This window comes from Pseudophryne corroboree, chromosome 4, assembly GCF_028390025.1.
Source record: "Pseudophryne corroboree isolate aPseCor3 chromosome 4, aPseCor3.hap2, whole genome shotgun sequence".
In the NCBI taxonomy this organism is placed as follows: Eukaryota; Metazoa; Chordata; class Amphibia; order Anura; family Myobatrachidae; genus Pseudophryne; species Pseudophryne corroboree.
In genome coordinates, this window is record NC_086447.1 from 75,916,949 (window position 1) to 75,989,037 (window position 72,089).

Sequence of the window (72,089 nt, forward strand, 5' to 3'; positions counted from 1 at the left end):
ACACGACTGTGACTGATATGACGGGTTGGTTTGGACCCCCCCCAAAAAAGAAGCAATTAATCTCTCCTTGCACAAACTGGCTCTACAGAGGCAAGATGTCCACCTCATCATCACCCTCCGATATATCACCGTGTACATCCCCCTCCTCACAGATTATCAATTCGTCCCCACTGGAATCCACCATCTCAGCTCCCTGTGTACTTTGTGGAGGCAATTGCTGCTGGTCAATGTCTCCGCGGAGGAATTGATTATAATTCATTTTAATGAACATCATCTTCTCCACATTTTCTGGATGTAACCTCGTACGCCGATTGCTGACAAGGTGAGCGGCGGCACTAAACACTCTTTCGGAGTACACACTTGTGGGAGGGCAACTTAGGTAGAATAAAGCCAGTTTGTGCAAGGGCCTCCAAATTGCCTCTTTTTCCTGCCAGTATAAGTACGGACTGTGTGACGTGCCTACTTGGATGCGGTCACTCATATAATCCTCCACCATTCTATCAATGTTGAGAGAATCATATGCAGTGACAGTAGACGACATGTCCGTAATCGTTGTCAGGTCCTTCAGTCCGGACCATATGTCAGCATCAGCAGTCGCTCCAGACTGCCCTGCATCACCGCCAGCGGGTGGGCTCGGAATTCTGAGCCTTTTCCTCGCACCCCCAGTTGCGGGAGAATGTGAAGGAGGAGATGTTGACAGGTCGCGTTCCGCTTGACTTGACAATTTTGTCACCAGCAGGTCTTTCAACCCCAGCAGACTTGTGTCTGCCGGAAAGAGAGATCCAAGGTAGGCTTTAAATCTAGGATCGAGCACGGTGGCCAAAATGTAGTGCTCTGATTTCAACAGATTGACCACCCGTGAATCCTTGTTAAGCGAATTAAGGGCTCCATCCACAAGTCCCACATGCCTAGCGGAATCGCTCCGTGTTAGCTCCTCCTTCAATGTCTCCAGCTTCTTCTGCAAAAGCCTGATGAGGGGAATGACCTGACTCAGGCTGGCAGTGTCTGAACTGACTTCACGTGTGGCAAGTTCAAAGGGCATCAGAACCTTGCACAACGTTGAAATCATTCTCCACTGCGCTTGAGACAGGTGCATTCCACCTACTATATCGTGCTCAATTGTATAGGCTTGAATGGCCTTTTGCTGCTCCTCCAACCTCTGAAGCATATAGAGGGTTGAATTCCACCTCGTTACCACTTCTTGCTTCAGATGATGGCAGGGCAGGTTCAGTAGTTTTTGGTGGTGCTCCAGTCTTCTGTACGTGGTGCCTGTACGCCGAAAGTGTCCCGCAATTCTTCTGGCCACCGACAGCATCTCTTGCACGCCCCTGTCGTTTTTTAAAAAATTCTGCACCACCAAATTCAAGGTATGTGCAAAACATGGGACGTGCTGGAATTTGCCCATATTTAATGCACACACAATATTGCTGGCGTTGTCCGATGCCACAAATCCACAGGAGAGTCCAATTGGGGTAAGCCATTCCGCGATGATCTTCCTCAGTTGCCGTAAGAGGTTTTCAGCTGTGTGCGTATTCTGGAAAGCGGTGATACAAAGCGTAGCCTGCCTAGGAAAGAGTTGGCATTTGCGAGATGCTGCTACTGGTGCCGCCGCTGCTGTTCTTGCGGCGGGAGTCCATACATCTACCCAGTGGGCTGTCACAGTCATATAGTCCTGACCCTGCCCTGCTCCACTTGTCCACATGTCCGTGGTTAAGTGGACATTGGGTACAACTGCATTTTTTAGGACACTGGTGAGTCTTTTTCTGACGTCCGTGTACATTCTCGGTATCGCCTGCCTAGAGAAGTGGAACCTAGATGGTATTTGGTAACGGGGGCACACTGCCTCAATAAATTGTCTAGTTCCCTGTGAACTAACGGCGGATACCGGACGCACGTCTAACACCAACATAGTTGTCAAGGCCTCAGTTATCCGCTTTGCAGCAGGATGACTGCTGTGATATTTCATCTTCCTCACAAAGGACTGTTGGACAGTCAATTGCTTACTGGAAGTAGTACAAGTGGGCTTACGACTTCCCCTCTGGGATGACCATCGACTCCCAGCAGCAACAACAGCAGCGCCAGCAGCAGTAGGCGTTACACGCAAGGATGCATCGGAGGAATCCCAGGCAGGAGAGGACTCGTCAGAATTGCCAGTGACATGGCCTGCAGGACTATTGGCATTCCTGGGGAAGGAGGAAATTGACACTGAGGGAGTTGGTGGGGTGGTTTGCGTGAGCTTGGTTACAAGAGGAAGGGATTTACTGGTCAGTGGACTGCTTCCGCTGTCGCCCAAAGTTTTTGAACTTGTCACTGACTTATTATGAATGCGCTGCAGGTGACGTATAAGGGAGGATGTTCCGAGGTGGTTAACGTCCTTACCCCTACTTATTACAGCTTGACAAAGGCAACACACGGCTTGACACCTGTTGTCCGCTTTTCTGTTGAAATACCTCCACACTGAAGAGCTGATTTTTTTGGTATTTTCACCAGGCATGTCAACTGCCATATTCCTCCCACGGACAACAGGTGTCTCCCCGGGTGCCTGACTTAAACAAACCACCTCACCATCAGAATCCTCCTGGTCAATTTCCTCCCCAGCGCCAGCAACACCCATATCCTCCTCATCCTGGTGTACTTCAACATCTTCATCTTCAATCTGACTATCAGGAACTGGACTGCGGGTGCTCCTTCCAGCACTTGCAGGGGGCGTGCAAATGGTGGAAGGCGCATGCTCTTCACGTCCAGTGTTGGGAAGGTCAGGCATCGCAACCGACACAATTGGACTCTCCTTGTGGATTTGGGATTTCGAAGAACGCACAGTTCTTTGCGGTGCTTTTGCCAGCTTGAGTCTTTTCAGTTTTCTAGCGAGAGGCTGAGTGCTTCCATCCTCATGTGAAGCTGAACCACTAGCCATGAACATAGGCCAGGGCCTCAGCCGTTCCTTGCCACTCCGTGTGGTAAATGGCATATTGGCAAGTTTACGCTTCTCCTCCGACAATTTTATTTTAGGTTTTGGAGTCCTTTTTTTACTGATATTTGGTGTTTTGGATTTGACATGCTCTGTACTATGACATTGGGCATCGGCCTTGGCAGACGACGTTGCTGGCATTTCATCGTCTCGGCCATGACTAGTGGCAGCAGCTTCAGCACGAGGTGGAAGTGGATCTTGATCTTTCCCTAATTTTGGAACCTCAACATTTTTGTTCTCCATATTTTAATAGGCACAACTAAAAGGCACCTCAGGTAAACAATGGAGATGGATACTAGTATACAATTATGGACTGCCTGCCGAGTGCAGACACAGAGGTAGCCACAGCCGTGAACTACCGTACTGTACTGTGTCTGCTGCTAATATAGACTGGTTGATAAAGAGATGTCTATGTAACTATGTATGTATAAAGAAGAAAGAAAAAAAAACCACGGTTAGGTGGTATACAATTATGGACGGACTGCCTGCCGAGTGCAGACACAGAGGTAGCCACAGCCGTGAACTACCGTACTGTACTGTGTCTGCTGCTAATAATATAGACTGGTTGATAAAGAGATGTCGTAGTAGTATGTATGTATAAAGAAGAAAGAAAAAAAAACCACGGTTAGGTGGTATACAATTATGGACGGACTGCCTGCCGAGTGCAGACACAAAGGTAGCCACAGCCGTGAACTACCGTACTGTACTGTGTCTGCTGCTAATATAGACTGGTTGATAAAGAGATGTCTATGTAACTATGTATGTATAAAGAAGAAAGAAAAAAAAACCACGGTTAGGTGGTATACAATTATGGACGGACTGCCTGCCGAGTGCAGACACAGAGGTAGCCACAGCCGTGAACTACCGTACTGTACTGTGTCTGCTGCTAATATAGACTGGTTGATAAAGAGATGTCTATGTAACTATGTATGTATAAAGAAGAAAGAAAAAAAAACCACGGTTAGGTGGTATACAATTATGGACGGACTGCCTGCCGAGTGCAGACACAGAGGTAGCCACAGCCGTGAACTACCGTACTGTACTGTGTCTGCTGCTAATATAGACTGGTTGATAAAGAGATGTCGTAGTAGTATGTATGTATAAAGAAGAAAAAAAAACCACGGTTAGGTGGTATACAATTATGGACGGACTGCCTGCCGAGTGCAGACACAGAGGTAGCCACAGCCGTGAACTACCGTACTGTGTCTGCTGCGACTGGATGATAAATGATATAAAAAATATATATATATCACTACTGCAGCCGGACAGGTATATATTATATATTATATAATGACGGACCTGCTGGACACTGTCTGTCAGCAGAATGAGTTTTATTTTTATAGAATAAAAAAAACAACAACACACAAGTGAAGTCACACGACGAGTGTTTAACTTTTTCAGGCAATCACAATATAAGTATACTACTAACTATACTGGTGGTCAGTGTGGTCAGGTCACTGGTCAGTCACACTGGCAGTGGCACTCCTGCAGCAAAAGTGTGCACTGTTTAATTTTAATATAATATTATGTACTCCTGGCTCCTGCTATAACCTATAACTGGCACTGCAGTGCTCCCCAGTCTCCCCCACAATTATAAGCTGTGTGAGCTGAGCAGTCAGACAGATATATAATATATATAGATGATGCAGCACACTGGGCTGAGCCTGAGCAGTGCACACAGATATGGTATGTGACTGAGTCACTGTGTGTATCGCTTTTTTCAGGCAGAGAACGGATATATTAAATAAACTGCACTGTCTGGTGGTCACTCACTATATAATATTATGTACTCCTGGCTCCTGCTATAACCTATAACTGGCACTGCAGTGCTCCCCAGTCTCCCCCACAATTATAAGCTGTGTGAGCTGAGCAGTCAGACAGATATATAATATATATAGATGATGCAGCACACTGGGCTGAGCCTGAGCAGTGCACACAGATATGGTATGTGACTGAGTCACTGTGTGTATCGCTTTTTTCAGGCAGAGAACGGATATATTAAATAAACTGCACTGTCTGGTGGTCACTCACTAGTAAACTCTCTGCACTCTCTACACTTCTACAGTACTCCTCCTAGTCCTAAGCTCCAGTAAATCTCTCTCTTTTATAATCTAAATGGAGAGGACGCCAGCCACGTCCTCTCCCTATCAATCTCAATGCACGTGTGAAAATGGCGGCGACGCGCGGCTCCTTATATAGAATCCGAGTCTCGCGATAGAATCCGAGCCTCGCGAGAATCCGACAGCGTCATGATGACGTTCGGGCGCGCTCGGGTTAACCGAGCAAGGCGGGAAGATCCGAGTCGCTCGGACCCGTGAAAAAAAACATGAAGTTCGGGCGGGTTCGGATTCAGAGAAACCGAACCCGCTCATCTCTATATCAAACCTTCCTTTCCTAGGAAAGGTTATTGAGAAAGTGGTGGCAAATCAACTGGAAACCCGCCTGACAACCCATGATATTTATGATCCATTTCAATCAGAATTCAGGAGAAGACATAGCACTGAAACAGCCCTGGTGTGTGTGTTAAATGATCTTCTGATGGCAAAAGACAGAGGTGACTGTTCAATATTAATCCTTCTGGATCTCTCGGCAGCATTTGATACCGTGGACCATGGGCTTCTGATTGAGCGACTGATACATTTCTGTGGTTTGGATGGCACAGTCCTAAGCTGGTTCAAATAATTTCTCACAGGCAGGTCACAGAGAGTATCATCTGGATTATACTCATCACCACCAGTGCCATTGCCATGTACTGTCCCACAAGGTTCTATACTATCCCCCATGCTTTTTGCAGTATACATGCTCCCATTGGGCGAAATAATCAGGCGCCATGGCCTGGTCTACCACTGCTATGCAGATGATACACAATTGTACTTGTCCTTTGCTCCGGGCACTGATAACCCAATAGCAACCCTAAATGGCTGTCTAGCTGAACTACAGGAGTGGATGAGCGCCAGCTGGCTACGACTGAACCCGGATAAAACAGAGGTCCTTATAATACGACCGCAACATCAAAGGACAGGACTGCAGCATAGCCAACCAACTGGACTTACACTCGGGGATACAGAATTACAGACCAGTGATTGTGTGCGGAATCTTGGCGTTGTCCTGGATGGTGGCTTGACACTTAAACATCAGATATCAGCCACAATCAAATCCTCATTCTTTCACCTGAGGAACATAGCCAGAATCAAGCACTTAATTCCCTCAGATGATCTGCCAAAAGTCATACATGCATTTGTATCATCTCGATTAGACTACTGTAATGCCCTCTACCTTGGTCTACCAGCAAAAGAATTGCAACGCTTACAGCTGGTGCAAAACACAGCTGCCAGGCTGTTAACCAACCAGCCCCGTTCTAGCCACATAACACCCATCCTCTACTCCCTTCACTAGCTGCCTGTAAGATGGCGAATCATCTTCAAGATTGGCTTACTGAGTTTCAAAGCATTACATGACCAAGGCCCAAGGTACCTGAAACAGCTTCTGACCCCATACTGCCCCACTCGATTACTGCGATCTGTAGATGAAGGACTTTTAGCTGTACCTAGAATCTACCGTAATTCATCTGGGGGTCGAGCTTTTAGTCATGCGGCTCCGACTCTATGGAACTCACTTCCCCGCACAGTGCGAGAGGCCCCAACTATAGAATCCTTCAAAAGTAGACTCAAGACTTTCCTGTTTACTCAAGCATTTCCATAGTGTCCCTTTTAGTATCTTCGTGCTTCTGTATTTTATGAAAATGTACTTCATTATTTTCTGTATTATATCATGCTATATATCTGTTAAGCGCCTTGAGTCCTATTGGAGAAAGAGCGCTATATAAATAAAATTATTATTATTATTATTATTATTATAAAAAAATTGTCCCCAAACAGCACATGATGCAAAGAAAACAAGAGGTGCACCAAGGTCGCTGGATGGCTAAGCTAAACGACACAAGTGGCCGACACAAACACCTGGCCCATCTAGGAATGGCACTGCAGTGTCAGGCAGGATGGCACTTCAAAAAAATTGTCCCCAAACAGCACACGATGCAAAGAAAAAAAGAGGCGCACCAAGGTCACTGTGTGACTAAGCTAAGCGACACAAGTGGCCGACACAAACACCTGGCCCATCTAGGAGTGGCACTGCAGTGGCAGGCAGGATGGCACTTCAAAAAAATTGTCCCCAAACAGCACATGATGCAAAGAAAAATGAAAGAAAAAAGAGGTGCAAGATGGAATTGTCCTTGGGCCCTCCCACCCACCCTTATGTTGTATAAACAGGACATGCACACTTTAACGAACCCATCATTTCAGCGACAGGGTCTGCCACACGACTGTGACTGAAATGACTGGTTGGTTTGGGCCCCCACCAAAAAAGAAGCAATCAATCTCTCCTTGCACAAACTGGCTCTACAGAGGCAAGATGTCCACCTCATCATCATCCTCCGATTCCTCACCCATTTCACTGTGTACATCCCCCTCCTCACAGATTATTAATTCGTCCCCACTGGAATCCACCATCTTAGGTCCCTGTGTACTTTCTGGAGGCAATTGCTGGTGAATGTCTCCACGGAAGAATTGATAATAATTAATTTTGATGAACATCATCTTCTCCACATTTTCTGGAAGTAACCTCGTACGCCGATTGCTGACAAGGTGAGCGGCTGCACTAAACACTCTTTCGGAGTACACAGGGAGGGCAACTTAGGTAAAATAAAGCCAGTTTGTGCAAGGGCCTCCAAATTGCCTCTTTTTCCTGCCAGTATACGTACGGACTGTCTGACGTGCCTACTTGGATGCGGTCACTCATATAATCCTCCACCATTCTTTCAATGGTGAGAGAATCATATGCATTGACAGTAGACGACATGTCAGTAATCGTTGGCAGGTCCTTCAGTCCGGACCAGATGTCAGCACTCGCTCCAGACTGCCCTGCATCACCACCAGCGGGTGGGCTCGGAATTCTTAGCCGTTTCCTCGCACCCCCAGTTGCGGGAGAATGTGAAGAAGGAGCTGTTGACGGGTCACGTTCCGCTTGACTTGACAATTTTCTCACGAGCAGGTCTTTGAACCTCTGCAGACTTGTGTCTGCCGGAAAGAGAGATACAACGTAGGTTTTAAATCTAGGATCGAGCACGGTGGCCAAAATGTAGTGCTCTGATTTCAACAGATTGACCACCCATGAATCCTGGTTAAGCGAATTAAGGGCTTCATCCACAAGTCCCACATGCCTAGCGGAATCGCTCTGATTTTAGCTCCTCCTTCAATGTCTCCAGCTTCTTCTGCAAAAGTCTGATGAGGGGAATGACCTGACTCAGCTGGCAGTGTCTGAACTGACTTCACGTGTGGCAAGTTCAAAGGGTTGCAGAACCTTGCACAACTGTGAAATCATTCTCCACTGCGCTTGAGACAGGTGCATTCCCCCTCCTTTGCCTATATCGTGGGCAGATGTATAGGCTTGAATGGCCTTTTGCTGCTCCTCCATCCTCTGAAGCATATAGAGGGTTGAATTCCACCTCGTTACCACCTCTTGCTTCAGATGATGGCAGGGCAGGTTCAGGAGTGTTTGTTGGTGCTCCAGTCTTCGGCACGCGGTGGCTGAATGCCGAAAGTGGCCCGCAATTCTTCGGGCCACCGTCAGCATCTCTTGCACGCCCGTGTCGTTTTTTAAATAATTCTGCACCACCACATTCAATGTATGTGCAAAACATGGGACGTGCTGGAATTTGCCCAGATGTAATGCACGCACAATATTGGTGGCGTTGTCCGATGTCACAAATCCCCAGGAGAGTCGAATTGGGGTAAGCCATTCTGCGATGATGTTCCTCAGTTTCCGTAAGAGGTTGTCCGCTGTGTGCCTCTTATGGAAAGCGGTAATACAAAGCGTAGCCTGCCTAGGAACGAGTTGGCGTTTGCGAGATGCTGCTACTGGTGCCGCCGCTGCTGTTCTTGCTGCGGGAGGCAATACATCTACCCAGTGGGCTGTCACAGTCATATAGTCCTGAGTCTGCCCTGCTCCACTTGTCCACATGTCCGTGGTTAAGTGGACATTGGGTACAACTGCATTTTTTAGGACACTGGTGACTCTTTTTCTTACGTCTGTGTACATTTTCGGTATCGCCTGCCTAGAGAAATGGAACCTAGATGGTATTTGGTACCGGGGACACAGTACCTCAATCAAGTCTCTAGTTGCCTCTGAATTAACGGTGGATACCGGAACCACGTTTCTCACCGCCCAGGCTGCCAAGGCCTGAGTTATCCGCTTTGCAGCAGGATGACTGCTGTGATATTTCATCTTCCTCGCAAAGGACTGTTGGACAGTCAATTGCTTACTGGAAGTAGTACAAGTGGTCTTCCGACTTCCCCTCTGGGATGACGATCGACTCCCAGCAGCAACAACAGCAGCGCCAGCAGCAATAGGCGTTACACTCAAGGATGCATCGGAGGAATCCCAGGCAGGAGAGGACTCGTCAGACTTGCCAGTGACATGGCCTGCAGGACTATTGGCTTTGCTGTGTAAGGAGGAAATTGACACTGAGGGAGTTGGTGGTGTGGTTTGCAGGAGCTTGGTTACAAGAGGAAGGGATTTAGTGGTCAGTGGACTGCTTCCGCTGTAATCCAAAGTTTTTGAACTTGTCACTGACTTATGATGAATGCGCTGCAGGTGACGTATAAGGGAGGATGTTCCGAGGTGGTTAACGTCCTTACTCCTACTTATTACAGCTTGACAAAGGCAACACACGGCTTGAAACCTGTTGTCCGCATTTGTGTTAAAATAATTCCACACCGAAGAGGTGATTTTTTTTGTAATTTGACCAGGCATGTCAATGGCCATTTTCGTCCCACGGACAACAGGTGTCTCCCCGTGTGCCTGACTTAAACAAACCACCTTACCATCAGAATCCTCCTTTTCAATTTCCTCCTCAGCGCCAGCAACACCCATATCCTCATCCTGGTGTACTTCAACAGTGACATCTTCAATTTGACTATCAGGAACTGGACTGCGGGTGCTCCTTCCAGCACTTGCAGGGGCGTGCAAATGGTGGAAGGTGCCACCTCTTCCTGTTCAGTGTTGGGTGGGTCAGGCATCGCAGCCAACACAATTGGACTCTCCTTGGGGATTTGTGATTTAGAAGAACGCACAGTTCTTTGCTGTGCTTTTGCCAGCTTAAGTCTTTTCATTTTTCTAGCGAGAATGTGGGAATGTGTCCTGTTTTACAGGACACATTCCAGCTGCAGCAGCCATGGCGCCTGTGTCCCCTGCGGGACAATGTCTCTGACAGCGCGGGGACAGCTTGTCTGTCCCCAGCGCCTGTCAGTGTGTGGCGGCGGGTGTCCGGTGCAGGGATTACCCTTTTCCCTGCACCGGACCAGAGACTGCGGGGAGCGGCGCGGCGGTGCTTTAAACTTGGCGCCGCTCGCGCCGCCAATCAGAAGCGCCGCCCGCGGCGTTTGAATCTTGGCGCCCTCCGGGAGCCAATCGCGGCTCCCGGAGCGGCAGCCAATCGTAGAAAGACGCGGCGAGCCAAACGGCGCTCGCCGCGTCATAGGCCCCGCCCCCGGCGTCTGACGTCAGACGCCGGGCGGGACAGAGAACAGGAGGCCGCGCCGAAGAGCGGCGAAGAGGAGGAGCCCGCGCGCAGGAGCGCGAAGAAGAGAATCGCGTGGCAGGAGTTAGAAGACGCCGGGAGAAGACGCCGCGCCGCGCCGAAGAGCGGTGAAGAGGTCCTGAGGCCGCGGAAGAGGCCAGAAGACGTCGGCCTGCAGGAAGGAGATGTCCAGCGGCGGCTGGACGCAGAAGAGCGGAGGCGGCGCCGCTGGCCAGGACGGGTCAGCGGCAGAAGAGGCCGTTGGAGACCCCTCGGGTTAGGTAAGGCCTCAGTGAGGCTATTCTCCCCCTCCCCTCTTCCTCCCTTGACCACCAGGGACGGGCATTAGGCCAGAGGGCACAATCCAGGCACTAGGCCTGTGGCGCAGCTAGGAGATTGGGGGCCATTTTCCTGATTAGGTGGTTTGGGCATTAGGCCCAAGCCACCCAACCCCCTGCGGCACCAGATAGGCAGGCACTAGGCCTGGAGGCACATGTTGGGCACTAGGCCCATGAGGATAGTCAGGCCACCGGCCTGTGGGCACAGTTAGGCGGGCATTAGGCCCGAGGGGCACGTTCAGGCACTAGGCCTGTGGGGACATTAGAGGGCGTTAGGCCCTAGGGGATTTGTGGCCAAATTAGGGATATGATAAGGTGACCTTGGGCACAAGGCCCAGGTCACCCAACGGGCAGCAAGGTAGGCGGGCGCTAGGCCCGTGGGCAAAGTCAGGCCTCCGGCCTGTGGGCTAGGCCCAGCGAAGTAGTGTTTTCCCCGAGGTGAGTAAAGGTGACACTGGACGTTAGGCTCAGGCCACCCTGAGAGTACGGTAGGTGGGTGAGCTGTGCGGTCCCCACTACTGGGTGTTCTGAGTCGGGTAGATAAAGGGACAGCACCGTTTTATGTTGTAACTCCGATAGTGTGATATATGTTGTTACCGTGCAGGACAAAGTGTATGTGTTGTGTAAGTTGTGCATAGTTGTGTCGCACCACCCACACGAGCTAGTTTGAGGGCTCTGTTTATGTAGCTAGTGTAGCGGACGCACACTAGGGTAGTTCTTGGCCCTGCACGGCTGTTTCTCTTTGCCTCCTTACAGGGACCTGTAAGTGGAGAAGATCGGAGTGCAAGACTTGTGACGGTGAGTAGCATCCGTGTACGTCTGTCCCTTGTTTGTCCCCGAGCGCCGGAGTTAGGATTGCTCACGGACGTGAGAATCCCTTTCATCACACTACGTGCGAAAGCGCGAGTGTGTGAAAGCTGGGTAGCTGAGGCTTTGTGCCGGTGATGACCATTCACCCAGCCGGTGAAGGTCGCGGCCACCCCTGGGGTATCCCCTGTTCCAGTGGAAGAAGGGTCGATACCCCCTTTAATGTAAACCCTTCTCTCCTCAGCTAGGTCGTCGGTCAGCTCCGAGAGGGAATCGCCGTGTCCGGATCCGACTGAAGAATTCCAGGTCCGTTGAAGGTTCCGGTACCTGAAGGTGAGAGAGAGCGGCGCCTGGTGAGTACCGCGTCTACACCTGCACGGCAGCAGGCACCACCACACGCACTCGCAGGCCCCAACCACCCTCTCACAAGAGGATGAGTGCTTCCATCCTCATGTGAAGCTGAACCACTAGCCATGAACATAGGCCAGGGCCTCAGCCGTTCCTTGCCACTCCGTGTCGTAAATGGCATATTGGCAAGTTTACGCTTCTCCTCAGATGCTTTTAATTTTGATTTTTGGGTCATTTTACTGAACTTTTGTGTTTTGGATTTTACATGCTCTCTACTATGACATTGGGCATCGGCCTTGGCAGATGACGTTGATGGCATTTCATCGTCTCGGCCATGACTAGTGGCAGCAGCTTCAGCACGAGGTGGAAGTGGATCTTGATCTTTCCCTATTTTACCCTCCACATTTTTGTTCTCCATTTTTTAATGTGTGGAATTATATGCCAGTATCAATAGCAATGGCCTACTACTATATATACTGCGCACAACTGAAATGCACCACAGGTATGGATGGATAGTATACTTGACGACACAGAGGTAGGTAGATCAGTGGCCTACTGTACCGTACTGCTATATATTATATACTGGTGGTCAGCAAACTGTGCAAAACTGAAATGCACTACAGGTATGGATGGATAGTATACTTGACGACGCAGAGGTAGGTAGAGCAGTGACCTACTGTACCGTACTGCTATATATTATATACTGATGGTCAGCAAAATTATGCACTGTACTCCTACTATATACTACAATGCAGCACAGATATGGAGCGTTTTTCAGGCAGAGAACGTATAATACTGGTGGTCACTGGTCAGCAAAACTCTGCACTGTACTCCTCCTATATAATACTGCTGGTCCCCAGTCCCCACAATAAAGCAGTGTGAGCACAGATATATGCAGCACACTGAGCACAGATATGGAGCGTTTTTCAGGCAGACAACGTATAATACTGGTGGTCACTGGTCAGCAAAACTCTGCACTGTACTCGTATATAATACTGGTGGTCCCCAGTCCCCACAATAAAGCAGTGCGAGCACAGATATATGCAGCACACTGAGCACAGATATGGAGCGTTTTTCAGGCAGACAACGTATAATACTGGTGGTAGTGCACATTTCTTAGACTTTTCTTTCAATTTTAACTCTATATTTCGCATATGGCCCAAATTTGGGTCTCTTAATAGAACAATAAAAGTTAAATTTTAATACATTTTTGTGTGCACCTTACAGTACAACCCCATTTCTTTTTTGTGTAATAGGTCCCCAGTCCCCACAATAAAGCAGTGTGAGTACAGATATATGCAGCACACTGAGCACAGATATGGAGCGTTTTTCAGGCAGAGATCGTATAATACTGGTGGTCACTGGTTAGCAAATCTCTGCACTGTACTCCTCCTATAATACTGCTGGTCCCCAGAATAAATATATTTGCACTGCAGCCCCCTGAAACAAAGTGAGAGGACGCCAGCCACGTCCTCTCACTATCATTTCCAATGCACGAGTGAAAAATGGCGGCGACGCGCGGCTCCTTATATAGAATCCGAATCTCGCGAGAATCCGACAGCGGGATGATGACGTTCGGGCGCGCTCGGGTTAACCGAGCCATACGGGAGAATCCGAGTATGTCTCGGACCCGTGTAAAATGGGTGAAGTTCGGGGGGTTCAGTTTCCGAGGAACCGAACCCGCTCATCTCTACTTCTTACCTTATTGACTTAGGGGGTCATTCCAACCCGATCGCTTGCTGCAGTTTATCGCAGCGCAGTGATCGGGTCGGAACTGCGTATGCGCTGGCGCCGCAGTGTGCCGGCGCATGGCAGATGTCGTTGCCTAGCGATCGCCTCTGAGGCAGAGGCGGTCGCTGGGCGGGAGGGGGCTGGATGGCAGCATTAAGCCGCCGTTTAGCGGGCACGGTCCGGCCAATGCAGGCGTGGCCTGACCGTTGGGGGGGCGGGCCGCGGCGGCTGCGTGACGTCACACGCAGCCGCTGCGGGTCGGGGAGCGACGAGTAGCTCACGTCCAGCACGCTAAAGCTGCGCTAGTCGGGAGCTACTCTTGAAGTGCAAAGGCATCGCCGCTGTGCGATGCCTTTGCACTTCTGTGGGGGGAGGGGGGGCGGCACTGACATGTGGGTCGGACTAGCCCTGTGCTGGGCGTCCCCCCCGCCCGTCAGTGTGAATGATCATAGCTGTGCTAAATTTAGCACAGCTACGATCAACTCGGAATGACCCCCTTGAGCAGGTTTACTTATATACCTTGGTTCAGGTAGGGAGGCAATTTACTGTATAAAGTGCTAGCTGTGCAACCAATGCATATTTTGTGGATAATTTGATGGTTAATGTGAAGTTTATATTAGTCCATAGTCTAGTTAACCAGGTTAACTAATGGTTCACCGTATATAGCAATCCGTATTTACATTAGTATTGAATTTTGCACCTTTTGTGGAATTCTTTTGCAGGCACGCAACACAGGCGGAGAGACCACAACCATCATCCAGTTCCTGTACAATAAACAGACTTCCCGTGTGATGTATTAATTCCCAATGGTTAAACTGTCATACTGCATGCCATTGAATGTTGCTAGTTGTATGTAATCTTTTCTTCAGAGGACTCTCAGAATGTGATAACAACCGTTTGAACCAATAAATTGTGCCCTCTCTTACAACCCCCGTGTGGCTTATCCAAACCAATCTTATCTACTTGACTCTCATCGACAGAAAGATAAATCGTCACATATCCAGGTTGTTACCTCCAAACTAGATAACTTGGCACAACCCTAGGTTGTAACATCTGCACCCCTTGTATTGCAACATGGTTTGTGCAGGTACACAGTTATTTGCTTATTCTTACTATTTGGTCTATGGGCCTAACTCAGACCCTGATGCAGATGAGCTATAATCGCTATGAAGGGATTTAGCACATCTGCACGTATGCCGGTACGTGCATGTGCAAGTTCCTAAACTGCATTCTCTTCAGAACACAGTTTAGGACCTGGAGGGGGGCCGCGTTTTGTGTGCATCAACGCTCCATTTAAGGGACATGGTCCAGACAATGGAGGCATGCCTGGACCGTTGCTGGGGCGGGTTGCTGCGGCTGTGTGACATCACAGGCAGCAGCTGCGACCCTTTACATGGCTACTTGAAACATGCGAAACATCGCCGGCGTGCGATGCTCTTACATGTCTGCACTGGGGGGGCTGGAACCGGCATGCGGAGCAGACTTGCCTTGTGTGGGGCGGGTATGTCAAAGAAATTGATCGTAGATGTGTGGTTTTTTTCCACACTACTGCAATCAAGTCTGAATTAGGCCCCATGTACTAAGCCTTGGACAGAGAGACAGTGGAAGGAGATAAAGTACCAGCCAACCAGCTCCTGTCATTTTCAAACACAGCCTTTACCATGACAGGAGCTGATTGGCTGGAACTTTATTTCTGTCGACTTTATCTCTCTCTAAGGCTTAGTAAGGTAACTGTGTATAGGTGGTCATTTCGAGTTGATCGCTAGCTGTCGTTCTTTCGCAGCGCAGCGATAAGGCTAAAAATCGGCTGTTCTGCGCATGCGTATGGGCCGCAGTGCGCACTCGCCAAGTACTTTCACACAAAGCTATGCAGTTTTACACAAGGCCGAACGACTCTTTTCAGTCGCTCAGCTGATTGGTGAGTGATCAGTAGCGGATCTTGCCACAGGCAAGCAGGACTTTTGCCCGGGGCGCCGCCTCCCGGAGGGCGCAGGGCACCATCCGAAAGGGCGCCGCACAAGGGCAAGATCCGCTGCTGCTGTGCCCCCCGCTGCCCGATACCGCTGGCCGCTGTGAAGGAAAACTAGACGCGTCTAGTTTCCCTTTGTGGAGAGGTCCTTTACTGTGCGGTGCGCGATGACGTCATCGCGCACCGCACGTTTCAGAGCGCTACAGTAGTCTGTACAGGGGGCGTAAATGACCATGCCCCGTGTACGAAGCCACGCCCCCTATTGCCGCCCGGGTCGCACAGAGCCCCAGAACCGGCCCTGTGAGTGATTGACAGGAAAGGGGCATTTCTGGGAGGTAACTGACCGTTTCCCGGGAGTGTGCTAAAAAACGCAGGCGTGTCAGATGAAAATGCAGGCGCGCCTGGGGAAACGGGGGAGTGGCTGGCCGAACACAGGGCGTGAATGTGACGTCAAAACAGGAACTAAACTGTCTGCAGTGATCGCAAGGTAGGAGTAGGTTTGGAGCTACTCTGAAACTGCATGAAAATATTTAATAGCAGAACTGCTAACCTATCGGTTGCACTTCTGCTACGCTAAGATACACTCCCAGAGGGCGGCGGCTTAGCGTTTGCACTGCTGCTAAAAGCAGCTAGCGAGCGATCAACTCGGAATGAGGGCTATAGTTCCCACTTAGTAAATGGAGAGTAGTTTATCATTTATTTAGTAGTGCAAAGACATAGGGATCATGTTACAGATGGATGCTATGCACTGATAACAATGCGGCTGTGCAATACCATACAACTCTGAATAAGCCCCAATGATATCACTTGCCAAAATCTCTGGAGGGAATCATTTCCAATTGGCTATATCCTTTGCATCCAGGAAAATCAGCTACTGTGTAAGTACAGAGCCAAAGTGATAGGTATATGAATCAGGGGCACTACATGTAGGGTGACCATAATATCCCTTTAATCTGGGACACCTATGATTTACACAGGTTCTGTGGATGGCTAAACTCTAGCCTGAATTTCACCTGGTTTTAGCCAGCCACAGAACCTGTGCAAATCATAGGTGTCCCAGATTAAAGGGATATTATGGTCACCCTACATGTAGTGCCCCTGATTCATATTACACCACATAGTAGTGCCCCTTATTCATGTTATAACACACAGTAGTGCCCCTTATTCACGTTACGTCACTCAGTAGTGCCCTTTATTCACGTTACGCTAGATAGAGAGATGAAAAATGTGAAGAGGAAAAAGAGTTGGCTGATAAAGGATGTGTCAATAAGTGATGGTGGATCCGTATTCATTGGGTGGTTATTTTATAACACCAACTTAGATGAAAATCAATATTTAGGGGGGTATTTATCAATGCTTGACAAGTGATAAAATTGTGAGAGATAAAATATAAACCAACCAGCTCCTGTTTTTTTTTTTATATTTTTAATACAGCCTGTAAAGTAGAAGCTGATTGGCTAGTACTTTATTTTTGACAATTTTATCTCTCTCTGAGCTTTGATAAATACCCCCTCTTTTGATATGTTTGCCGTCGTCTCTGCCTTTCCAATGTGCATCTACTGTACTAATTTAATGCCTATAAATTTGCGTTCTGATGGGTCACCATTATGGTGTGCAGGTACACTTTATGTTACTAGTTCCTTTCCTATATTTAGGATACTGTATGTTCAGCTATCCTCACTTTGAGCAATCTTTTAGAGGTTTCCACATATTTCAGTTCACAAAGGCCCTCCAAAAGTTATATCCCCCATTGGTTTTCACACGTGCCTTTAAAAAAAAACCAAACAACTATCTATCTATCTATCTATCTATCTATCTATCTATCTATCTATCTATCTATCTATCTATCTATCTATCTATCTATCTATCTATCTATCTATCACAAAGCAGACAATTTAAAATAAATAGACTGTATTACATGACTATAATTCTGGCATTTTGTTGCCTAAACTGATTGGTAAACCAAATCTGTTGATCTGCAGGCACAGCAGTAGCAGTAGAATGCTGGTTGGACTGGCCCACAGGGGTACAGGGAAACCCCTGGTGGGCCCACTCCTTCCTCTAGGATCAGGTTCCAGACTGTGCTCTTGAATTATACATATGTTACATTATACTACACAGGACTATGGTGTATTTATTTCTACAGTGCATTGCTGTTATTAATCTAGCATACCTCCCAACATGACCCTGTCCAGGAGGGACAGAATGCTCTGCTCCTGGACTTCCCTCTTAATTTATAATTGCCATCACCTGTGCTGAAACACCTTTCTTATCCATCTACCTGTTCAACACAGGTGCCGGCAATCATAAGTGAAGAGAAAAGTCCAGGAGCAGAGCATTGTGTCCCTCCTGGAGAGGGTCATGTTGGGAGGTATGATCTGGCACATTATCGTGCATGCACTAGCAGTATTTCATACCTCCCATCATGACCCTCTCCTGGAGGGACACAATGCTCTGCTCCTGGACTTTTCTCTTAATGTATGATTGCAATCACCTGTGCTGAAACACCTTTCTTATCCATTAACCTGTACAACACAGGTGATGGCAATCATACATTAAGAGGAAAATCCAGAAGCAGAGCATTGTGTCCCTCCTGGAGAGGGTCATGTTGGGAGGTATGGTATTTATATTTACTGCATATATTTATCAAGGGGCCCAGACCATGCACTCTCTAATGGTCTGCCAAGCCTCCAAGCAGTAGCGGATCTTACCACGGGCAAGCAGGACTTTTGCCCGGGGCGCCGCCTTCCGGAGGGCGCCAGCGCCATCCGGTGGGCGCCGCACCATGGCAAGATCCTCTGCTGCTGTGCCCCCCGCTGTCCCGCTGTGAAGGGAAACTAGACGCTACGCTTAGCGTCTAGTTTCCCTTCATGGAGAGGACCTTTGCTGTGCGGTGCGCGATGACGTCATCGCGCACCGCACATCCTACTACAGTACAGGGGGCATAACTGACCACACCCCCTGTATGAAGCCACGCCCCTATTGCCGCCCGGGGCGCAAGAAGCCCCGGAACCGGCCCTGCCTCCAAGCATGGACCCCTGTCACTGCATTCCCCCGATAGGCCCTTTACGCCCCAGTCTGACACTGGCAGAATGTCACATAGATCTAATTACAACACCAGTTAAAAGGAAACTAGATTGAAGCTGAGTTCATCCCTGACAAAGCCTGTAGAACAGGTGAAACATGTATTAGGAACTCTCAGTTGCAAACGACAGCATACCGGATCCCCGGACAAGGCAGCACCAAGAAGGAGAAAATTGCCAGCCTTCGCTCCAGCTGAGGTTTAACTACAACTGCATCTAACCGCAGCAAAACCCAAATGACCCATCTGGAGCAACAGCAACGATCGGCGAATCTAAATCCAGCTAGGAACTGGACTCCACTTGGGAGAGAAGACAACAGACCGGTATAGTTCATGCATGCAGCCTCCACCTCTGCTGTCTTATCTTCAGTTGAGAGCCCTTATTGAATGCTTTACGGTATTAAGATTAGAGCCGGTCAGGCACATTTGTGCAATGCCTTGGCCAATGGGGGTCATTCCGACCCGTTCGCACGCAGCGGTTTGTTACTGCGGTGCTAACGGGTCCGGAATGCGCATGTGCAGCGTGCGCACTGCGCACGTACGTCGTTACCCGGCAACAGGGGTCGCCGGGTTACGACTTGGATTACGAAGAAAGCGGTCGCAGCGGCGGCCGCAAGAAGATTGACAGAAAGAAGGCATTCCTGGGCGTCACCAGACCGTTGGCGGCCGTTTTCAGGGAGTGGTGGAGAAAATGCAGGCATGGTCAGAAGAAAGGAGGGCGGATGTCTAACGTCAAAGCCGGGACCTGCATCGCTGGAGCCGTCGCACAGGGTAAGTAGGTCTAGAGCTAGTTTTCTTTTACACAAAACTTTTTTAGCTTAGCAGGGCTGCACAAGCGTTCGCAGCCCTGCTAAGCTAAAATACACTCCCCATAGGCGTGGACTAGTTGATCGCACCAGCAGCAAAAAGTTGCTGGCTGCGATCAACTCGGAATGACCACCATTAATCTATGATTTACAGCACTGTTCCGGCATACTGTATATTACGAAATTGCAGTTCATGGGACATTAACTCTACGATTTGTAATTGTGGTAACACCCATTGTCTGAGCAACTTTTAGGGGGCGATTACGTTATTTGTGCATACCCTGCTGGGCGTCTATACAAATATTGTAGGTGCCCGACAGAGCAATTGAATTGATGCGCCATTCGGGTGCCCATTAGTATGAACGTGTCCAAACCACGGACTTAAACACACATCAGGAGTCTGCAAGAAGAAGTGTCTCTCTCATGGCTAACAGGTGTCTAAACAGTAATAATTGAATTGCTCTGTTTTGCACACACCCCCCCCCCCCCCACCCCCTTCCCCACTGCACATACACTCACTCACACACACACTATTCCAACATTGCAACTATGGAGATACATTAATTTCACAAATTCAAGTCGTTTTCAAAGGATTGGGTCTTAAAAAAAGAAAAAGTATCCCAATGTTTGTAAATAATTATTCATTGTTTGTTGGTTTTTTCATACCCTTTTATCATTGCTCATTGGAAATTGTTTGGTAATACATTTTTCTAATTTCTTATGCTGGGTACACACTGGCAGATATATTGGCCAATCAGTTGGTTGTCCAATATATCTTTTGCTGATCTGCAGGTGTGTACAAGCAATATGTCTGTGAAAGACGTCTTTCACAGATATATTGCATCTGCTGTGCAACACAGCAGATGACCAATATATCTGCAGATATATTAGTGCATCTTTCAGTGTGTATGAACAATCTCCATCTGCACATATAGCTGCAGATAGATTTAACAGCAGATATATCTTTAAGATATATTGGTGCATCTTTCTGTGTGTATGAACAACCACCATCTGCAGATATATCTGCAGATCGATTGAACTGTAGATATATCTGCCAGTGTGTACCCAGCTTTAGACGTGAAAAGATCTCTTTTTAGAAACGTTTTCTGTTGAAGGCCTCACTCATATCTTCTACAGATGGAGCAACGCTAATCGTGGCTCCGTCTGCACCGCAGCGCGCCCACCTATCGCAGCGTCTGGGATGGGGGTGTGTGTGAGACGCGCACGTTCCCCATTCACTGCAATGGGAGCGTCTCTGTGCACTCCCATAGCGCAGCTAGGCGCCGGTTCACCTAGCCGCGCAGGGAGTGCACGTTTGCGATGGAGCCGCATCGGATGAGCGCGGTTCCATCTGTGCCTGATTTTCATTGCTCTCTGACTCTTTTGAACTAGTCCAGCTGCATAGTGCTGAGGCCGATCATAGGAGAGGATGGTCCGTTGCTGTTGTTGCATCAACTACAGCATGTTTTGTTTGAATCTGTGTTAAAATTTCTGCAAAAACCGTTATACAAAATCGACCCATATACTAGTCTAACTTCACATTCATAGGATACTTCATGATACTGTTACATGATACTATGATGTTACAGTGCAGCACCCGGCTCTCTGTTACTGGGGAGGAGCTGGCATTTTGGTGTCAACCCTCAGAGGATGACACCCGGGTGCAGCTCGCACACCCCTCCCCCCCCCCCACTAATGTTACTGCATGTAAAGCCCAGTAGACTCTAACCCTATACAGAAATGTTACTTGCATTATGGTCCATCCACAATCTTCCAGCTTCCTCTACGTGTCCTGTGTGGTCCTGAAGGAGGACAGAAGATAGATATTTGTGTACTGCTTATACTTTATATAGACATTTACATTTCTAACAAACTATCAATGTTTTATCTCTCTTTTACAGTAGACTCTGTTCACCATGGACCCTGTCACAATTCTTCTGTCCGCTGTGGTCATCATATACTTGGCCTATGTTTTTAACAATCAGAAACAACACAAGTACAAGAATTTCCCCCCAGGACCAACACCTTTGCCGATCATTGGGAATATACACATGATTGACATGGCAAAGCCTCAGAAGACGTTTGTTGAGGTAACACAACACATCTGATAACTATCACTATATTATATATGCTACAATTATAATACATATATTTTTTATTTTTAATAATTTGTTTCCTACACTAGTCCAGAAATGTCTTGGAAGCTATTTAAATGAGAGAAAAAAATCAAGGGCAGTACATTAACTTCCCCACATTCTTTACAATAGGAAAAATGGGAAGACATTTGCTTATATTTACTATACTGGACGGGATCGGGTCAGCATACCGGCATTCGGGATGCCGGCAGTCAGAATACCGACCCCTGGAACCTGACTGTTGGTAACCCGATCGTAAGTATGCCAGACAAGGTTAGGCTTAGGCTGTAGGGAAGGAGAAGGTTAGGTTTAGGCACAATAGGGAGGGTTAGGGTTCGGCTTTGGGTAGAAAGGGTTTTGGGGGGGGGGGGGTTCATGGGGAGGGTTACAATAGTTACCTAGCAGGTGTCAGGATTCTGCGTGTTGGGATGCCACTGTTGGTATTCTGTCAGCGGCATCCCAACCGCAGGGATCCTGATACCATTCCTCCTGGACCTCTAATGGCCAGGGACCAGTTGTGTAGGAGACTGCAAATGTAGAATGGTCCTGTGCACTTAGTTCTGTTATTTGTCATTATCCTGAGGTAAATAAAATACCATGAGTTTGCTTGCTGCGTTATTGTAATGTCTTCTTTCCCCAATCAGATTAGTTTGATTCCATAGGGTAATGTTACACTCTTCATCCCTAGTGGTTAAGGCATGATACCTGGACAATTAATGGTTTCAGAACTTGTATTTCTTTATAGCTTACTGTGGGCATGGGTTGGAATCAGGGGTGTGTGACTGGTGCTGATGCCCAGTGTGCAAGACTGAGGGAGTGGCCTGGTTGCTACTCAGATATCACAGCGCCACCTTCTTCTACCTGGAGAGGCACTGCAGAGAAATCTGCAAGATGCTCCCTTCCTATTCCTCCTCTGGGGGTTCCCAGCTAGAGTACTGGTTAGGATCCCAGCTGTAAGAGTACTGGTTAGGATCCCAGCTGTAAGAGTACTGGTTAGGATCCCAGCTGTAAGAGTACTGGTTAGGATCCAGCTGTAAGTGTACTGGTTAGGATCCCAGCTGTAAGAGTACTGGTTAGGATCCCAGCTGTAAGAGTACTGGTTAGGATCCCAGCTGTAAGAGTACTGGTTAGGATCCCAGCTGTAAGAGTACTGGTTAGGATCCCAGCTGTAAGTGTACTGGTTAGGATCCCAGCTGTAAGTCTACTGGTTAGGATCCCAGCTGTAAGTGTACTGGTTAGGATCCCAGCTGTAAGAGTACTGGTTAGGATCCCAGCTGTAAGTGTACTGGTTAGGATATGAGCTGTAAGAGTACTGGTTAGGGTCCCAGCTGTAAGAGTACTGGTTAGGATCCCAGCTGTAAGAGTACTGGTTAGGATCCCAGCTGTAAGAGTACTGGTTAGGATCCCAGCTGTAAGTGTACTGGTTAGGATCCAGCTGTAAGAGTACTGGTTAGGATACCAGCTGTAAGAGTACTGGTTAGGATCCCAGCTGTAAGAGTACTGGTTAGGATCAAGCTGTAAGAGTACTGGTTAGGATCCAGCTGTAAGAGTACTGGTTAGGATCCCAGCTGTAAGAGTACTGGTTAGGATCCAGCTGTAAGAGTACTGGTTAGGATCCCAGCTGTAAGAGTACTGGTTAGGATCCCAGCTGTAAGAGTACTGGTTAGGATCCCAGCTGTAAGAGTACTGGTTAGGATCCCAGCTGTTCTGATACATGGGAGAGAAAGATTTTCCTTGCAGTCTCAGGTTCTTATTATATATTAATGTGTATGCACTTCTCAGTAATTTATCTTATTCCTTAGTATTACCAATGATCACCTCCCAATTTTATAATTTTCATGGTTTAATTTTATGAATGTAGTGCTCTAATGTCCCCATACACAGCTCTTGGCATCAGGGCCATAACTAAGGTGGTGCATACTGTGCTTTGCACACAGTGCATTTGCCCTGTGGGTGCACCATCCGTATCCACCCCAATTGAACGCCTTGGTACTCCTGGGCAGCTGAAGCATGGTCCTTTGTAAACATTATTGCAGGCAGCGTCTCTCCCCCATGTGCTCGGCCCTCCCTCCTGCTGCCAGTGGACAGGGGAGGAGAACAGAGGATCTGAGAAGAGGAGGAGCCAGCGGGCAGGAGGGGGGAATGTTTGAGTAGATGAACGGGTCGAGAGAAAAGGACGGGTTAGTGTTGTGTTGGTAAACCGCCACCCCACCCGACACCACCACACCCAGTGGGTGGAGGGGGGACAGGAATAATGAGGAGGAAGAGGAATGAGGTGTAGGTGTTCTACCTGGCATAATGTGTATAAGGGGCTCTGTTGTGGTGTAACATGTATAAGGGATACTACTGTGTGGTGTAATGTGACTAATGGATAATACTGTGCGGTGCAACGTGTATAAAAGACACTACTATGCTGTGTAATGTGAATGGTACTATTCTGCGACCATGCTCCTTCCCCATGAAGACACACCCTTATATTTTTGACACGAACTGTCCCTATTTTAAATAATGGGGGAGAGGGGGTGACAATTCTTTCTGGCACGGGGCACCAAAATGTCTAGTTACAGCTCTGCTTGACATGTTGTGTGTAGGTGCACCTGCCCTTTAGAAAACTGTCCCTGGAAATTGCACTAAAATTTTGGCAACTGTATTTTAACATTCTCCGGTTACTATAGTAACACCTTTATTGAGATTACCTTGTATTGAATAAGCTATGAGTTCCAACTGTATCTCACCATTACTTCCATTATGTAATGCTGCATATAGCCCAAATAACTTCAGCTGTTTGCTATAATTACAGATGGCTAAGACGTATGGCCCAGTATTCAGCGTCCAGTTCGGCATGTCAAAGACGGTCATCCTATGGGGTTATGATGCTATTAAGGATGCTCTAATCAACCATGCTGAGGAATTATCTGACAGACCTCACGTCCCCATCATTGCTAAAACAATGAAGAATAATGGTAATTTTTTTTTTTCGTTTCTTATAACAAAAACAAAAAAGGCAGATGGAGAAAGCTCAGTATGATCTGTGTCCAGCATCTGCAGGTTATATCAGAGACATCGCGGCTGATTCAGAGTTGCATGCAATTTGGACACATCAGCAGGCAAATGATGTACATGAGAACAGATGCTCGTAGTCAGAGTGAGATGCATTTGTGCAGACGCACTGGCCCTATACTTAATAATAATAATAATTAATAATAATAATTTTATTTATATAGCGCTCTTTCTCCAATAGGACTCAAGGCGCTTAACAGATACATAGCATAATATAGTACAGAAAATAATGAAGTACATTTTCATAAAATACAGAAGCATGAAGATACTAAAAGGGACATTATGGAAATGCTTGAGTAAACAGGAAAGTCTTGAGTCTACTTTTGAAGGATTCTATAGTTGGGGCCTCTCGCACTGTGCGGGGAAATGAGTTCCATAGAGTCGGAGCCGCATGACTAAAAGCTCGACCCCCAGATGAATTACGGAAGATTCTAGGTACTGCTAAAAGTCCTTGATCTACACATCGCAGTAATCGAGTGGGGCAGTATGGGGTCAGAAGCTATTTCAGGTACCTTGGGCCCTGGTCATGTAATGCTTTGAAACTCAGTAAGCCAATCTTGAAGATGATTCGCCATCTTACAGGCAGCCAGTGAAGGGAGTAGAGGATGGGTGTTATGTGGCTAGAACGGGGCTGGTTGGTTAACAGCCTGGCAGCTGTGTTTTGCACCAGCTGTAAGTGGTGCAATTCTTTTGCTGGGAGACCAAGGTAGAGGGCATTACAGTAGTCTAATCGAGATGATACAAATGCATGTATGACTTTTGGCAGATCATCTGAGGGAATTAAGTGCTTGATTCTGGCTATGTTCCTCAGGTGAAAGAATGTGGATTTGATTGTGGCTGATATCTGATGTTTAAGTGTCAAGCCACCATCCAGGACAACACCAAGATTCCGCACACGATCACTGGTCTGTAATTCTGAATCCCCAAGTGTAAGTCCAGTTGGTTGGCTATGCTGCGGTCTTGTCCTTTGATGTTGCGGTCGTATCATAAGGACCTCTGTTTTATCCGGGTTCAGTCACAGCCAACTGGCACTCATCCCCTCCTGTAGCTCAGCTAGACAGCCATTTAGGGTTTCTATTGGGTTATCAGTGCCCGGAGCAAAGGACAAGTACAGTTGTGCATCATCTGCATAGCAGCGGTAAACCAGGCCATGGCGCCTGATTATTTCGCCCAATGGGAGCATGTATACTGCAAAAAGCATGGGGGATAGTATTGAACCTTGTGGGACACCACATGGCAATGGCACTGGGGGTGATGAGTATAATCCAGACGATACTCTCTGTGACCTGCCTGTGAGAAATTATTTGAACCAGCTTAGGACTGTGCCATCCAGACCACAGAAATGTATCAGTCGCTCAATCAGAAGCCCATGATCCAAGGTATCAAATGCTGCCGAGAGATCCAGAAGGATTAATATTGAACAGTCACCTCTATCTCTTGCCATCAGAATATCATTTAACTAGAGATGAGCGGGTTCGGTTTCTCTGAATCCGAACCCGCCAGAACTTCATGTTTTTTTCACGGGTCCGAGCAGACTCGGATCCTCCCGCCTTGCTCGGTTAACCCGAGCGCGCCCGAACGTCATCATGACGCTGTCGGATTCTCGCGAGACTCGGATTCTATATAAGGAGCCGCGCGTCGCCGCCATTTTCACACGTGCATTGAGATTGATAGGGAGAGGACGTGGCTGGCGTCCTCTCCATTTAGATTAGGGTTGAGAGAGAGAGATTGCTGTGATACTGTAGAAGAGAGTGCAGACAGAGTTTAGTGACTGACGACCACAGTGACCACCAGAGACAGTGCAGTTGTTTGTTTTATTTAATATATCCGTTCTCTGCCTGAAAAAAACGATACACACAGTGACTCAGTCTGTGTGCACTGCTCAGCCCAGTGTGCTGCACATCAATGTATATAAAGCTTATAATTGTGGGGGAGACTGGGGAGCACTGCAGGTTGTTATAGCAGGAGCCAGGAGTACATGATAATATTATATTAAAATTAAACAGTGCACACTTTTGCTGCAGGAGTGCCACTGCCAGTGTGACTAGTGACCAGTGACCTGACCACCAGTATATATAATATTAGTAGTATTGTATACTATCTCTTTATCAACCAGTCTATATTAGCAGCAGACACAGTACAGTGCGGTAGTTCACGGCTGTGGCTACCTCTGTGTCGGCACTCGGCAGGCAGTCCGTCCATCTATAATTGTATATACCACCTAACCGTGTTTTTTTTTTCTTTCTTTATAGTCGTCACGGTCATACTAGTTACGAGTATACTACTATCTCTTTATCAACCAGTGTACATTGCGGTAGTTCACGGCTGTGGCTACCTCTGTGTCGGAACTTGGCAGGCAGTCCGTCCATCCATAATTGTATATACCACCTAACCGTGGTTTTTTTTTCTTTCTTTATACAGTCGTCATACTAGTTACGAGTATACTACTATCTCTTTATCAACCAGTGTACAGTGCGGTAGTTCACGGCTGTGGCTACCTCTGTGTCGGAACTCGGCAGGCAGTCCGTCCATCCATAATTGTATATACCACCTAACCGTGGTTTTTTTTTCTTTCTTTATACAGTCGTCATACTAGTTACGAGTATACTACTATCTCTTTATCAACCAGTGTACAGTGCGGTAGTTCACGGCTGTGGCTACCTCTGTGTCGGAACTCGGCAGGCAGTCCGTCCATCCATAATTGTATATACCACCTAACCGTGGTTTTTTTTTCTTTCTTTATACAGTCGTCATACTAGTTACGAGTATACTACTATCTCTTTATCAACCAGTGTACAGTGCGGTAGTTCACGGCTGTGGCTACCTCTGTGTCGGAACTCGGCAGGCAGTCCGTCCATCCATAATTGTGTATACCACCTAACCGTGGTTTTTTTTTCTTTCTTTATAGTCGTCACGGTCATACTAGTTACGAGTATACTACTATCTCTTTATCAACCAGTGTACAGTGCGGTAGTTCACGGCTGTGGCTACCTCTGTGTCGGAACTCGGCAGGCAGTCCGTCCATCCATAATTGTATATACCACCTAACCGTGGTTTTTTTTTCTTTCTTTATACAGTCGTCATACTAGTTACGAGTATACTACTATCTCTTTATCAACCAGTGTACAGTGCGGTAGTTCACGGCTGTGGCTACCTCTGTGTCGGAACTCGGCAGGCAGTCCGTCCATCCATAATTGTATATACCACCTAACCGTGGTTTTTTTTTCTTTCTTTATACAGTCGTCATACTAGTTACGAGTATACTACTATCTCTTTATCAACCAGTGTACAGTGCGGTAGTTCACGGCTGTGGCTACCTCTGTGTCGGAACTCGGCAGGCAGTCCGTCCATCCATAATTGTATATACCACCTAACCGTGGTTTTTTTTTCTTTCTTTATACAGTCGTCATACTAGTTACGAGTATACTACTATCTCTTTATCAACCAGTGTACAGTGCGGTAGTTCACGGCTGTGGCTACCTCTGTGTCGGAACTCGGCAGGCAGTCCGTCCATCCATAATTGTATATACCACCTAACCGTGGTTTTTTTTTCTTTCTTTATACAGTCGTCATACTAGTTACGAGTATACTACTATCTCTTTATCAACCAGTGTACAGTGCGGTAGTTCACGGCTGTGGCTACCTCTGTGTCGGCACTCGGCAGGCAGTCCGTCCATCCATAATTGTATATACCACCTAACCGTGGTTTTTTTATACCACCTAACCGTGGCAGTCCGTCCATAATTGTATACTAGTATCCAATCCATCCATCTCCATTGTTTACCTGAGGTGCCTTTTAGTTGTGCCTATTAAAATATGGAGAACAAAAATGTTGAGGTTCCAAAATTAGGGAAAGATCAAGATCCACTTCCACCTCGTGCTGAAGCTGCTGCCACTAGTCATGGCCGAGACGATGAAATGCCAGCAACGTCGTCTGCCAAGGCCGATGCCCAATATCATAGTACAGAGCATGTCAAATCCAAAACACCAAATATCAGAAAAAAAAGGACTCCAAAACCTAAAATAAAATTGTCGGAGGAGAAGCGTAAACTTGCCAATATGCCATTTACCACACGGAGTGGCAAGGAACGGCTGAGGCCCTGGCCTATGTTCATGGCTAGTGGTTCAGCTTCACATGAGGATGGAAGCACTCAGCCTCTCGCTAGAAAAATGAAAAGACTCAAGCTGGCAAAAGCAGCACAGCAAAGAACTGTGCATTCTTCGAAATCCCAAATCCACAAGGAGAGTCCAATTGTGTCGGTTGCGATGCCTGACCTTCCCAACACTGGACGTGAAGAGCATGCGCCTTCCACCATTTGCACGCCCCCCGCAAGTGCTGGAAGGAGCACCCGCAGTCCAGTTCCTGATAGTCAGATTGAAGATGTCAGTGTTGAAGTACACCAGGATGAGGAGGATATGGGTGTTGCTGGCGCTGGGGAGGAAATTGACCAGGAGGATTCTGATGGTGAGGTGGTTTGTTTAAGTCAGGCACCCGGGGAGACACCTGTTGTCCGTGGGAGGAATATGGCCGTTGACATGCCTGGTGAAAATACCAAAAAAATCAGCTCTTCGGTGTGGAAGTATTTCACCAGAAATGCGGACAACAGGTGTCAAGCCGTGTGTTCCCTTTGTCAAGCTGTAATAAGTAGGGGTAAGGACGTTAACCACCTCGGAACATCCTCCCTTATACATCACCTGCAGCGCATTCATAATAAGTCAGTGACAAGTTCAAAAACTTGGGCCGACAGCGGAAGCAGTCCACTGACCAGTAAATCCCTTCCTCTTGTAACCAAGCTCACGCAAACCACCCCACCAACTCCCTCAGTGTCAATTTCCTCCTTCCCCAGGAATGCCAATAGTCCTGCAGGCCATGTCACTGGCAATTCTGACGATTCCTCTCCTGCCTGGGATTCCTCCGATGCATCCTTGCGTGTAACGCCTACTGCTGCTGGCGCTGCTGTTGTTGCTGCTGGGAGTCGATGGTCATCCCAGAGGGGAAGTCGTAAGCCCGCTTGTACTACTTCCAGTAAGCAATTGACTGTTCAACAGTCCTTTGCGAGGAAGATGAAATATCACAGCAGTCATCCTGCTGCAAAGCGGATAACTGAGGCCTTGACAACTATGTTGGTGTTAGACGTGCGTCCGGTATCCGCCGTTAGTTCACAGGGAACTAGACATTTTATTGAGGCAGTGTGCCCCCGTTACCAAATACCATCTAGGTTCCACTTCTCTAGGCAGGCGATACCGAAAATGTACACGGACCTCAGAAAAAGACTCACCAGTGTCCTAAAAAATTCAGTTGTACCCAATGTCCACTTAACCACGGACATGTGGACAAGTGGAGCAGGGCAGGGTCAGGACTATATGACTGTGACAGCCCACTGGGTAGATGTATGGACTCCCGCCGCAAGAACAGCAGCGGCGGCACCAGTAGCAGCATCTCGCAAACGCCAACTCTTTCCTAGGCAGGCTACGCTTTGTATCACCGGTTTCCAGAATACGCACACAGCTGAAAACCTCTTACGGCAACTGAGGAAGATCATCGCGGAATGGCTTACCCCAATTGGACTCTCCTGTGGATTTGTGGCATCGGACAACGCCAGCAATATTGTGCGTGCATTAAATCTGGGCAAATTCCAGCACGTCCCATGTTTTGCACATACCTTGAATTTGGTGGTGCAGAATTTTTTAAAAAACGACAGGGGCGTGCAAGAGATGCTGTCGGTGGCCAGAAAAATTGCGGGACACTTTCGGCGTACAGGCAGCACGTACAGAAGACTGGAGCACCACCAAAAACGCCTGAACCTGCCCTGCCATCATCTGAAGCAGGAGGTGGTAACGAGGTGGAATTCAACCCTCTATATGCTTCAGAGGTTGGAGGAGCAGCAAAAGGCCATTCAAGCCTATACAACTGAGCACGATATAGGAGGTGGAATGCACCTGTCTCAAGCGCAGTGGAGAATGATTTCAACGTTGTGCAAGGTTCTGCAACCTTTTGAACTTGCCACACGTGAAGTCAGTTCAGACACTGCCAGCCTGAGTCAGGTCATTCCCCTCATCAGGCTTTTGCAGAAGAAGCTGGAGACATTGAAGGAGGAGCTAAGACAGAGCGATTCCGCTAGGCATGTGGGACTTGTGGATGGAGCCCTTAATTCGCTTAACAAGGATTCACGGGTGGTCAATCTGTTGAAATCAGAGCACTACATTTTGGCCACCGTGCTCGATCCTAGATTTAAAACCTACCTTGGATCTCTCTTTCCGGCGCACACAAGTCTGCTGGGTTTCAAAGACCTGCTGGTGAGAAAATTGTCAAGTCAAGCGGAACGCGACCTGTCAACATCTCCTCCTTCACATTCTCCCGCAACTGGGGGTGCGAGGAAAAGGCTCAGAATTCCGAGCCCACCCGCTGGCGGTGATGCAGGGCAGTCTGGAGCGACTGCTGATGCTGACATCTGGTCCGGACTGAAGGACCTGACAACGATTACGGACATGTCGTCTACTGTCACTGCATATGATTCTCTCACCATTGATAGAATGGTGGAGGATTATATGGGTGACCGCATCCAAGTAGGCACGTCACACAGTCCGTACTTATACTGGCAGGAAAAAGAGGCAATTTGGAGGCCCTTGCACAAACTGGCTTTATTCTACCTAAGTTGCCCTCCCACAAGTGTGTACTCCGAAAGAGTGTTTAGTGCCGCCGCTCACCTTGTCAGCAATCGGCGTACGAGGTTACATCCAGAAAATGTGGAGAAGATGATGTTCATTAAAATGAATTATAATCAATTCCTCCGCGGAGACATTGACCAGCAGCAATTGCCTCCACAAAGTACACAGGGAGCTGACATGGTGGATTCCAGTGGGGACGAATTGATAATCTGTGAGGAGGGGGATGTACACGGTGATATATCGGAGGATGATGATGAGGTGGACATCTTGCCTCTGTAGAGCCAGTTTGTGCAAGGAGAGATTAATTGCTTCTTTTTTGGTGGGGGTCCAAACCAACCCGTCATTTCAGTCACAGTCGTGTGGCAGACCCTGTCACTGAAATGATGGGTTGGTTAAAGTGTGCATGTCCTGTTTATACAACATAAGGGTGGGTGGGAGGGCCCAAGGACAATTCCATCTTGCACCTCTTTTTTCTTTTATTTTTCTTTGCGTCATGTGCTGTTTGGGGAGGGTTTTTTGGAAGGGCCATCCTGCGTGACACTGCAGTGCCACTCCTAGATGGGCACGGTGTTTGTGTCGGCCACTAGGGTCGCTTATCTTACTCACACAGTCAGCTACCTCATTGCGCCTCTTTTTTTCTTTGCGTCATGTGCTGTTTGGGGAGGGTTTTTTGGAAGGGACATCCTGCGTGACACTGCAGTGCCACTCCTAGATGGGCACGGTGTTTGTGTCGGCCACTAGGGTCGCTTATCTTACTCACACAGTCAGCTACCTCATTGCGCCTCTTTTTTTCTTTGCGTCATGTGCTGTTTGGGGAGGGTTTTTTGGAAGGGACATCCTGCGTGACACTGCAGTGCCACTCCTAGATGGGCACGGTGTTTGTGTCGGCCACTAGGGTCGCTTATCTTACTCACACAGTCAGCTACCTCATTGCGCCTCTTTTTTTCTTTGCGTCATGTGCTGTTTGGGGAGGGTTTTTTGGAAGGGCCATCCTGCGTGACACTGCAGTGCCACTCCTAGATGGGCACGGTGTTTGTGTCGGCCACTAGGGTCGCTTATCTTACTCACACAGTCAGCTACCTCATTGCGCCTCTTTTTTTCTTTGCGTCATGTGCTGTTTGGGGAGGGTTTTTTGGAAGGGACATCCTGCGTGACACTGCAGTGCCACTCCTAGATGGGCCCGGTGTTTGTGTCGGCCACTAGGGTCGCTTATCTTACTCACACAGTCAGCTACCTCATTGCGCCTCTTTTTTTCTTTGCGTCATGTGCTGTTTGGGGAGGGTTTTTTGGAAGGGACATCTTGCGTGACACTGCAGTGCCACTCCTAGATGGGCACGGTGTTTGTGTCGGCCACTAGGGTCGCTTATCTTACTCACACAGTCAGCTACCTCATTGCGCCTCTTTTTTTCTTTGCGTCATGTGCTGTTTGGGGAGGGTTTTTTGGAAGGGACATCCTGCGTGACACTGCAGTGCCACTCCTAGATGGGCACGGTGTTTGTGTCGGCCACTAGGGTCGCTTATCTTACTCACACAGCGACCTCGGTGCAAATTTTAGGACTAAAAATAATATTGTGAGGTGTGAGGTGTTCAGAATAGACTGAAAATGAGTGTAAATTATGGTTTTTGAGGTTAATAATACTTTGGGATCAAAATGACCCCCAAATTCTATGATTTAAGCTGTTTTTTAGTGTTTTTTGAAAAAAATACCCGAATCCAAAACACACCCGAATCCGACAAAAAAAATTCGGTGAGGTTTTGCCAAAACGCGGTCGAACCCAAAACACGTCCGCGGAACCGAACCCAAAACCAAAACACAAAACCCGAAAAATTTCAGGCGCTCATCTCTACATTTAACACACACACCAGGGCTGTTTCAGTGCTATGTCTTCTCCTGAATCCTGATTGGAATGGATCATAAATATCGTTGTCAGGCAGGTTTCCAGTTGTTTTGCAACAACTTTCTCAATAACCTTTCCTAGGAAAGGAAGGTTTGATACCGGTCTGTAGTTGGTCATGCAGACGGGATCTAAATTAGGTTTTTTAAGAAGCGGTCTAACAATTGCTTCCTCTAGGGTTCCAGGAAAGATGCTTGTCTGCAAAGAGCATTGTACAATTTTTGCAAAGACAGGACCAATTTTATCCATACAACCTATTAGAAGCTTGGTTGAGGTCGGGTCCAGATCGCAGGTGATGGGACGCAAAATACGAGCAATTTCAGCAATGTCCTTTACATCCACTGGGTCAAAGCTGGTCCATGAAGGCAGGTAGCTTATATTGGCATGCTTTGTAGTTTGGCACTCCTTTGATGGCACTGTGGAGATTCCAGCACTTCTGTCTGCAATGGCAGCCACTACCATTATCTGCGAGTAATTGCACCAGCATTATCCTTGTTTTATATATTTTGTCAACATTCATCATGTCAATACTAATGGCATGTAGACATGATTAGAATTTTGGCAAAACGTTCCTGGTGGTCAAACGGTAACTTACAATGTTTGAAGGGTCTGGCGGCTCTAGAAGTGTCTTCCCGGTCAGATAACGGGGACTTCCAGCAGATTCTGCAGCAGTTAGTGGTGAGTATTGCTAGATCCTAACCCTAACTCCTAACCTTAATCTGCAGCCTTCACCTAACCACCCCTCCTGCACCTTTACCCTCCCACTAGGGCCTATCCCTCCCCTCTAGCATTGTCACTCCTTCCTAGTACCTAACTCTAACCCATACCTTCTGCAGCCTAATCCTAACCCTTCCGTTCCATAACTTAACTACTACCCTTCCCCTAGTCCCTAACTTTAACCCTTCCCTTGCCCAGCCTTACCCTAACCTTTCCCCTACTACCTAACTCTTCCCTTATTTAGCCTAACCCTGACTGTCAACATCCTGGGAATTTTCTAATTTTGCATGTTGACCATTCAAATAGTACATTGTGATGTCAACAGTATGATTGTAAATCTCCACATTTGCAGGTGCAGAGCCTTGCGCAACCTGCGTACAGTACGTGCTGGCACCTGAATACTTTGAACAATTATGGGCAATTCATAGTGGTACACAATGCTTTTTATTGTAGGAAAATAAGTTCAGGAACTGTGGGTGGGCAGAGGTGAGCTGTGATGTGGGTGGAGCTACCAAAGGGAAGTGGAATCAATTGGCACATAAACTTTTGTTTTAAACACATAATGCCCTGAGTACTGCCATATATACACATAATGCCACCAGTAGTGCCAGTTACACATAATGCCCCAAATAGTGCCAGTTACACAAAGCTGCATGCAGTGCCAGATACACAATATCCCCAGCAGTGCCAGATACACAGTGCCCTCAAGAGTGCCAGATACACAATGTCCCCAGCAGTGCCAGATACACAATGCCCCATCAGTGCCAGATACACAATGCCCCCATCAGTGCCAGATACGCAATGCCCTCAGCAGTGCCAGATACACAATGCCCCTAGCAGTGCCAGATACACAATGCCCTCAGCAGTGCCAGTTATACCAGTACTATTATTTTATTTATTTTAAATATTTATTTTTATATTTATTTATTTTTAAATAGGTTCAGGAACTACGGGTCTGGGGGTGGAGTTATTAAAAAAGTTATAGATAGACAGATGATATTTAGTTTTTAGAAAAGAAGGCACTCAAATGGACTTTAAAATAAACTTGTCTTATGGAAAATACATTTTGGCCCAGGACAGATTCAGGAACACAGTTCCTGATGATGTCATAGTTAATGAGAGGTTCAGGAACACAGTTCCTGCTGGTTCCTGCTGAAAAATAGCACTGGTGGTACAGATCTCAGCTGTATTTTACACTTTCAACTGAGCTGGGTTACATTGGCAGTTGCATGTATAGAAGCTTGACACCTGGGCTTGTTGTGTACATGCTGATGGAATTGCACATTCATTTATGACTACAGAAAGAGACCACAATTGGAGACATGCATAGCTCTGAAGCAGGTCCAGTAAGCATGGGGCCTGAAGCATGGCGAGCACAGTGAGCCCATGAGGGGACTCACTGCCGGCTTTAAGTGGCTGGGGCTGTAATTATGTAATACATAGCAAATCACATCATCATGCTCCATTGCCTCGCCCTGGTGCGGTATGATATACCAGCAGATGTAATGCCGGCTGTCAGTATACCGACAGTAGCATCCTGCCTAGCGGTATACCGGCAGTGAGTCACCTCATAGGCTCGCTGCACTCGCCACGCTTTGGGCTGGGTGGCGAGATTTGCTTACCGCAGGTTCTATTTCCACTTGGCTGGTGGCATGGATCCACCAACCGAGTGGGCATTACGGGGGTGTCGGGATTCTGACCGCCAGTAAAATTTCGGATTTCAGGATTACGGCATCGGTCTCCTGAAGGCCGCGATCCCGACCACTGGGGGCCTCAAGGTGGTGGAGGCTCTCCCCCTAATTTGGGAGTCTCCTGGAGGATCTGGAATAGGGGGGTAAGTATTTATTGTTCACAGAGGTATGAGGGAATTTGTATTCTTGGTGAAGCTCACATCTTACCGGGAATATTTTATTTGCAGAACTAGTGTGTACTGTACTATAAATCTGCACACTGACATGTATCCTATCTGTTCAGGTATTGTCTTTGCTAAAGGTGAGAGCTGGAAAGTGATGAGACGATTTGCGCTTTCAACATTACGAGATTTCGGGATGGGGAAGAATGGCATAGAAAACAAGATTATTGAGGAGGCCGAATGTTTAACCAAGATATTTAAATCCTATGGGGGTGAGTTGTTACTATGCAATATCCACAGGGACAGAGGCTAGAGATTACTATAGAATTTTAGTTATGTTATACACACAAATTATTTGCCATATGTTTATACTGTATACTCCTCCCAATTTGACATCAATGACAAGTAAGATTTGAATCATTTAATATAAAATGAATAGTATCACTTGCTGTGCGTTTACGTACCATATCAATTTCACAGAGGAAGGTGCTATTATGTTGGATGAGCAAATATTAGTTAATCTGTCAGAATGTGGATATTAATGTTAGGCTGCAGAAGGTGTTTAGGGTTAGGCTGCAGGGGTTAGCTAGAGGGAGGGTTAGGGGTAGACGATTGGGATTACAGAGAAATACTTACCGGAATGTTGGAGGATTGGAGGTCTGATCCAAAAATGACTGACAGGACCTGCTACTAGAGCCGCTGCTGCAGCTGTCAGCAGAAGGTATGTCCTCATTGAGCCACCAGGAAAATTACAGATGGAGCCACACTAGTTGTGGCTACGTCTGTGACTAAGCGCACCCCTGAACGCTGAGAGTGTCTCCGGTTGGGCGTGCGCGACGGAGATGCGCCCCATTCACTTGAATGGAGAGCGTCTCCGTCAGGGCAGGTGTGCCGCGCCCGAACAGAGACATTCAGAATGGGAAGCGTCTCTATGCACTCCGGGCGTGACTAGGCGGACGGATCACCTAGTCACGCTGGGAGTGCGCATTTGCGATGGAGCCGCCTCAGATGAGCACTACTCCATCTGTATGTTGACATTCTAACATGTTGACATTTCACTACTGACTACATGATAAATATCGACATGGTCAGTGTCAACATTATGTTCATGTCAACATTTTCATATTGTTGTAATGCAGTGTATGAAAGAAGAACACTAAGGCTGAAGAACAAACTGCATGTTCACAAAAGAGTCTAAGGGTGTCCACAAGAGCTATGTCCGAGTCTGACCTTTCTGATTCTGACACTGTAACCCTACAGAAGCCTCCTTCCACGATTGCTGAACACTCTACAATTGTGGTGATGAGTAGTAGTAAAACTAAGGATGGTGATGGTTTAGAGTCAGACATGGAAATCGAGGATGCTACTGTGGAAGTGCAACAGGATGAGAGGGAAATTTGTGTATCTGATGCTAATGAAGATGATTATGATAAAGAAGTTGATCAAATTCAGGAGGAGGATGTTGTTTTTGTCAAAGTAAGTCAGCAATTCCTGCCAGTGACAAGAAAAAGGACATTAATATGCCTGGGCAAAGGACAAAAAAAATCCACCGCTTTCATGTGGAATATTGTTTCTCATCCCTGTTATGTCATTTGCAGCGAGCTCATGCAAACTATTTATCAAGATCTGAAAAATCCTGTAAAATAATTCAAGCAGTCCAGCATTAGCTACCAGCAGTTTTGACCAGCAGATGCAAACTTCACCACCAACACCTTCTTTAACCTCCTCATTATTGATCAGTAATAGTACTGTTGTAGCCTATTTGCAAAGGATAAAGAGAGGGTAAACAATTCCTCCCTTATCCAGGATTCCCAAAAAAGAATCCTTCTGCACTAGATGACCAAGATGAATAGTAGTTTCAAACAGTGCTTGACTGTGAAACAAATATTTGCAAGTATGACAGCCATCATTCTACTCTACAGTGGATCACTGAAGCCATAATGGCTATGATAGCACTAGATCTGTGTACAGTATCTGCTATCAATGCATCTGGTTTTAGACCATTAGTTGTGGTCATGTGTCCCTGCTACCAAATTCCATCTCTATTCCATTCTATCAGAACATCAATTCCTCACCTATACCAGTAAGTTAAGCAAAGTTATTATTTGCTTATAAAATGTGATAGTACCGACTATCCACTTAAATGCAGCTATATGGACAAGTTTTACTAATCAAACTAAAGATGACATGACTGTGACAGCCCACTGGGTGGGTGTATTGCCTGCAGCAGTAGTATCTAGCATACAATACCAGTTCATTTACAGGCAGGCTATTCTCGCTGGCTTCGCTAAAAGGCATACCGGTACCAATCTGTTGGAAAAACTCAACAGTGTTATAGCAAAATGGCTTGCCCTGCTATGGCTTTCCCCAGGATTTATTATTTCCAATAACACAAGTAACAGTGTAAAAGCAATACAAGAGGGTGAATTTCAACACGTATCATGTTTTGTGCATACAATAAACTTTGTGGTTCTATTTTGGCATTCAGAAACCACATTTGAAGATAGCAGAGAATGCAAGAAATATTTACTGTAATTTGCCATGCCACCAACTGAAGCAAGCGATAGTTTCCAGGTGGAGTTACACTCTCTATATGCTTCAGCGACTGGAGGAACATCAACAATCCATCCAAGTGTACTTATTAGAGCATGAGATAGAGAAAGGGGGACATGTTACAATTTCTGTGAGGAAGACCTGTGCCTTCAATTTCAACAAACACAAACTTCTTCTGTAACAGTAGATTCCAATGGGGATGAGCTAATATTTTGTAATGGCATTAATATTAAGATAAGAGAAGGATGATGATGAGTCTGGCATGTCCCAAATGTGATGATTAATAACAACACTGTTAGTTGCATTAAACCCATTGTCGTTTACCCAGTCGACAAAGATGTAGTCTTCTGTAGGGGCCCAAACAAACCTAGCACTTTAGCCACAAGTTCCTGTCACTGAAGTGCTTGGTTTGTTAAATTATGTATTTCCTTTTTAATATACAGTACAACATAAGGATGGGTGGTTGGGCCCAAGGACAATTCCATCATGCACCACTTTATTTTCATTATAAACTGTATCTTTTATTGTCCTGACTCCTGGGGCCTCTGATTTGCTGCATGGATCAGTTTGCAATTGCATTAGAATTTAATAATTTAGAAATCAAACCTCACAATTAGGATACTTGTTTTTTTTTTATTATTTCTTCCAGAATATTTTTTCTTTAAAAAAATTGTTAATAAATAATAATCAATTAATATTCATCAATCAAAAATGGATAAGAAACCTCACATTTAGGATTCTTGATTTTAATAATTCTACATACAATATTTCTATTTTAATATTTTATTAAATAATATCAATCAAATCTCCTGTTTGGATGCTTGTTCTTTAATACTTTGTTCCATATCTTTTATTTTTCAATCAAATAATCAATTAATGCTTTATGTGTCTTCCACTTCTTAGTCCACCTTCATTTTTTTTACTGTCCTTGGGCCTCTGATCTACTGTAGTTCTTGATTATTGAAAACAGTCTATGGGGTTATATAATTTACTGAACTGCCATTCTGCCTGCCACTGCTGTACCGCAATATTTTATAGATGTGCTATATGCTTTTTCAGTAACTGCTGTGTGTTTGTGCCACTGCTCTTTCATTTCATTTAGCCATCCAGCTGGTTGCAACTGATGGCCAATGTTGGTGAACAGTATTGTAAGCTGGTAAAAATTAACTGGAAATATAATTGATGATTTTAGCTGTTTTTATCAGTTTTCAAGAAATCCAAAACCAAATCCATGCCAAAACACTTGAAGGTAGTTTTGCCAAAACAAAAGAAAACAAAACATGATGGTCCACACACATTTAAAAAAAACTATTTCTCTTTTTCCATTTCTAGGAAAGGCTTTTAATAATTTGACCATCATTAATGCTGCTGTAGCCAATATAATTGTGTCCATACTACTCAGCCATAGATTTGAATATGATGATCCAACCCTACTGGAGCTCATGAGATCAGTTAATGAAAATGTCAAACTCCTGGGAAGTCCTATGGTCCGGGTAAGTTATTGTCATATTGCTGTTTCAAGGAATTTTTCTTTTACAGTACTTCATTTGTTTTTTCTACTTTCGTGTGACAAATATTCCCTGCATTCAAAGCCTATTCATTAAAATATCTCCACAATCTGCCAAATACAATTAATATTTCAGAATTTTTGTCATACTGTCATTTTTAACTTAAGATATACTAAAAGACTTTAAACTGGTCAGTTATTTCAGGATAGCTGGTTGAGTGAATGTAAACCATTTATCTTATGAAGACTAATTTTTACAGTCAAACATTAAAAATTTGTCTATAGAGGGTGAGGGTAACCATCAGGGTGAACTGGGACATCAGGTAGGTGGACTAACAGAGGTAGTGAGGTATGAGGACTGATAGACTTGTATTAAGGTTCTGAGTCTGGAGGGCTCATTTGAAGATGTGAAGGCTAGCAAAACTCAGAGGGAGGGAATGAGTTCCAGAGGGGCAGGACAGGAGAAATCTTAGATGTGGCCATGAGATGAGGTGATCAGAGCAGAGGTGAGATAGTAGTAAGTTGAAGAGTGAGGTGGGACGAGAGGCAGTGTGGATGGGAGGTGAGTAACTTAAGACTTTATGAGGGATATTCAATTGTTTGAAAAGTCAGTTGGGTGTCTGTTTTTTCCTGTCTAATAGACAGGAAAAAACAGACACCCAACCGACTTTTCAAACATTTGAATTCCCCCCTATATGTCAGTGTTTGAAGTTTAAACTGTATTTTGTGGTGAATGGAGAGCTAATGAAGCAATTTTCAGAGGGGGGATGGCTAACAAAGAGTGGTGAGACCACAAAATGAGCAGTGTTCATGACAGATTGAATGAGAAGAGATGAGTGAATGAAGATCCAGAGGTTTGACTATTGCATATTTGAATGAAAGTTTTGGTGGTGTTAATCATAAAGAAGCAAATGATTCTAGAAATATTACGAAGCTGGATGTGGCATCATTAAAGTACTAAATGTGGGTAATGAAGGACAGGGAGGAGTTGAGGTTATAGGCCAGGCAGTTGACTTGAGGGACAAAAGTGAGTGTGGTGCTGTCAACAGATTGTGAGAGTAGGGAAGTTAAGGGGTCTAGATTGAGGGGAATACAATGGTTTATTTTTAGACATATTCAGTTTGATAAACCATTGGGAAAGCAAGGGTAAGACAGAGATACTGTACAACAGAAGATGGTTGGAGAGAAGACAAGGAAGGAGAGAGAGATTTGTGTGTCATTGGCATAGATGTGGCACAGGACTTCTAATTCTGCTATGCAGTTGAAAAAGGCCATAAGGTTTAAAGGGTCCAGAACGGATCTCCTCGTCAAAAACTGGAGGACACAGTGGGGCGGCGCAGTTGCATGTGCTATGACCATGCCATTTAAGTGGTTAATGATCAGATTTTTTAATACAATGATACTGAATATGCATTAAATAGCTATTATTTATATAATTTGATAATTTAAAAAAAATCAACAATTTTGGGGACTTTATTTATTTATTTATTTATTTATTAACAGTTTCTTATATAGCGCAGCAAATTCCGTTGCGATTTACAATTTGAAATAACAATAACAAACTGGGTGATAACAGTCATAGAGGTAGGAAGGCCCTGCTCGCAAGCTTACAATCTATAGGGAAATAGGCATATGTACACAAGGAAAGGTGCTATCTATTGCATAGAATGAGAAGACATGTGAGGATATGTGTGGACAGTACAGAGTGGATGTAATTTGATAGGAAGGTTTATGAAAGTTATGTGGTCGGTGTAACAGACGCAGCCCCAGCTGGCTCTTGAGGAGTACTTTTTGCCAGCCTGTTTCTGGATTCAGTGCGTTAGTGTAAAGAGACAGGACAGAACTCACCTATACAGCATGCTGCCTGGATTCACAATAGAACTGAACATCACATATTATTGTGAAACATTATCCCCCTGTTATATGTGTTTGTGCTTATCAGGGAATAATATGTCTAGCCTGATATTTTGTACAGAATGCATATGAAGATGTATATATATGAATGTATTGGTTGTTGTACTATAGTTTGTAAAATAATGTGTGTGTCCCCTCCCCCCCATGTGACTGCTTTGATAACCTGTTTGTTTGCTGTTGGAGATACAGCCAGTCTCAGATGTCAGTCCATGCACCCCCCTCATTCTTCCCCAGACAATGGATTCCAGGCCACACAATCAGATTAATTAAGGTTCATTTAATTAACATTTATTGTGTGCTAGAGGACATGCCTGGGCATGTTGAAGTAGGTCTGTCTGAGGGTGTTCTGTGGTCAGCCCCTTTAATGTAACCCACCCAATACAGAGCCAGTAGGTGTCGCCTTATGGTAGGACATAGAAAGGTTTGAGGATAACAGAGGCTTTTAAAACAGAGGGTGCATGGAAGTTCCTGGCCTGAGAGGAGTGATGAGTTTGGCTTCTGAAAGCTACTGGTAAGATAGTGCTGCCAGTGTGCTGAGGCCTAGAAGCATTGTTGGAATCCACTGGTTTCAAGAGACTACTGGACGTGCACCGAGGGTGAGATCTACACAGAAGGACAGAGAGAGTGGATGTACCTCTGTAGTGGAGACACTGACTAGGCATTGCGGTGCCGTCAGTGGCAAAGGGCACTGTGTGAGCTGGTATCCCAGACTTGGGGACTCAGAACCACTGCTGACAGGAGACTGTAATTCTAAACTACTGTGGGGACTTAGTAAGTAAGATACCATCCTGGCACGTAATAGTTACTGTTTTGTGTACTGTGTGTGTATTTTTACAATAAAGGGCATTTGCCACTTTACTAAACTGTTTACCTGAGTGATCTGAGAATCCGTATCCTCACAATTGGTGGCAAGCAGTGGGGTCACTCAGTCCCAGTTTACCCTGGGTAAGGCTGCGAGAGGTGTCAGCGGAGGGCACCTAAGAGCCTTGTAAACAGTTTGGCACACAGTAGCAGGTATCTTGCTGAAAAGTTGTTAGTACATTTGGAAAGTCAGCAGCATGGAGGCAGAAACAGAGGTGTACAAAAACCTCAACAAGAGATTCCTGCATATGGTCTGTCGAGCGCGCGGTATTAAGGTGACCGTAACGGATGTAAAGGAATCCCTAATCGCAAGATTGGTTCTATGGGATCGAGAACACCCTGATAATGAGGTGGAGGACTCTGAGGAGTCGGACTAGGAGGAACAAGTGACGGAATGGTTGAGACCTTCAGCCGGGACATTCGATGCCAGTAACCGCAGGGAGAGCGGAGGATCGGAGGTGGGATCCCGAGGGTTAGTACAACCCCGTCTGAAAGCCCTTGGAGAGGGGAAGGTTGGAAAAACATTTGAAAGGACACCGGAGGTATTACAGGCCCATCTAGAAGCACTGGGAGATGGCGCGACACCCGAGGATCGGATGCGGGTAATAAAGGAGGTGCTGGGATTACCAGAAGACAGTCCTACAGTGCGGACTCTTGCACCAGCAGCCACCATTCTACAGACTGCCCTGTCCCATCAGGATGTGCCCCTGAGAAGTTGTCAGCGACGCAACCTGGCGCCTGAAGTTTCATACAGAGGAGATTTGCCAAACCAGCGACTGGGTCAGAGGATGGAGAGCTCGAGCAGTCGGCTGATGGAATACACTCTAAGGTGGCATGAACAGACCAGGGAGCAAGGTGTGTTGGATCACTCCAGGAGGCAGTTATCCCCAGAAAGGCGTACATGGAGTCTGGACCATACTGTGCGGGTAAGTGCAGTGAATGCTACCCTGTGCTATTCTATGCAAGAAATATCTGAGGAACAGCTGAGTTATAGCATTCCTTTACAAAGTACTAACCAGTCAGCTAAGGTGCCTGTGGTGGGAGGGCTCGATACCCCACACACAGAGGACAAGACACAGAGTGAGGATCTGCTTGATATAACTACAGACCAAGCAGAGGTGCTGCTACCCAGCTTTCCCTTTTCAGAGGTGGAAAATGAAGAAATGGTGAATGAATGCCAGTTCCAAGAAGATGTTGGTGTCAAGGGCACCAAGGAGCTGATAAGGGCCGAGGACTCACTGCTGCAGGTGAGGTCTAGTCTGCCAGTGGCACCTGAACCAGCTGCCCAGTTTACTATGCTAGTGGAGGCCCAGAAATTATCAATTGAGGGCGTAGAAGACATTTCAGACCCAAGGGAGGGGGTAGAGGCTTTTGAGGGGGGAGCACGTGGAGAAGAATTACAGATACTCACTGCTCCCCTGCAGCCAAATTCATCCCAGTGGTTAAGTGCAGAAGAAGGGCCCCAGCCACTGACTATCCCTGCCAGGTTTCCTGATGCAAGGCTGGTGATGCAGATTGTGCTACCCTGTGATACCTCAGAAGTAGAGGGAGTAACGTCACTCAAAATGGGGGAGGGGGAGGCAAACCACTGTCCAGATGCACCAGAGGTGATGGAGGTGGAGTTCCCAGGGAATATAGTGTTGGGGAGGGAGAGTGAGGACCCCAGAGACCAGATCTTGTTGATGCAGTTCACTCTCCTCTCTGATGCACCAAAGATAAAGGGAGTGTTGTCATCCAAAAAGGAGGGTGGTGAGGGAAGCATCTCTGATGATCAAGGATACCCACTACCAATCAGGCTGTTTAAACACAGTGCCTGGGATATTGGAGGGGGTCTTAAAAACTGTGAACTGCTGAGCCCAGACCCTCCACCGCCAGATGGAAATGTAAGCCCACACCTGTTTGACCCAGGCGGTCCAGATGTGATATCTGCCCATCCCAAATGGGTTACTCGTCACTGAATCGCAGCGGCTGGAAAAAGTAGGGGAGGTGTGTAACAGACGCAGCCCCAGCTGGCTCTTGAGGAGTACTTTTTGCCAGCCTGTTTCTGGATTCAGTGCGTTAGTGTAAAGAGACAGGACAGAACTCACCTATACAGCATGCTGCCTGGATTCACAATAGAACTGAACATCACATATTATTGTGAAACATTATCCCCCTGTTATATGTGTTTGTGCTTATCAGGGAATAATATGTCTAGCCTGATATTTTGTACAGAATGCATATGAAGATGTATATATATGAATGTATTGGTTGTTGTACTATAGTTTGTAAAATAATGTGTGTGTCCCCTCCCCCCCATGTGACTGCTTTGATAACCTGTTTGTTTGCTGTTGGAGATACAGCCAGTCTCAGATGTCAGTCCATGCACCCCCCTCATTCTTCCCCAGACAATGGATTCCAGGCCACACAATCAGATTAATTAAGGTTCATTTAATTAACATTTATTGTGTGCTAGAGGACATGCCTGGGCATGTTGAAGTAGGTCTGTCTGAGGGTGTTCTGTGGTCAGCCCCTTTAATGTAACCCACCCAATACAGAGCCAGAAGGTGTCGCCTTATGGTAGGACATAGAAAGGTTTGAGGATAACAGAGGCTTTTAAAACAGAGGGTGCATGGAAGTTCCTGGCCTGAGAGGAGTGATGAGTTTGGCTTCTGAAAGCTACTGGTAAGATAGTGCTGCCAGTGTGCTGAGGCCTAGAAGCATTGTTGGAATCCACTGGTTTCAAGAGACTACTGGACGTGCACCGAGGGTGAGATCTACACAGAAGGACAGAGAGAGTGGATGTACCTCTGTAGTGGAGACACTGACTAGGCATTGCGGTGCCGTCAGTGGCAAAGGGCACTGTGTGAGCTGGTATCCCAGACTTGGGGACTCAGAACCACTGCTGACAGGAGACTGTAATTCTAAACTACTGTGGGGACTTAGTAAGTAAGATACCATCCTGGCACGTAATAGTTACTGTTTTGTGTACTGTGTGTGTATTTTTACAATAAAGGGCATTTGCCACTTTACTAAACTGTTTACCTGAGTGATCTGAGAATACGTATCCTCACAGTCGGTTCAGGAATTTGATATGCTTGCCTAAAGAGGTGAGTTTTGAGGGAGCGCTTGAAGGTTTGGAGACTAGAGGAGAGTCTTATTGTGCGTGGTAGGGCATTCCACAGGGTGGGTGCAGCCCGATGAAAGTCCTGCAGTCGTGAGTGGGAGCGAGTAATGAGTGTGGATGAGAGACGCAGGTCTTGTGAAGAGCGCAGAGGTCGGGTTGGGAGATATTTTGTGATAAGCGAAGTGATGTACGTTGGTGTAGTTTGGTTAATGGCCTTGTGTGTGAGTAAAAGTATTTTATATTGAATGCGGTAGAGTACAGGTAACCAATGGAGGGACTGACAGAGTGGATCTGCAGACGATGAACGTCTAGCGAGGAAGATAAGCCTCGCCGCTGCATTCAGAATGGCTTGTAGTGGTGAGAGTCTTGTTTTGGGAAGACCAGTTAGGAGACTATTGCAATAATCAATACGGGAGATAATGAGAGCGTGGATTAGAGTTTTAGCAGTGTCTTGTGTAAGGTATGGTCGTATTTTGGATATGTTTTTTAGATGCATGTAACATGATCTTGAGACAGATTGAATGTGGGGAACAAAGGACAGATCAGAGTCAAGGATGACACCTAGGCAGCGAGCTTGTGGAGTAGGGTAGATAGTCGAGTTTTCAACAGTGATAGAGATATCAGGTTGGTACCTACTATTGGCCGGTGGAAATATAATTAACTCTGTCTTTGAAATATTAAGTTTGAGGTGGCGAGATGTCATCCAGGATGAGATGGCAGAAAGGCATTCAGTGACACGGTCCAGTACAGATAGGGACAAGTCAGGGGAGGATAGGTAGATTTGAGTATCATCTGCGTACAGATGATACTGAAAACCAAAAGCGCTGATTAGTTTACCAAGAGATGAGGTATAGATAGAGAAAAGCAGAGGACCCAAGACTGAGCCTTGCGGTACTCCAACTGAAAGAGGTAGCGAAGAGGAGGTAGATTCAGAGAAGCGAACACTGAAGGAGCGATTAGATAGGTATGATAGGAACCAAGAAAGGGCTGTGTCTTTAAGACCTAGTGATTGTAGTGTCTGTATGTGAAGAGAGTGGTCTACAGTGTCAAATGCAGCAGATAGATCTAGAAGAATAAGTAGTGAGTAGTGGCCTTTAGACTTCGTAGTGACCAAATCATTAACCACTTTAGTCAGTGCCGTCTCTGTGGAATGTTGGGAACGGAAGCCTGACTGAAGTGGGTCCAACAAAGTGTATGAGTTAAGAAAGTGTGTGAGTCGAGTGTAGGCAAGTCTCTCAAGTAGCTTAGAGAGACAAGGGAGCTGAGAGATAGGGCGGTAGTTTGAGAGAGCACTTTGGGAAAAAACATAGGTTCTATGCAGTTCAAAAAAATGTTTACACTGATTTATAAATGACTAAATGTGCATACATCAAACTTTTTAACAACAAACTTTTTTTTAACTCTGTAAAACATACTGCAGTTATACTTCTACAGTACTTCTTGCAGGACTTTCACAGTCCTGCAAGAACATCAGTCGCCCGTGACTCAATGCTGGCTGAATGAGGCAGAAGAAAGCAGGGGGAGGCAGGGCTGCTGCAGTGCAGACAGCCAAGGTTGATGGGCAGCTGCCCACGAACCAGGTCTGGGACTCAAGGTCAACAGTGTCTAGGTCAACACCACTTAGGTCGACAGCAAAACTCATGTCGACCTTTTTCCATGTCGACCTTGTTCATGTCGACCTTTTGACCGTGGTGACCTATTTGTGTTGTCGACCTAAGTGGTGTCGACCTAAGTTGTGTCGACATGGAGTCCTGATTCCCCCAGAACCACAGGAGTGACACAGCTTCCCTGATCCACCTAAGCCCAGGCTGCAGGAAGACTGTCTTCCTGCAACCATGGGTGGAAAGAATAACCCCCCTTCTTGAAGTTTGACTACCCTATACAGCAGCATATAATGTCTTTGTGGACTTTAAAGTGTCAATGACATGATGATAGCAAAATTCTTCTTTATTTCAACTGATGTTTTTGTGCTTTAATAACATAGATCACAATGGCCCTCATTCCGAGTTGATCGCTCGTTGCCGTTTTTCACAGCGTAGCGATCAGGCTAAAAATTGGCATTTCTGCGCATGCGCATGGTACACAGCGCGCACGCGCTAAGTACTTTCACACAAAACTATGCATTTTTACACAAGGTCAAGCAACGTTTTTCCATCACTCGAGTGATCGTAGTGTGATTGACAGGAAAGGGGTGTTTCTGGGCGGAAACTGACCGTTTTCCGGGAGTGTGCTAAAAAACGCAGGCGTGCCAGGTAAAAACGCAGGAGTGGCTGGAGAAACGGGGGAGTGGCTGGCCGAACGCAGGGCGTGTTTGTGACATCAAACCAGGAACTAAACGGACTGCAGTCATCTCAAGCTAGGAGTAAGTCTCGAGCCACTCTGAAACTGCATGAAAATATTTAGTAGCAGAACTGCTAACCTTTCGGTCGCACTTCTGCTAAGCTAAGATACACTCCCTGAGGGCGGCGGCCTATCGTTTGCATTGCTGCTAAAAGCAGCTAGCGAGCGATCAACTTGGAATGAGGGCCAATGTTAGACTGTTTATATAGTATGAGAATAATTTTAAAGCTTCAATGTAACGTTCAGAGTTGTGTAAAACTACATTTCTTCTTTTAAAGCTGTATAACAGTTTCCCAGCTGTGATGGACAGGCTACCGGGTGTTCACAGGATAATGTTTGAGAACACTAGAAAGATTCTGGACTTTGTAAGAGTGACATTTACGAAACAGAAGGAAGAACTGGATGTGAATGACCAGAGGAATCTGATTGATGTGTTCCTGGCTAAGCAGCTGGAGGTATACAGTAACTTACTTCCTTTCATCTAGCATTAATATAAGTGTACATGTATGTAAATGTTAGTGCCTCCATTGAAGTCACCAAACGTATGTTCTCTAAAGGTTTCCTATAGAAGATCTATCACTCAAATAACAATACAGCCTTTTTCATGCCTAAATATTGTCTATTTCACAATGCTGTAATACTACACAAATGTCATGTATGAATATACTAATGTAATTGCTAATGTACCTCAGACACGTGATACAGTAATTTTATTTGCTGTACAAATGCTTCTGAGATTAGATGCATCCAGGTCACTGCACACTCAGCAGTCCTGTCTCTCTGCCACATAAGTGCCAGGTCTTGTGTTTGGGAGGTGAGTGCCCGTTTTGTGTAATTATTACAGGGCATGACTGGGTAATAATCCTGCTTGCCTTCTTAATAAAAAGCATTTAAAGGGGCTTGTGAAAGCAACTGCTACAGTATATGCGAGGCACTGAGGAGGGCGTGTACTGTTCCACCCAGTGCCGGTGCAGCCAGCTCAGCAAAGGTATGACTTTGGGAGGCGGTGGCCTGTAGAGGCACTCTCTCTGCTCTGCTACCCTGCTGCTGACGTGTGGTGCTGCCACCCACCTCTGCATCTGTCACACTGTATGACAGGCAGCGGTGTCGGCAGTGTGAGCCATGGCTCTTCTCTCCAGTCTCCCCTCTCCCTGTTCCAGGGCTGCCCGCAGTGACACTCGGGAAGCAGGCAGGCAGAGGAATGGATGGTCCCCGACAACCCTGTCAGAGCTGCCACTTAATTAGACCCTGAGCATACTGTATGCATACGTCTCTTGGGAATGGATAAATGGTGCTGACAGCTGCAGCTGCGAGGAGTGTGATTGGCTGCCTTTCCTCTTACTTTCCAACAGCCAATCATCTTGCTCATGCTTCCCTGCTGTTCCATAGGCCCAGGCCTGGCATCACAAGAGTTTACAGTGGGCTCTGGCTACTAGTCAACACCCTCCGCCCCTCTTCCGCTGCAGGTGTTAATGAAGAGCTCAGCTCGTAGAGTAAGCAGGCAGGAGGGGTAAGTTGAGTGTGGCTGCTTAGTCTGTGGAAGTACTGCTACAGGGCTGGATATGAGATACTCCTGGCAATGGCTGACTACCCTCCTAAGGAGCCTGCCCTGCTCTTGTGATCATGCATGGGAGCCAGTTCATGCGCAGTGAAAGCCCTTTTTTAACAGGAACAGAGCACGGACTCAGACAGCATCTGTGAGCACTCCTAAAAATTTTGCAATGACCACCTGAACATAATGTATTCTGCTCTTGCTTCCTCTGCTTGCAAAAGGGCAGTTCACAAACAAATTGAATCTGAAACTAAATTTCTAAAATTGAAACAAGCAACAAATTTACATAACTTGAAAATTATGTTTTCATTTTAACCATAAAAAATGGTTTCTAGGTATCTACTTATTGGTCTGTGAATACTGTCACCTTGTGTATATGTTCCACTGTCACCCTGTGTATATGTGCCACTGTCATCCTTTGTATATGTCCCTCTGTCACCCTGTGTATATGTCCTTCTGTCATTCTGTGTATGTCACCTTGTGTATGTTCCTCTGTCACCCTGTGTATATGTGCCACTGTCACCCTGTGTATGTCCCTCTGCCACTCACCTTGTGGTGAGACCTTGCCCATTTTCTGGTAACTAGTACCAATAAACTCCCCCCTTCCCATATCATGGTGCCCATCCTGTCATTTTCTTCTGGATCTGAACATGCTGTTTCTGTGTGACATAATGTGTAAGCAGCATTACTGTGGACATAATGTGTATAAGGGTCACTAGTACTGTGGGCATTATGTGTAAGGGACACTACTACTGTGGGCATTATGTCTATAAGTGGCACTACTATGGGGGAATTTTGTGTAAGGGGTGCTGCTATTGCGGGCATTATGAGTACAACGGGCGCTACCGCTGTCAGCATTATATGTACGGGGGACTACTACTGTGGGCATTGTGTATAAGGGACATCACTGTGTGGCAAAATGTGTATAAGGGACTCAACTATGTGGTGTAATTTGAATAAGATTGTGCTAGTGTGTTGTGTAATTTGAAATGGGGGTACTATTGTGCAGATTTATAGTTTGCAGGAGGGTACCGCACACCCTAGCACCAGCCCTGGTTCCACCTGAGAGACATTTCCGTCCAACTATTAATATATCCCAAAGCAGTCACATACTGTACTGTAGTTCATTTTCCACAATTTAACTTGTAATCCAAAGATACGGTCCTGTAATGAAGTAACTGAAATCTATGGTGGAGATTTATCAAGTCTTGGAGAAAGATAAAGTGAAGCTGATTGGTTGTTACTTGATCTCTCTTCACTTTATCTCTCTCCAAGGCTTTATAGATATCTCTCCATGTTTCATTGCTACTAGTATATGAGGTACACAAGTTTCTGTCTACAATATGTCATTAAAAAAAAAAACATACTGTAGGTGCTATTTTATTGTTAAATAAAGTGGTTGCTCCCAGTGTTAATTTTGAGAAGGATTTTCAATTTTAAGTTTTAGTCATAGTCGCTTACATTGTTGTACTGTAGTTGGTATAAAGTCATATTTTAATTTTTTCTTTTGCTTCAATTTAGTCAATGGATCTAATTTTAAATGTTATTATAATTTTTAGTCAATGTTTTAGTCATAAATTCTGCAAACAGTTTAATGATATTGTAATAGTTTTTGCTAAAGAACATTTCTCCAACGTGTTCTTGAGAAGTTTGCATACCATTTACTATGTCTTTAGTAATCTAAGCTCAGTAGGCTGAGAATGTGTTACATACGGAGTCTGACTTACCGTAGTGCTGCAATATATCATATACAAATGAATGCCTTAAGTTTGTTAGAACAAACAAATGCAATACACAATCCAGTTTCCTTCACAGCACGTCATACGTATTTTCTGCAAATATCTAGAACACATAATTGTTCTTTAAAAATGTAAAACCCTACTTGCAGTGCTAATTTTTACAAGGATTTTAAATTTAGTTTTAGTCTTAGTCACTTTTTTTGCTTTGTTGTAGCTAAAATTTAGTCAGTGGATATCCGTTTTCATGTTAGTCTAATTTTAGTCCGGAAACAAACTGTAGTCGACGAGTACTTTTAATCAAATTTTCGTCTACAAAATTAACACTGGCTGCTGCCACTTGTTGCATAAATGTGAATGTATGTGTGTTATGTACAGTAAATGTATTATACTAGTAAACAAATATGTATGATATTCTTTTCATATCGCACAGGGGAAGCCAGAATCCACTCTGTATTACCACAACGACAACCTGGCTTCATTGGTCGCCAATCTGTTTGGTGCTGGGATGGAGACCACCTCCACCACTCTGCGATGGGGCCTCCTGCTGATGATGAAATATCCAGAGATCCAAAGTGAGGAATATATACGGTGTATGTGCTCCCGTTGTGAAACACAAGTCACTACAGAGACGTGTACAGTGTAGCAGTTCATATTATAATGATTTATTGCATTAATGTAACATGTTTCAGATGTTATCCATGACATAATTTTTTTAATTATTTATGCAGTGTGCACTTATGTTGATTTGATGCTTTTGAATAAAGGTTTACTTTATTCTAAATTAAGAAACAAGGACTATGCTTGCCCAACCCCCTCCTCATTCCACTTCTCCAAACATGCAAGACTCATTGCTGAACTAGGCTACAAATATGAGAGAGCCATTCGTAATAATATCTCTTCATTGACAGAAAAAGTGCAGAATGAAATAGAGCGAGTGATCGGATCAGCTCAGCCACAAACAGAGCACAGGAAGCAAATGCCATACACCGACGCCGTCATCCACGAAATTCAGAGGTTTGGTGACATTACACCCAATAATTTACCACATGCAACTACTCAGGACATCACATTCAGAGGCTATTTGATTCCAAAGGTCAGTTCCATATTTGTCAAAGCATATCGTAACGGTTGCAGGTGGGTTACATAATGGATGGGGTTCTGTGACTGGGAACTCAGCCGTCAGAATGCCGGCAGGTGGGTGAGAGAAAAAAGCACTCGCCACAGGTTCTATTCCCACTCTATGGTTGTCGTGGACACCCACGAGTGGGAATAGCCCTTGGATCCCTGACGGCATTCCAGGGTCGGTATGCTGATCGTCAGGATCCCGACCGCAAGGATGATAACTACATCCTGATGTAGTTATTTTTATCAGTTGGGTTATAAAAACCTTCTGGGCACCTGTACAGTATGTGATCATCAGATGTGAACGCTGCTATGGTCAGTCAAAGGCTTGATCTGTCTAATTTGGTAAGCCACATATACAGTATGATTAGAACCTTGTCTTGCAGGCTCCGGTTAAACAAATGGGTGTGTCCAAGTATGGGCTTTGTATAAAATGTTCTTGGTTTTTAACTTTGATTATCTGTTAACCAATGGAAAACTTGTAAATGTCTGTTTTCCCCCCAGGGAACCACTGTGATGCCAATACTGACTTCTGCACTGCATGATGGCGCCTACTTTGAGAAACCACAAGAGTTTTACCCAGAACATTTTCTTACCTCAGAAGGACATTTCAAGAAGAATGAAGCGTTCATACCGTTCTCATTGGGTAATAATAGTTAAAACATAGAATTTAACGGCAGATAAGAACCACTTGGTCCATCATGTCTGCCCATGTACACGCACACACTAACACACTAGGGCTAATTTTTGTTGGCAGCCAATTTACCTACCTGTATATTTTTGGATTGTGGGAGGAAAACGGAGTTCTCAGAGGAAACTCATGCAAGTACGGGGAAAATATACAGTATAATCTCCACACAGGGCCGTGGTGGGAATCGAATGCAGAACCTGGGTGCTATGAGGTAGTAATACTAACCATTACACCATCCGTACTGCCCTCAGATTTTGTTATTATAATTGAAATAATGGACCTGGCCACCTGTAAATGTTACTGGACTGGTCTATCAACAGTGGCAAAGGTTGTTTAAAAAAAACTTTGAATGTAAAGATTTACACACAGTAATCTTTTTTTTTTTTAAACAATGATTTTTTATTTTATTATTAAAGTCAAATTAGTATACAATACGTATTGACAGAGCACCATACAAAGGTTGAAAATATAAAAACACAAAGTGGAGAACATAGACAATAAAAATAATTACAAACAGTCAGATGCCCATTCAGAGAACCCCTGATAACATAAAAACAGGGGAACAACCGGGTAGATATTATTAGCAAGAAAAAAGCATTTTGTTTCCCCCAGCACCCTGAATGATACCAGTCAACAGATGTAAATCCTACGCAATATTAGAATTCAGAGATCTTGGTAACATATATTTGTGCAAATGTATGAATAAGCCCCCAAGCCGCGTCAAGGCCTCTCTGTATATTGGGGGTCCATAGCACTATATCTAGGTGCAGGGTGTGGCACCCCAAAAATCAGCATAAGCCAGAAAGCACAGGGCAGCATACCAGTGAAAAAACTATAGTGTTAATAAATTAGTGTTTAGGAAGCCGAAGCTACTGTATATACAGAAAGTGATACAAAAATAATGAGATGTAATTAAAATAAAGAAATAGTGTTAGTGTTAGATATTATTAGCAACAGCAGAATAAAAAAATCAAAAACAAAAGGGAAAGGGTGCAGGAGATTATTATCAGAGTCCAGGGAGGGGGGAAGAGTGAAAAAGGTACCAAGGGGATCTGATATTATGGAAGTTAGTCATAGAGTTATTTTGTAAACTCGTAATGTACTCCATAGAGGCTACAAAATGAACACTAGCATGAATGGCAGACATTGATGGCGCAATTACACACCGAAATCTTTTGAATAGGAGACCTCATATTTACTATATTGATGGCCTTTAGTAGTCCTAAATTCAAAGAATGGTAATCAGGTCTGCAGACATTAATCTGATACTTGATATAATAAGCCTTATTGATTAACAACCCCTACATTTTGCATTTATAGTATTTATTTTCCCTCCAAAATCTATTTTTAGACACTAAAAGAAGTTAATTTTAGTACAATATATAACAATATTGTCACTGTTTCTAAGGATGTGCACATTTAGCTACCTGCGAAATATATATGCAGTGTACAGCTATTCTCATGTTTAGCAGATTCTGGTGTGGAGGCCAAGGTGGAAGTGCTTCCAGTAGAAAATGACACTTAATAGTCCTATTGTGACCACTGCAGAGTGCCGAACCATAGGATACTGCGACATTTCACATTCGTCAGCAACATTTTCCACATTTTTCCATTGGATTTTTGTCTTAAGTGTTCCCAGTTCTATCCCACCCACACCATACTGTGGAATAAATTGCCCATCATTATTCCAACTCAATTGCCAATAAATACCTCTGCTTCCAAGTGTACAAGTCCCATACCTGGAGGTACCAGAAAGAGCAACATGCTTTCAGAATATGGGGATGCTGTATATGAAATGCATACAAGCCTGGCTACTATTATTTATCAACAGGGAGCGAGCCTAGATGTGAAAGTATCACAAGCCAACTAATGTCTAGGGCAAATGTTGACTGGTCTGGTTTGAATTCTGAACAAAATGATCCAGGAACTTTACAATTGGGGAGCTCCGCAAAAATTCAGAATTAGTCAGGTTCACATGACTTTGTGTATCCGAATTCTATCTGAACCAACAATGATTTTATCTGAATGCTTACGTGTAGATCAATAAGTCCTAGAAGAATGTTAAGGAAGCTGCAAGATACTGTGCATTTTCAACTAAGGACAATATCTTCTGGCTCCAAAAGCCAAAAAGTTGGCATTACCAAACCTTTAAGTGATGATCTGTTTTCTTGGGATACAACGGGCTACTTTATGATTGCCAAAACTTGACTGAGAATGATTAAGATGATCAGCCAAGAAATTCTTCTCAGAATTTCATTAGTTACAAAGGTGGTGTCAGAGCTTATTAAGCTTTGACTCTTACTGTATGTGTGTTTTTTTATCCTAGTGTTCTAGAATACATTTTAGAATCTTTCCCTTTGACCTTACACATTCCACACTGTGAACAGAGATGTCAATCTCTAGCAGGTTCAGTATATTTGATGACATTCATTAGGTCAACATTAGAATGCCGAGATGGCTGTCAGGGCTGAAACTAAGATTCTTGTGACCTGGGGCTAGGCAGTAATTTGGCGCACGCGCCCCCCCCCCCCAAAAAAAAAAAACCCTGTCAGACTAAAATAGTTAGATTATCAAATTTTGAAAAAATAGAGAATACTACTTGACAATATTCCCCTATGTGCCTCAAATGCCCTAAGCGTCACATGCCACCCCAGCAGCGTGTTCAAATACATGCTCTTTTGTGTGTCCCTATACATTGCACTACAGTATATCACTTCACTATATCATATCACTTCATCACTGCACTAGATTACCCTATCCACTGCACTACATCATTATACTACAGCGCCTACACACTGAACTACATCACTACACTACATGCCCCTATACACTGCACTACATACCCTATATGCTACACTATATCACTACACTACATCCCCTTATATGCTACACCACATCAGTGCACTACATGCCCCTATATATATTTTTTATTAAATTGAAACTGTTATACCCTTACAATACCAATGGTTTAACATTTGAAAAATTGTACTAGTACCTGAGGTGCATTACTGATCCACCCCTCTGCTAGAGGAAGAGTCACAAAACAATTTATTTTTCAAAAAAATATTTAGATTAACTGATAAACAACATTCAGTAACAATGGTTAATTTGTACAAATATATTATACACATTTTTATATGTATTTTTAATGTAGTTATAATTAAAAAAAAAAAATTTGATGTATCATGAATAAGATTGGAAAACTGCATACTATCAACAATATGTTTTTAAATAGCATGTTTGAAACAGAGGTGTATTTGCCAATTTTTTATTTTCATCTATCTATCAATCCTTTTAAATTATTATTATTATTATTATTATTATTATTATTATTCATTTCTTTTATTCCAATTTGATAAAAATTGATCTTAATCAATGTTGTGTTTCCAGGGCTAAAAAACACATTTACTAACCGATGATTTTTTAATATTAATTTTTAAATGTTAGAATTGTTGTATTCATTTTTATCTTAAAAAATACATTTTTTTAAATGTATCTTTTAGCCTTGGATAATCAACATCGATTTAAATTGATGACTATCTGTTTAAAATTGATATCAATCGGCCTTTGGTAAATATACCCCAAAGTGTCCTCTACTCTTTAACCACTTAACTGGCATGGTCAGATCACATGTGACTGCACCGCCCCACTGTGTCCCCCAGTTTTTGATGAAGAGATCCATTTTGCAGAAGTGCATAATATAATATTTAAATATTTAAAAAAATTAATTTTTAAACTATATTGAATTATTTGATTTAAAAAAAAACAATCTACTGAATGTTTTTGAAGGGAAAAATAATTAGTTAAGTGGTTAATAAGTGAATCCCTTTAAAAACAAACAACTGCCAAAAAAATGAGGGGGCTTTTTGCCATACGAGGAAAACCGGCTAGTGTAAAATAGCCCTTTCGGTTAGCGTTGAAACTGAATTGTAGAAAATAAAGAAAACCGTTTTATAAACATAATGAGGAAAAAAATCCCCTCTAGAATTTACTGTATGTTGTATTAATGTTTCCTATTTTGTTTGCCCCAGGGAAAAGAAGCTGTGCTGGGGAAAATCTGGCTAAAATGGAGCTGTTTGTGTTCTTCACATCGCTGCTGCAGAACTTCACTTTCCAAGCTCCTCCTGGAGCGCAGCTGGACCTTACCCCTGGATTGGGTGCAACTAATGCCCCCAAACCTCATGAGATCTGTGCTATACCTCGCTGCTAGAAAATTATACCATATAAATCAATCTGAAAATACTGTACAGTATGTTGTATGTGTAAATTGTAGCATCTACTGTTATTTTTTAATATCTATTTGATTTTCAAAATTTAGAACAGTGGTTCCCAAACATTTTTGAATCACGGCACCCTAGAGTATCTGAATTTTTTTTTTCATGTCACCCCTAGGCCAAAAGTTTCTTACTGAGAAATTTAGAAAGAAATATTACATGAAGTAAATTGTGTTTTATATTCATCCTTAGGTTTAGCTAAGTGGTGGGGGACAAGATTTGCTTCTGTTTGTCCACATATGTTATGATTGGCAGCTGCCAGCACTGGTTTTACCTTATTACATTGGCCATAAATAATTTGAATTGGTCCTAAACCACCAATCCAAGGCAAGTGTCCTGAGGCACCCCAGGGTGCCACGATATATAGTTTGAGAACCACTGGTTTAGGAGATAAATATTACATATGTAATACAGCAGTAATGATGCAGCTGCCAGTAATGAATTTGGAATGAGTTCTTTTGCCCCTGATGTATAAATGTACATTGGTGTGGGTAATATTTATTCTCCTACAGTCGTGATATGCAGGAAGAGAATATACTCATGTACAAGCTATAAAATACAACGGTGAGGAGCTAACATCTTGGGAGGAGGTGGAGGGCGGGGCTTTTTGGGGTGTAAGAGAAACTGAGCCTGATACTAAACATATACATGACAGTTCCCTTATGAAGATATATTTAGGCATATTTTCAATTCATGTCGTATCCTTTCCGAGCGAAAGGATCCGACATGTGAGTATTCAATGCCGCCACCAAACCCAACAGGTTTGGCCCGTTCCCGACAATGGCAATCCAACTTTTTTTAATGGCGGATTGACATTGTCGGAAATGGGGCTAAAACCTGTTGGATTTGGCTGTGATTCCAACAGAACACGTGGATTCCTACAATCAACGTGTTTTCCGACAAGTCTGGAATTCCCGTCTTGTCAGAGAAAAACTGCCGGCATTAAATAGGTCGGAACCCCTTCCAACCTAAACCTGTCGGAAACTGCCGTCTTTCCGACAAGACTGCAGCTTCCGACAAAAACTGAATACCCCCCTAAGAGTACAGTCTAGCTATGCAATTTGGATGGGGTGTTTGGGGGAAATCTGAGGCCTTAGGAAATATAAAGTCTCCTTTCAAGTCCAATAAAACAGTGGGAATGACTTGGCACTTATAAGAACAAAGAGATGTAGAGAGAGGCAGCATATAGACACTTCATATGTTTTAGTGTGGTTTTAAGATCTGTGCATAATCAGTATAAATAGGATGTGTAGCTAAAAAGCAGCAGGAAAAATAAACCATGTGAATATAAAACAGAATTAATCGCCCTTTATTCTATAAAGAAATTAAATTGCATACAGATCTAATTAATGCCCATTGTATATACTGTCGATGTAGGAGATTATCTGAGTGAAAACATAATTTGAAAGAAGGACTACATGCTGCCAGTTGGGTGAGCCTTCCAATGGTGATATAAATTATGGGCAAAACAGAAGAAGAGATGGAAGGATCTCCCAAATGGCACAAAGCAGCCCGTACACTGGAAATATCAAAATAAATGTCGCCACATCTATATAACAAGATACAAAAAGTAAAGAAAATATATTGTCCTATGTCCAGGAAAAAAAGAAAAGGAAGGAATACGTCCCTTTTGTATAGCAGATAATCAGTGATTCTGGATACTCTTTGATCTGAGCAGAGGTTTTTAATATAACAGTTCAGCATAAAATTACAGGGTTGTCAGGGAAATACTTCCAGAATGGAGCAAAGTTCCCTTCAGAGACATTGAGAATCCTTATCATGCTACGGAGAAAACTCCATTAAGATTGAGGAATCGTTACTCTCCGCTAATTAATACTAGTGGTCAAAATTGTTTTTTAGCGAGAAGACAGCACCCCAGTGGGTACAGATAAGGCCGACCAGTGTTCGGAGAGGTAAAATGGGCGGAATACATAAACCCCATAAAGGTAAATGCAAACGCAAATCAAAAAAGAAATTTAATAGGAATAAAGATGCTATATCCCAGACTTTACCAAATAATGAGTTTGCGCAAAATTCAACAGTTAAAATTTTCAATTTGAGTACACACAATTTGTCAGTGAGCGAAAACTCTGTTCTAAAGAAAGGCTTAAAGTATGCGCCAACCAATTCTATAAACTCTTTTGAGCTGTATCTCGATGTACAAAGATACATAAGGAAGTTAACCATAAAGAATTTTTTTGCCAATAAGGAGGATGTGATGGATACTGTGGAATCTTCAATAACCCCTTTCAAACCTAAGTCATTTTTTTTCCAAAACATGTACAGGGACCTTTTATCGAAACCTTTGGGGCCTTAATTCTAGAAGACTTAGAACAACTTCATAATAAATCAAATAGATCTTATAACCTCCCATGAAATGAAAGAAAAGCGTTACAGGATCTAAAAAACCTTGAGAATGTGGTGATTAAACCAACGGATAAGGGGGAGGTATAGTTTTGATGAATCTAGGGGACTATGAGCAAGACATTTTAAGACAGTTGAATGACAAACAAACATGCAAGAGATTAAGAAATGACCCTACCAATGCTACTGTAGCGAAACTCAGCAGTTTCATTGATAAATTTGAAAAAAAGGGTACTATCAGCAGTAAGGAGGCCAAGTTAATTATGGTGGATAACCCTATAACACCAGTCATTTATACATTATCCAAGGTTCATAAAAGTTTGTCTAATACCCCCGGTAGGCCCATCATATCAGGTGTCCAGTCCATATCTTCAAACCTTTCGAAATTCATTGACTATATATTTCAGCCAATAGTTTCACAAAATCGATCACATCTTAAAGATGCCAAAGAGTTTCTTTTGCTCTTAAAATCAATAGAATGGGAAGACAGTGACATTTTGGTCACCACAGACGTGAGCTCCCTCTATACCATCATCAATCATGCTGATGGTATAGAGGCAGTCAAATACTTCCTGGAAATTTCCAAATTTGACAAAAATCTTAGTGAAATGATAATAGAAGGAATACTGTTTATTTTTAATAATATTGTTTTCCTTTTTTGAGATCAATTTTTTATACAGAAAACAGTACAGCGATGGGCACCAGATTCGCTCCTAGTTACACCAACTTGTTCATGGCATTGTGGGAGCTGAACACGGTCTGGTCCAGCAATCCCTACGGAGCGAATCTGGTGTCCTATATGAGGTATATAGACAATATTTTCTTTCTTTGGCGGGGAGATGTGACTCTTTTAGACAATTTCTATACTTTGCTCAATGATAATAAGAACATTGTTCTCACCTTTGAAAAAAGTACAGAGACCATAAATTTTCTTGATATTACTGTATATATTAAGGATGGGCAAATACATACTAAAACTTACCGTAAGCCCACCGATTCGGGTAGTTATATTATGGCAAGTAGCTGCCATCATAATAGCTGGCTCAATTCTATCCCCACAGGCCAATTAAAAAGACTAAAAAGGCATTGTACTGAGAGTGAGGTATTTGAATTCCAAGATAATGAAATGGAGGATACATTTTTGGCCTGTGGTTACAAAAAGGATAGAATTGACAAGGTGAGATCGGAGGTTGAAATCCTAGAACATAGTGAACTACTCAAGGACAAAACCTCTAAGGAGAAAGAAGATAAAAGATTTGAATGGGCATTTATAACTCAATATAATTCCCAACAGAGATATTGAAAAGGTATTAAAAAGACATTGGGGACTTAAAAAAAATCTTATAATTGGAACTTTCGTTCCCGAGAGGCCAGTTCATATATATCGAAAAGCCTCCAATTACCTACTGCAAAATTAACACATAGGGTTCTTTCAAAATGATTTTTCAGGGGTAGCAATTGTATAGGCTGTAGGAATATAAAAAGTGAAGGGACGAGTAAGATTGAAAATTTTATAATCAATGGAGAGACGACCATTATTAAAGATTTCATCACATGCGATAGCAAAAATGTAGTATATGCGATCAAATGCTCCTGTGATATGTTCTACATTGGGCGGACTACCAGAGCACTTAAGGTTCGCCTAGGCGAACACATAAGAAATATTAGAAAGGGCTTACAAACCAATTCTTTGTCCTCACATTTTAAAACAAAACACAATTGCTCAATATTAGAGATTAAAGGTTTGTATGGGATTAAACAGATTAAGGGCAATTTAAGTAAAGATTCCACTTCGCAGCTTGCTAAATCAGAGATGAATTGTATTGATTTCTACAACACTCTTAGTCCTCATGGCCTCAACTGCGATTTTGAAGTAAAATAGTTTCTTTAGACGAAGTCCTAAATACAATCCATTTATCTAACTTCTTTTAATAAATGTCCTTATATATTATAGCATTGTGGTTGTCAGATGTGTTTATATATCACATTTCTGAAGGTTATATATTAAATCTCTGTTTTCTATTCAAAGATATATGTGGATAATGATAAGTGAATGCCGTATTTTGTACCATTAATGTATGATATTCTATGTTGTCACGTTGTCCATCTTGTGTCGTTACATTGTCTGTCCCGGTTCAGACCAATTTTATGTTGCCTGTTCCAGTTTAAACTGTGATGTATTTTGGGCGCACTTGATGTTAATTTTGTATCACTGAAAATGGTCTCTATATTAGTATGGGGTTTATATCGGTTTATATTACATCTATTATGATACCCCCTAGGTTTAACTTTGTCAACGGTGGCGCTGTATATCCCTGTACTACAAGTTCCACGATCCTTTGCGTCGGAAGCCATGAGAGCGTGACATCACTTCTGGTAACGTGCATACGCATTTATATTATAATCTGTACTACTTTATGGGAGCTGCTGTTTAAACATCTCAAGCGAGGGATAATTTTATAATTTTTACTGCCAACGCGCATACTATATGGAACCATAAATTACACTCTCTGAGAGCCGGAGGACATATTCTGATGCAGGACAACCTCTTAATTTCCAACGGAAGCACCATATATGGGCAATTGTGTCCACCTCTGTAAACTACATTTCCCACAATGCTTCATTCTACTCATCATATAAATGCTTTTTGCGCTGTTTGATGCATTTTCTATATATGTATGTAGCAAATGTGTATTTCAATGTGGATTATATGGAATTGCATTTACGTTTTGTTGGATTTTTAACTTTGAATTCTAATCATTGATGTAATTTCCTGCTACTCTCCAATTGGTCATATGTACTATAAATATTTGTGTTCCACTCAGTACAGACATGTCTTGATAAAGGTCAGTTCATTGACCGAAATGCGTCGCCTTTCGCACTGTGAGTAGCCTAAAAGAAAACTATTTTTATTTTTTGCAACTTTTTTCTGGATTTAACATTTTTTTTAAATTATTTTTATGTAATTTCTGTATGCTGTGGATTTTTTTTTTTTTGTATCTACGCTGAGCTGTTATATTAAAAATGCTTGGCTTTTTGGAAATATACCTCCCTCTATCTTGTGATTGTTTTGGGAATATCATTCGACTATGGACACAATACATTTGTGGGTGGCTATAATAAAGAAACCTTGATGAGATTCCACGACCCATGACACAAGTGAGTTGGGGAACGCATCCGGCAAGCCTGTACTAGCCATAAAGATACCGTTATATGAGTCTTCAACTATATACCGTGTGAGTGTCGGGTACGCTGAACTATACTCTGAATGAATTTTGTTGAGTCCAAAGGTAATTTGAGCCTGGTAAAGAATGTATGAAGTATCCATGGTTACCTTCCCAAAAATACCTTGATGTGCTTATACTTACCATAATCTGTGTGAGTGGGGTACGCTCCCTCTTGTTGAAAAAGCCAGGGGTGTCTATTTCTATTTTCTCCAAAACTGGTCTACACATACAGTATTTTGTTCTTTGTTTTTTCTTTGAAATGAGCCTGATGAATCCATTCCAAGGAATCTGAAAAACTCTGAACCTAAACTGCTGCTGAGATCAAAGGGTATCCGGAATCACCGATTATCTGCTATACAAAAGGACGTATTCCTTCCTTTTCTTTTTTATCAAATGCGTATTGTGGTATTTTATGTTAGAGCAGGGCGCTCTAACATAAAATAGCACAATCCAGCTTTGATAAAAAAGACATAGGACAATATCTTTTCTTTGCTTTTTGTATCTTGTTATATATATGTGGCGACATTTATTTTGATAATTCCAGTGTACGGGTTGCTTTGCGCCAATTGGGATATCCTTCCATCTCTTCTTCTGTTTTGACCATATGTTAGACAGACATTAGGTCGACAGGATCAAAAGGTCGACAAGAAAAAGGTACAGTACTGTCGAAGTCAAAAATATTACATAAAAAGAACATACAAACTACACACATTATGATTCGCTATACTTGCAAATACGCGCAGCGAGCACAGCAATATATGGTACACGGACATGCCACAGAGATGGATTCGACACTTATTTCATACAGTACATAACTATAATAATATCAAGCACCAGACATCATGATGATTTAAAATTATATAATGAAGTAATGTCCTGTATGTGTATTATTTGAACGAAACCAGATACACCTGTCATATTTGGTATGAAAGCAAGCAGATTAATGTGTAGATTAATTTGATACTTGTTATTAAGTTGTAGGACATTGCAACAAATAATTATGATTAAATGTATAAAAGCTAAAATCACTTTTATTAGAATAGATATTCCAAACAGGTAGTGGACAGGAAGCTCAGGCCAGCCCTTTGGATGTCTTCAAGGCTGAACCTGATTAGCATATACAAAGAGACTAGTGACTCATCATGAATGAGTAAGTCCCCTTCGCCAAAAACTAAATAACACATTGCTGATCACACAGGAGTTCAGTTCCTGTTTTGGTCTCAGAGTAAGATGGAGTCCCAGCATGATTTTACAGAGAGAGAGAGAGAGAGACATAGGTATTGATGGAATGGTATTGTATTGCTTTTCTGTAACTGTATGTAATTGTAACTGTATGTAACTGTAACTGTATGTAACTGTATGTAACTGTAACTGTATGTTTTAACTGCTTACTGTGTGAGTGTAACCATGTAACTATAGGTATAATGTACTTTGTAATATATTGAATCCATATCCTTTTAATAACAAATATATATATATATATATATCAATGAGCTTTGGAACTCAGATAATGTGTGGGTGTATTGTTTTCTCTTAAGGGATGCAGTGTTTTGCGATGCACAGCGCATATTCATGGGATATGGTAATAAGAGGTGCAGGCGTTTACAATATATATTAGAGCGGGCATTTTAAATATTTGTGAGAAGCAATTTGGCATTCACAGTACAAAATGTCGACATAAAAAGTCGAAAGGTGGACATGGAAATGGTCGACATAAAAAAGATAGACATTTTTTTTTTACATTTTACATGTTTTTGGACTATTTCATACCTTCTCTATCCATGTTGGCATAAAGTTGGTTATAAACCTTGTGGCGAGCCACCAAGCACGAAGTTTTGCGAAGTTTCCCGCAAGGGGATGACTTTCTACAATTGGGGGTCCCAGATGACAAAACTATTCACACAAACCACAAAAATGAAAAAAAAAAAAAATTGGTGTCTACCTTTTTTGTGTCGACCATTTTCATGTCAACCATTTTCATGTCGGCCTTTTGACCCTGTCGACCGTTTGACCCTGTCGACCTAATGTCTGTCTAACTGCATATGGTGTCTATCTATTGACTGTCTAACTAGACACTGTCTATCTATCAACCCGCAACCGTATTTCATATATATACACAAAGCAACATAACCAATATTATATTACTAATAACAGAAGAACTAATAAATATTCATATTCATGTTACACCATGTTACAGGCTGTGTTAGTTAGGAGCTGATTGGTTGATATATTATCACTGTGCAATTTATCACTCTCCAAGGCTTGATAAATCTGGGCCTTTATCTCGGGTAGCACATTGGATCCCCCAGAACATCCTTAAGATAGTATACAGTAACCTTTAGGAGCAAGTGTATTATGGCATCACGGATCGTTACACTATAGCACTTCCTGCTTCACCTCCGAAATCGACAGCTGCAGGTGTCGGAACGGTAATTGATGGTGACTGTTCATACGTTGTCCCCACATATTGGCCTGCTATCTTTTAGATAGCAGCGCCAATATGGACAGGGGCACATAGTCACTGAACCGGCACTGCAGCTGTCATACATGGGTCAGAAGCGGTATCAGTGCACATAACATGCACTGATGGTGCTTCTCCGCCTTAACGACATATAATACATTTACCCCTTTATCATTAGTTGAAGTCAGTAGGAGAAAGTAGAATTGTGAGGGACAAATCTGCATTCAATGAATAAATAGAATCTTGAAGCATCAACAGAGAAATGCAATGCAATCCGTGGGTAAAGTGGGGGGGATGAGATGGAACAGAGTTCCACTAGAGATGAGCGCCTGAAATTTTTCGGGTTTTGTGTTTTGGTTTTGGGTTCGGTTCCGCGGACGTGTTTTGGGTTCGACCGCGTTTTGGCAAAACCTCACCGAATTTTTTTTGTCGGATTCGGGTGTGTTTTGGATTCGGGTGTTTTTTTCAAAAAACACTAAAAAACAGCTTAAATCATAGAATTTGGGGGTCATTTTGATCCCAAAGTATTATTAACCTCAAAAACCATAATTTACACTCATTTTCAGTCTATTCTGAATACCTCACACCTCACAATATTATTTTTAGTCCTAAAATTTGCACCGAGGTCGCTGTGTGAGTAAGATAAGCGACCCTAGTGGCCGACACAAACACCGGGCCCATCTAGGAGTGGCACTGCAGTGTCACGCAGGATGGCCCTTCCAAAAAACCCTCCCCAAACAGCACATGACGCAAAGAAAAAAAGAGGTGCAATGAGGTAGCTGTGTGAGTAAGATTAGCGACCCTAGTGGCCGACACAAACACCGGGCCCATCTAGGAGTGGCACTGCAGTGTCACGCAGGATGGCCCTTCCAAAAAACCCTCCCCAAACAGCACATGACGCAAAGAAAAAAAGAGGCGCAATGAGGTAGCTGTGTGAGTAAGATTAGCGACCCTAGTGGCCGACACAAACACCGGGCCCATCTAGGAGTGGCACTGCAGTGTCACGCAGGATGGCCCTTCCAAAAAACCCTCCCCAAACAGCACATGACGCAAAGAAAAAAAGAGGCGCAATGAGGTAGCTGTGTGAGTAAGATTAGCGACCCTAGTGGCCGACACAAACACCGGGCCCATCTAGGAGTGGCACTGCAGTGTCACGCAGGATGGCCCTTCCAAAAAACCCTCCCCAATCAGCACATGACGCAAAGAAAAAAAGAGGCGCAATGAGGTAGCTGTGTGAGTAAGATTAGCGACCCTAGTGGCCGACACAAACATCGGGCCCATCTAGGAGTGGCACTGCAGTGTCACGCAGGATGGCCCTTCCAAAAAACCCTCCCCAAACAGCACATGACGCAAAGAAAAAAAGAGGCGCAATGAGGTAGCTGTGTGAGTAAGATTAGCGACCCTAGTGGCCGACACAAACACCGGGCCCATCTAGGAGTGGCACTGCAGTGTCACGCAGGATGGCCCTTCCAAAAAACCCTCCCCAATCAGCACATGACGCAAAGAAAAAAAGAGGCGCAATGAGGTAGCTGTGTGAGTAAGATTAGCGACCCTAGTGGCCGACACAAACACCGGGCCCATCTAGGAGTGGCACTGCAGTGTCACGCAGGATGGCCCTTCCAAAAAACCCTCCCCAATCAGCACATGACGCAAAGAAAAAGAAAAGAAAAAAGAGGTGCAAGATGGAATTGTCCTTGGGCCCTCCCACCCACCCTTATGTTGTATAAACAGGACATGCACACTTTAACCAACCCATCATTTCAGTGACAGGGTCTGCCACACGACTGTGACTGAAATGACGGGTTGGTTTGGACCCCCACCAAATAAGAAGCAATTAATCTCTCCTTGCACAAACTGGCTCTACAGAGGCAAGATGTCCACCTCATCATCATCCTCCGATATATCACCGTGTACATCCCCCTCCTCACAGATTATCAATTCGTCCCCACTGGAATCCACCATCTCAGCTCCCTGTGTACTTTGTGGAGGCAATTGCTGCTGGTCAATGTCTCCGCGGAGGAATTGATTATAATTCATTTTAATGAACATCATCTTCTCCACATTTTCTGGATGTAACCTCGTACGCCGATTGCTGACAAGGTGAGCGGCGGCACTAAACACTCTTTCGGAGTACACACTTGTGGGAGGGCAACTTAGGTAGAATAAAGCCAGTTTGTGCAAGGGCCTCCAAATTGCCTCTTTTTCCTGCCAGTATAAGTACGGACTGTGTGACGTGCCTACTTGGATGCGGTCACTCATATAATCCTCCACCATTCTATCAATGTTGAGAGAATCATATGCAGTGACAGTAGACGACATGTCCGTAATGGTTGTCAGGTCCTTCAGTCCGGACCAGATGTCAGCATCAGCAGTCGCTCCAGACTGCCCTGCATCACCGCCAGCGGGTGGGCTCAGAATTCTGAGCCTTTTCCTCGCACCCCCAGTTGCGGGAGAATGTGAAGGAGGAGATGTTGTTGACAGGTCGCGTTCCGCTTGACTTGACAATTTTCTCACCAGCAGGTCTTTCAACCCCAGCAGACTTGTGTCTGCCGGAAAGAGAGATCCAAGGTAGGCTTTAAATCTAGGATCGAGCACGGTGGCCAAAATGTAGTGCTCTGATTTCAACAGATTGACCACCCGTGAATCCTTGTTAAGCGAATTAAGGGCTCCATCCACAAGTCCCACATGCCTAGCGGAATCGCTCCGTGTTAGCTCCTCCTTCAATGTCTCCAGCTTCTTCTGCAAAAGCCTGATGAGGGGAATGACCTGACTCAGGCTGGCAGTGTCTGAACTGACTTCACGTGTGGCAAGTTCAAAGGGCATCAGAACCTTGCACAACGTTGAAATCATTCTCCACTGCGCTTGAGACAGGTGCATTCCACCTCCTATATCGTGCTCAATTGTATAGGCTTGAATGGCCTTTTGCTGCTCCTCCAACCTCTGAAGCATATAGAGGGTTGAATTCCACCTCGTTACCACTTCTTGCTTCAGATGATGGCAGGGCAGGTTCAGTAGTTTTTGGTGGTGCTCCAGTCTTCTGTACGTGGTGCCTGTACGCCGAAAGTGTCCCGCAATTTTTCTGGCCACCGACAGCATCTCTTGCACGCCCCTGTCGTTTTTTAAATAATTCTGCACCACCAAATTCAAGGTATGTGCAAAACATGGGACGTGCTGGAATTTGCCCATATTTAATGCACACACAATATTGCTGGCGTTGTCCGATGCCACAAATCCACAGGAGAGTCCAATTGGGGTAAGCCATTCCGCGATGATCTTCCTCAGTTGCCGTAAGAGGTTTTCAGCTGTGTGCTTATTCTGGAAACCGGTGATACAAAGCGTAGCCTGCCTAGGAAAGAGTTGGCGTTTGCGAGATGCTGCTACTGGTGCCGCCGCTGCTGTTCTTGCGGCGGGAGTCCATACATCTACCCAGTGGGCTGTCACAGTCATATAGTCCTGACCCTGCCCTGCTCCACTTGTCCACATGTCCGTGGTTAAGTGGACATTGGGTACAGCTGAATTTTTTAGGACACTGGTGACTCTTTTTCTGAGGTCTGTGTAAATTTTCGGTATCGCCTGCCTAGAGAAATGGAACCTAGATGGTATTTGGTACCGGGGACACAGTACCTCCAACAAGTCTCTAGTTGGCTCTGCAGTAATGATGGATACTGGAACCACGGTTCTCACCACCCAGGATGCCAAGGCCTCAGTTATCCGCTTTGCAGTAGGATGACTGCTGTGATATTTCATCTTCCTTGCAAAGGACTGTTGGACAGTCAATTGCTTGGTGGAAGTAGTAAAAGTGGTCTTACGACTTCCCCTCTGGGATGACCATCGACTCCCAGCAGCAACAACAGCAGCGCCAGCAGCAGTAGGCGTTACACGCAAGGATGCATCGGAGGAATCCCAGGCAGGAGAGGACTCGTCAGAATTGCCAGTGACATGGCCTGCAGGACTATTGGCATTCCTGGGGAAGGAGGAAATTGACACTGAGGGAGTTGGTGGGGTGGTTTGCGTGAGCTTGGTTACAAGAGGAAGGGATTTACTGGTCAGTGGACTGCTTCCGCTGTCACCCAAAGTTTTTGAACTTGTCACTGACTTATTATGAATGCGCTGCAGGTGACGTATAAGGGAGGATGTTCCGAGGTGGTTAACGTCCTTACCCCTACTTATTACAGCTTGACAAAGGGAACACACGGCTTGACACCTGTTGTCCGCATTTCTGTTGAAATACCTCCACACCGAAGAGCTGATTTTTTTGGTATTTTCACCTGGCATGTCAACGGCCATATTCCTCCCACGGACAACAGGTGTCTCCCCGGGTGCCTGACTTAAACAAACCACCTCACCATCAGAATCCTCCTGGTCAATTTCCTCCCCAGCGCCAGCAACACCCATATCCTCCTCATCCTGGTGTACTTCAACACTGACATCTTCAATCTGACTATCAGGAACTGGACTGCGGGTGCTCCTTCCAGCACTTACAGGGGGCGTGCAAATGGTGGAAGGCGCATGCTCTTCACGTCCAGTGTTGGGAAGGTCAGGCATCGCAACCGACACAATTGGACTCTCCTTGTGGATTTGGGATTTCGAAGAATGCACAGTTCTTTGCTGTGCTGCTTTTGCCAGCTTGAGTCTTTTCATTTTTCTAGCGAGAGGCTGAGTGCTTCCATCCTCATGTGAAGCTGAACCACTAGCCATGAACATAGGCCAGGGCCTCAGCCGTTCCTTGCCACTCCGTGTGGTAAATGGCATATTGGCAAGTTTACGCTTCTCCTCCGACAATTTTATTTTAGGTTTTGGAGTCTTTTTTTTTCTGATATTTGGTGTTTTGGATTTGACATGCTCTGTACTATGACATTGGGCATCGGCCTTGGCAGACGACGTTGCTGGCATTTCATCGTCTCGGCCATGACTAGTGGCAGCAGCTTCAGCACGAGGTGGAAGTGGATCTTGATCTTTCCCTAATTTTGGAACCTCAACATTTTTGTTCTCCATATTTTAATAGGCACAACTAAAAGGCACCTCAGGTAAACAATGGAGATGGATACTAGTATACAATTATGGACTGCCTGCCGAGTGCAGACACAGAGGTAGCCACAGCCGTGAACTACCGTACTGTACTGTGTCTGCAGCTAATATAGACTGGTTGATAAAGAGAAGATGTCTATGTAACTATGTATGTATAAAGAAGAAAGAAAAAAAACCACGGTTAGGTGGTATACAATTATGGACGGACTGCCTGCCGAGTGCAGACACAGAGGTAGCCACAGCCGTGAACTACCGTACTGTACTGTGTCTGCAGCTAATATAGACTGGTTGATAAAGAGAAGATGTCTATGTAACTATGTATGTATAAAGAAGACTGAAAAAAAACCACGGTTAGGTGGTATACAATTATGGACGGACTGCCTGCCGAGTGCAGACACAGAGGTAGCCACAGCCGTGAACTACCGTACTGTACTGTGTCTGCAGCTAATATAGACTGGTTGATAAAGAGAAGATGTCTATGTAACTATGTATGTATAAAGAAGACTGAAAAAAAACCACGGTTAGGTGGTATACAATTATGGACGGACTGCCTGCCGAGTGCAGACACAGAGGTAGCCACAGCCGTGAACTACCGTACTGTACTGTGTCTGCAGCTAATATAGACTGGTTGATAAAGAGAAGATGTCTATGTAACTATGTATGTATAAAGAAGAAAGAAAAAAAAACCACGGTTAGGTGGTATACAATTATGGACGGACTGCCTGCCGAGTGCAGACACAGAGGTAGCCACAGCCGTGAACTACCGTACTGTACTGTGTCTGCAGCTAATATAGACTGGTTGATAAAGAGAAGATGTCTATGTAACTATGTATGTATAAAGAAGACTGAAAAAAAAACACGGTTAGGTGGTATACAATTATGGACGGACTGCCTGCCGAGTGCAGACACAGAGGTAGCCACAGCCGTGAACTACCGTACTGTACTGTGTCTGCAGCTAATATAGACTGGTTGATAAAGAGAAGATGTCTATGTAACTATGTATGTATAAAGAAGACTGAAAAAAAACCACGGTTAGGTGGTATACAATTATGGACGGACTGCCTGCCGAGTGCAGACACAGAGGTAGCCACAGCCGTGAACTACCGTACTGTACTGTGTCTGCAGCTAATATAGACTGGTTGATAAAGAGAAGATGTCTATGTAACTATGTATGTATAAAGAAGACTGAAAAAAAACCACGGTTAGGTGGTATACAATTATGGACGGACTGCCTGCCGAGTGCAGACACAGAGGTAGCCACAGCCGTGAACTACCGTACTGTACTGTGTCTGCAGCTAATATAGACTGGTTGATAAAGAGAAGATGTCTATGTAACTATGTATGTATAAAGAAGAAAGAAAAAAAAAACACGGTTAGGTGGTATACAATTATGGACG

At 44.5% G+C, this 72,089-nt stretch overlaps 1 protein-coding gene across 1 annotated transcript; it reads left to right on the plus strand.

Moving 5' to 3' along the window:
* The first annotated feature begins 21,530 nt into the window (after positions 1-21,530).
* Positions 21,531-57,550, plus strand: LOC134908917 (cytochrome P450 2K6-like). The gene is made up of 9 exons (XM_063915156.1): positions 21,531-21,715; positions 24,561-24,723; positions 36,076-36,225; positions 39,839-39,999; positions 48,513-48,689; positions 51,956-52,097; positions 52,434-52,618; positions 53,152-53,293; positions 57,370-57,550. The coding sequence occupies exons 1-9, from the start codon at positions 21,542-21,544 to the stop codon at positions 57,546-57,548; spliced, it is 1,473 nt and encodes a 490-aa protein (XP_063771226.1). The 5' UTR covers positions 21,531-21,541; the 3' UTR covers positions 57,549-57,550.
* The last annotated feature ends 14,539 nt before the right edge of the window (positions 57,551-72,089 follow it).

What these genes read in the sequence shown, in the direction of transcription:
- LOC134908917 (XM_063915156.1), top strand. Translation starts at nt 21,542, where the DNA reads ATGGACCCTGTCACAATTCTTCTGTCCGCTGTGGTCATCATATACTTG. An exon ending in CTCAGAAGACGTTTGTTGAG is followed by an intron (nt 21,716 to 24,560) that starts GTAACACAACAC and finishes CTATAATTACAG; the next exon opens with ATGGCTAAGACGTATGGCCC. An exon ending in TGGGAAGTCCTATGGTCCGG is followed by an intron (nt 40,000 to 48,512) that starts GTAAGTTATTGT and finishes CTTCTTTTAAAG; the next exon opens with CTGTATAACAGTTTCCCAGC.